At 34.9% G+C, this 62,902-nt stretch overlaps 2 protein-coding genes and 1 non-coding gene across 3 annotated transcripts; 2 read left to right on the forward strand and 1 right to left on the reverse strand.

The window, feature by feature from the left end:
* Positions 1-3,229: 3,229 nt before the first annotated feature.
* On the forward strand, positions 3,230-3,336 carry LOC132166830 (small nucleolar RNA R71). Its single transcript, XR_009438631.1, has one exon. It is a non-coding gene; the product is annotated as a small nucleolar RNA R71 (small nucleolar RNA).
* Positions 3,337-16,105: 12,769 nt separating this feature from the next.
* On the forward strand, positions 16,106-33,892 carry LOC132165772 (DNA polymerase delta subunit 1). The gene is made up of 30 exons (XM_059576455.2): positions 16,106-16,420; positions 16,522-16,632; positions 17,285-17,391; positions 17,508-17,667; positions 18,031-18,226; positions 18,325-18,460; positions 18,568-18,705; positions 20,249-20,326; positions 20,513-20,604; positions 20,867-20,933; positions 21,026-21,097; positions 22,702-22,788; positions 23,336-23,455; positions 23,552-23,650; positions 27,102-27,209; positions 27,349-27,444; positions 27,561-27,626; positions 27,757-27,813; positions 27,941-28,028; positions 28,141-28,220; positions 29,067-29,180; positions 30,293-30,407; positions 30,487-30,659; positions 30,817-30,888; positions 31,007-31,081; positions 31,185-31,274; positions 31,359-31,519; positions 32,820-32,893; positions 33,007-33,094; positions 33,399-33,892. The coding sequence occupies exons 1-30, from the start codon at positions 16,168-16,170 to the stop codon at positions 33,484-33,486; spliced, it is 3,261 nt and encodes a 1,086-aa protein (XP_059432438.2). The 5' UTR covers positions 16,106-16,167; the 3' UTR covers positions 33,487-33,892.
* A 12,901-nt stretch (positions 33,893-46,793) lies between these two features.
* On the reverse strand, positions 46,794-57,144 carry LOC132165030 (uncharacterized). Its single transcript, XM_088511544.1, has 6 exons — positions 56,902-57,144; positions 56,626-56,838; positions 52,295-52,523; positions 47,710-48,061; positions 47,447-47,529; positions 46,794-47,392 (listed from the first exon to the last, which is right to left on the reverse strand). The coding sequence occupies exons 1-6, from the start codon at positions 57,142-57,144 to the stop codon at positions 46,794-46,796; spliced, it is 1,719 nt and encodes a 572-aa protein (XP_088367670.1).
* Between the last annotated feature and the right edge of the window lie 5,758 nt (positions 57,145-62,902).

The following is a 62,902-nucleotide window of genomic DNA, read 5'->3' on the forward strand; positions in this document are numbered from 1 at the left end:
AAGCTAAGGCATCACAAGTTCGAAACAGTGTAAAGTGAATTAACACAAAAATATGAAGCTTCCAAGTGATTCCAAGGTGCAATGTCTCAATATCTCAAAGTTCACTGAAATTCACATCAGAATAAACAACAATGGCATTTTTTCTTTTCGGGCTCTGCAATGTTTGGTTCCCTTAAGCTTTCTAATTGACCCATATAATGAGTGTTGAGTCAATGACTCCCAAACCAGATGGTTTTAGGGCATTAGGTATAAAGACACCCGCAAGGACTTACTAGCTCGAGTCAAAAAGGCTACAAAACCAAACTAATCATGACATTTAACCAAATCAAAATTCTCACCTTTTTGATTTGAACACTCATTGCTTAATGAGTTAAGAGGTCCAGTTACTTAGTAAAAAGTTTATCATTGATTATCATTTCATTTTTTTTTTTCACTCATACACAATATGTCAAAGTGTCTATCTAACAAGTCATCCAGTTTCACCCAAGACAGAGAAACATACACATTAAACTCAAATGCCATATCCACAAATTATATGCTAATGTACATGTGTTAGATCAGATCAAACATGTGAATTCTCAATTGCCTAAAGTAACCAAACTTAAAAATTTTATCATCAGATCATGTGTTCAAAACTTTAAGCTCACAAATGAAAATTAAATCATAAATTATTTTAGATCAACCAAAATTTTAAGATAAACATGAACATGCAATTTTTTTTCAACAATTTAGGGACAGAGTGTGTGTAAAGTGTCTCCCATACCTCCAAACTTAAATCACACGTTGTCCCCAATGTGTGTATAGCATGAAAAGATCTCACCTGGGAGATGGAGAAAACTGTCTAGACTGGCATAGCTCATAGCACACCCCCAAACGTGAATGCAAGCACACTTGTTCCTAAAAAACAAAACACTAAAATAATAATGGAAACCAAAAACAAAATGAAAATGAAAATGAAAATGAAATAAAAACAAACAAACAAAGAAATAAAAAGGATATGCTGTGGGGTGCCTCCCATGAGCGCTAAATTTAATGTCTTTAACCAGATTGTGGTTCTGCTTCAGTATTATTGTTCTGCATATTTGACAGACTGGAGTGCCAAATCTTCATCTCTTGGCACCAATTTCAATTCAAGGTATGGATTTACTCTGTGTCCATTCACCTTGAATTTCTGATTCTTCTGTGGGCTATGAACCTCCAAAGCTCTAGGAGGGAACACTTAGGTGACAACACAAGGGTCAATCCATCTAGACTTAAGCTTACTAGGGACAAGTCTTAATTTTGACTTATAGGTCAACACTTTTTGTCCCACATGAAACTCCTTCTTGACACGCTTCTTATCATGATATACCTTGATTCTTTCCATGTAAAGCTTGGTATTCTCATCTGCTTTATGCCTCAACTCCGCAAGTTCATTCAGCTGCAGCTTCCTCTTAGCACTTGGATGTGGTGGAAAGGTCTCTATGAGGTGCACAGCTTTAAGGATGTCATCAGTAACATATTCACAATTTGGCGGAATGTCCTGCCTTGTGAAACTGTGAGTGAGGGTGGCCTCCAATGGATCAATATGTTGGACTTGGAAAACTTTCTCAGCAACACCTTGGATCATACCGACATTAAAGCATTCTAAATCATCTTGACATAATTTCAATGCATCAAATATTTTGAATTCTATTTTCTCACCATTTACCTTCATACTCACAGTACCATTTTTCACACAAATTTTAGTATCAACAGTTCTTATAAAGGGTTTTCCTAAGATAATAGGTAAAGGCGATGGCATAGAAGATTCTTCCATATCCAATATAATGAAATCAGCAGGTAAAATAAATTTACCTACCTCTACCAAGACATCCGCTAGTATACCTCTTGGTCTTTTGATGCTTCTGTCTGTCAATTGTAAGGTGATTGAAGTTGGTTGAAGCTCCCCCAAACCCAGCATCTCATACACATTGTATGGCAGTAAATTTACACCCACTCCTAGATCCAGCAATGCACGCTCAAAAGGATGGTCACCAATCTTGCAAGGAATAATAAAATTACTGGGATCTTTAAGCTTTGGTGGTAATTTCCTTAACATCACCGCACTTACCTCTTCTGTTAAAGCCACTGTTTTATGCTCTTGAAACTTCCTTGTATGAGTGCAAAAATCCTTTAAAAATTTAGCATATGAAGGAATTTTTTTAATTGCATCTAATAAAGGAATATTAATCTCTACTTTTCTCAAAATCTCAAAAATATCAAGGAGTTTCTTTTCTTTCTTTGGCTTAACTAACCTCTAAGGGAAGTTGGTGCATTCACCTTCTCCTTGTCACTTACCTTGTATGTTGAGGCTCCAACTGGAGGTGCTTGTGTTGTCTCTTCAATTCCTATGACCTTGCCATTTTTGAGAATTGTCACAGCTTTTAGTTGCTGGTGACCTCCTGGATTGGGTATTGTTTGGGCTGAAAATTCACCCTTCTTTCTTTCACTCAGCTCCTTGGCCATTTGACCCATTTGTGCTTCCAGTCTTTGAATAGCTTGATCGATCCTTTGAATAGCTTGATCAGTCCTTACATTCGTTTGGTGTTGCGAATCCATGAATTCTTGTTGTGAAGTCACCAATTTGAGTACAAGACTTTCCAAGTCATTGTTCTTTGACTCCAGAACTGGTTGGACTGCTTATGCTGCAGCTTGGTGAGTGATTCCTTGTTGGGAGTTCCTCTGCTGCCCTTGAGGGTTCAGAACATTCTAATTGTTACTCCATGAGAAGTTGGGGTGGTTGAGCCACCCTGCATTATATGTGTTGGAGTATGGATTGTTCTTGGGAGGATAATTGTTCTGTCCCACATAGTTTGCTTACTCTTGATATGTAAATGAATACAAAGGACAAGTCTTAAACAAGTCTCAGTGGTGTGGTCAGAATCGAAACATATGGCACATACCTAGAGTTATGCGGCTTGCTAAACAGGAGAGATGTTCTAAGCAGTCATAGCTTTGACAATCATATCTAGCTTTCTCTCCAAGGCAGCCATCTGATTTTGAACTCCACCATTCATGTTCACTTCATACATGCTCTTACTCTTTACTCCACCACCATTGTTGGGAGTGCTCACTCAATGTCTCGAAGAGCTCCATGGCTTCCTCATTGTTCTTTTCCATAAGCACACCTCCACAAGCTGAATCAACGACACCTTTGTTAGTGTCATTCAAACCTTCATAAAAAGCTTGTACCTTATCATCTTGAGATAAGTTGTGATGTGGGCACTTGAGAAGCAGCTCATTGAAGTGCCCCCACGCTTCAAAGAAAAGGTCTTCATCTCTTTGTTGAAATGTTTGAGTCTCCTTTCTAAGTTGCCTTGTCCTTTGAGCTGGGAAAAACGTCTTGAGGAATTTAGTGCCTAACTCTTTCCAAGTATGAATAGAATCTGCAGGCAAGGAATTTAACCACAACTTAGCATTATCTTTTAAAGAAAAAGGGAAGAGGATTAACCTGATTCCCTCTAGAGTTAAGCCCTAAATGTTCTGAGTCTTGTAGAGATCAAAGAACTCCCTAAGGTGCAAGTGTGGATCCTCATTAGGTGTGCCTCTAAAGTGAGTCAAAGTGTTGAGTAAGTGAGGGGACAAATTGAAGGTGCCCTGTACTTTTGGTTGGTAGGCAAAGCATGATGGCTGGTCAAGGTTTTGTGGAATGAAAGCATGCTTCATAGGTTGCCTCACTAGTGGTGGTTAGTTCATGAGTTGTTCCGCCATTGGTTCCTTAACTTTGAATTCTTCTTCTTCAATGACAGGGTTGTCTCTGGGCCTTTGTCGAATGATCCGCTCAATTTCTGGATCAAGTGGAATGAGTGTTAAGTTGTTAGATCGAAGCCCCTGCATGCAGAAGATGAACCTCTGCAGTCACAGCAGCTTCAGTACTGCTGTCCGAATGCTCTCTGGAACTGCGCTCGATCGCAGTAACAGAATGCAGAATGCCGCAGAACTAAAATAGAACAGAAAACAGAGAAAAATTTTGGATAAAAAAAAAAAAAAAAACAAACAAACAGATTTAAAACTAAAAATTGAAATAACAAAACTAAAGCAAAATTAATTCTAAACAGAATTTAACGCAATCCCCGACAACAACACCAAAAAAACTTGTTGTTCAAATATTCACCTAAATTAATAGGCGAATAAATGTACGTTTTAACTCGCAAGTGCACAAGATCAAAACAGTAATATAGGGTGCAAGTATGAGATCATTTCCACATAAATTAGGTTTAGAATTAATTTCATAATTAAAAAAAAGACAAAGATTGATTTTTGAATTAATAAAAATAAAGGTAGGGCTTTGATATCCACCACTAATCATGTTCAAATAATATAACAATATGCCAATGTTCTAATCATATTATGAATACTTAAAGTTTGTCAATCTAAGGGTATGGGTGTTTGCTCTTTAAGTTATTGATTTATCTAAGCAACGAATTAGGCATGGGTGTTTACTTTAATTTTTTTTTTCTTCCTTAAAGGATCTAGCATAGGTGTCTACTAAGTTGTTCTTTAAGAAAGCATAAATCTGTGTAAATCGACAAATACATGGAATCTAGGGCATGGGTGTCTACTCTCGGTTTTCCATGTTGATTAATCCAAGAACCCGTGATGAGATTCTTTTGTTACACTATTAAGCCTAGGACTCAATCATCCAAATTGAGTTAAATAACTAATCCATACCACATGCATATGTTGGCCAAACACATTCATATGAGTAATTCAATAAAACAAGAATTAATCAAGTTAAGCATCACAATATGATTATTACAAAGACGCCAATATTAAAATATTAAAGAAACATAATTAGGGTTTCAATCTAACCCTACTAAAGTATTTAGTTACACATGAATTTGATGCTAAACATCTTCATAATAAAATAAAAGGAAAAGAATAAACCCGAAAAACGCTTCCTTAAAGAGCCTCCAATTCTTCTTCTTAAAATTCTTCATAATTTGTGAGGCTTAGAGGTCTATTTATAGGCTTAGGAAAGACCTAGAAACTCTAGAAACCCTAGGAAATTCATAGGTTTTAGTCTTATTACAACTAGGACTTGGAAAACCTAATTTGGAAGGAAAAAGGAGGCTAGCCACGTGTCTGAATTTTCTTCAGCACACGGGTGCGCTCGATCGCACTCCTGCGATTGATCCTCTATGTGATGCGCTTGAGCGCATCTACGTTTGAGCCTAGGTGTAGTGCGATCGATCGCACTACAAGTGGATGCTTGTGCTTGATCCAAAACTTCTAGCTTTTCCCAATTTTGTCCTTTTATGCTCCAATTTCCAGAATTACTTCATTTTTCTCAAAAACCTATAAAAAGACATAAAACACAAAAAGGAAGTAAAATTGCACAAATTAACAAAACTAAGGGATTAACAATTATAAATTAAGGGGTAAAATATGAATGTTTTAGCACTTAACACCTTGTGCTTGAGTGCGCTCAAGCGTGAGTGGAGTGCGCTCGAGCGTACTGACAGGGCCTGGTTTCTTCGGCAAAACTACAACATAATTGACAATACACAACAAAAACACTCCTTTTTTTTTTTTTTTTTTTTTTTTTATTCTTAGATCAAAACACTGAAACAAATAAAAATAAAATAAAACAAAATTGCAAAAAGAAAATAAAACAAAAATGCTAATTATAACTAGTAGAAAAATAAAATTAATTCAAACAAAAATCAATTTCACAAATCAACAAGTCCCCAGCAACGGCGCCAAAAACTTGATGTGCAAATTATAATTACTCGTAAGCGCACGAGTTTTGTGCAATATAGCATGTGCAAATGCGAGGTCGATCCATAGGGAATTGCGTTGCAAAAATCAATTTCTATCTAAATTAATCCTATTTTAACCTAGTTCTGAATTATTTTGATTTTCGAATAAAATAAAACATAAACAATAAAGAAATAGACAAAAAAATTAAAAGATAAAATACTAAAGTTGCGGAATCCACACTCACCAATTCAGAACAATTACATGTTCATCAATAAAATCTAAAGTTGGCATAAATAAAATCCTATGTATGTTTTGCTATGCTTCACAAATCAATTAAATCATCTAATGTCTCCATCATTTATACAAATCACAAAAGATATCTGGATTAAACCAAATCATTAATTGTATCCGTTAGACAAATCACAAATAGATATCCAATTTTCTTTTAATAAAGATCCAAGCAAACAATCACATGAAATTCTGCTAAATCTTCACATGTATCCGGGAATCACAATAGATATCCAAGAGTAATCTCAATAATTAAACTAAAGCAAAACAATTGAGACCTTAAAAATCCAATAAATCAGAAAATATTTACTTACATGAAAGTGCGTTCTTCATCGGTGAGGCTTCATTCTCAACCTTAGTTGAGGATTTAGCTCCACATGATTGAAAATAAATCTAAACCTAAGCAAAACTAGATTGAAATGGAGAAAAATTGTAAAGAATGTCGGACTTGTCACCAGCCACTTCTTCTTGAAGCTTCACATTGTATTTATAGAGGCTTCTAGGGTTTAGAACCCTAAAATCGGCGCCTAAATGAGTTTCTACCAATGCGCTCGAGCGCACCAACATATGTAGAACCCTTTGCTACGCATTTGTGCTTACACGATGCTGCTCCTTGGTGGCTTTCTTCCAAAACTCCATATTTTTCACTTTAAATGTGCAGTTTTCCTTCAACAACCTAAAAACACTGAAAACATAAAACTAACACAAAGCATTAGATTACGACACACCTACAGAATTAACTAATGTAAATTAAGGGGTCCAAATGTGCAATATTTTGCACACATCACTTATTGTGTCACTCAGAGAGTTCTCTAGTACTGGATATAATGATGTGTCATATTTCATTATAGCAAGGCTTTGTAATGTCAGAGGACTCAAGCAACCGCACGAGATAAGTAAACACTTACAGCTGGTTTCTTTAAAAACGTGTCATATGTCAGTTAGCTGAGCATGCGTATGCTATGAGCATGCCTATTTTGCATAACTTGGTAACTGTCTTAACAACTGGTTGATAAGATGTTGGAAATAATTTTGGATGGTGCACAAATTCTCATTGATATAAAATCATTGCAATCTAAAAATTAACAATAAAATAAATAAAATACAAGAGATGAAAAGTAGAGTATGGAAAGATCTCATAATGTGTTATAGAATCACGCAAGAGCGTTGTCCTTAAAGGTTGATTCGTGCCTCTCGGAGTGTATAACTCGGTGCGATCGGATCCTTTGACACGCAACCTCCCAGGATTAGACTATAGCGTCTACTTTCGTTAAGGACGCACTTCCAATAACGAAGACTAGTAGAACAACCCTTTGATCTTCTTAAAAAAAAAAAACCGCAAAGAGAAAATAGAAATTGAATAGAATAGAATTCTATGCAATTGATCTTCTAAAATAGGACAAAACTCTTTTATAAAGAAAATGAGTTTGCCTTTCTTTCTTTCTTGTTGCAAGCTCACTCTACCATGGGATTGTGGATGTTTTCTTTTCTTTTTATAATGTCCAAATGGTCATAACACCAAAAACGGTAAAACATTTGTTAATAACAAAATGGTCAAACTACAATAAAACTTGTTAAAGACTAACGGTCAAAACGGTAAAAATCAATTAAAACTAATTTTTATTTAATAACTCATAACCAAGTAATAAATACAAACGGTCATAAAAGTTATATCTCATAACCAAGTAATAAACACTAACGGTCATAAAAGTTATATCTTATAACCAAGTAATAAATACAAACGGTTATAAATCAAAATGGTTAAAGATGATTTTTATTTCTCATAAAAACCTTTAAGAAGATATTATCAAATGATAAAACATTTCCAAATGACTTAAAATGAATGTTTGTAACAAATATTACAACAATCCCCCACATGTTACAAACATTAGAATAAAAGGAGATTGAAAGCATGCATCGATGTGGTACTCGAAAGTTTTAACCGCACCTAGGATAAATAAGTAGGAACTTAATGAATCGTGGTAGAGTTAAACTCTTTTAACCAAATCCACAAGTTAAACAAACTTATCATCCACATAACTTTCTCCAAAAACAAAAAATTAAATCAAATCAAATAAACAAAAAGTCAAATCAAATCAAATAAAGAAAATTGGGTTGTTCTATAGCGGGTTGGCGCCTTATACAGGCCATGCGCCTCTGGGCTTCATGAGTGCTCTAAAGACTTGCCAAAGTCTCATAGGAGGCGGCACCACCTCCACACTCACATAGGTGGTATCCATCAAAAATGTGTGCAGAGAACATCTCATCCCAACAAGTAGGGACTATGGACCAAGTAGGGACTATGGACCCATTAAGAGTTTTAAACTCATCCTTACTCATTCTGCATCTTTTGTTATTACACCATAAAATGGCTTTCATGAGCGCTCTAGAGACCTACCCAAGTCTCATAGGAGATAGCACCTCCACACTCATATAGGTGGTATCCATCAAGAGTGTGTGCAGGGAACACCCCATCCCAACAGGTAGGGACTATGGATCCATTAAGAGCTTTAAGCTCATCCTTAATCACTCTGCATCTTGTACTGTCTTACACCATAGGGATGGACTCATAACTAATCTTTTCAACAAGATAGTTCATAAACATAAATTGACAGTACCATACCTCATTTCACTTGTGACTTCGTTTCCCATTAAACCTCATTCATAGGATCTCCAATCACAGAGGTTGGGTATCAATCACAATGTCATGATTTGGGTATCAGTCCTATCCCCCTCGATGCTTCTCTCACTAGCCTTCTTGCTAGTGGCTTGGTCAAAGAATCTGTAGAATTCTTTTATGACCTCACAAAGTCCATGGACATATACCGGTCTCAATAAGCTGCCTCACAATATTGTGCACTTTCTTATTATAAATTATTTGCTCGAGCTTTGGCAGCCTGAAAATCACAATAAACACATAGGTGGAACTGTGTTAGCTTATAAAGACAAATAAATTAATCAATAGGTTCTTAGCCATTATCTTCAGTTCCTGCCTTCTCCAAGGCAATTAACTCTGACTCCATAGTAAACCTTGCTAAGCAATTCTTTTTTAAGGACTTCCAAGAGATAACTCCTTTAGCCAGAGTAAACACATAACCACTAGTAGGCTTTGCTTATCTGAATCAAAAATCCAGTTAGCATCACAATATCCTTTCAATATAACAGGATAATCACAACATGACAAACCAAAATTAATTGTGCCTTTAAAGTTTCTCAACAATTTAGAGATAGCATCTCAATGCTCAATACCATGATTATGAGTATATCTACTCAATCTACTAACAATATATGTAATATATATCAAGGCATATACAGTTTGTCAAAACATCAAGCTATTAATGATTTGTGCATATTTTTCTTGCAAAACACAATCACCGTGATTCTTAACCAAATATATTTTTGAATCATATGGTGTAAACATAGGCGGATAATCAAAGTGCTCATATCTTTTAAACATCTTTCGAGCATAATATATCTGAGATAAAATAATGTAATAATTATCTCTAATAACTTTAATGTCCAACATGACATTCGCTTTACCTATGTCTTACATATCAAAATTAGATGTAAGAAATCTTTTAAGTTCATGCACAACATCAATGTTAGTTCACAAAATAAGCAAGTCATGAATATAAACAAATAATAACACATTCATTATTGTAAAACTTGTTATGCATTTACTTGCATCATTAATCAAATATAAATTAAACAATATCACCTTGTCAAACGCCATTGTTTAGGAGCTTGCTTTAATCCATACAAGGATTTCACCAGTTTGCACACTTTATATTCTTGACCGGGGATTACTAGCCCCTCGGGTTGCTCCATATAAATCTCTTCATCATTTAGAAAAATAACTTTGACATCCATTTGATGTACAACAAGTTTATAAATATAAGCAATGGCAAATAACATTCCAAAAGATGTAATTTTAGTAACCGGAAAATAAGTATCAAATAATCAACATTTTGCATTTACTTGTAGCTTTTAGCTACCAAGTCTACCATATACTTATCTATTATATCATCCGGTTTAAACTTCTTCTTAAACACCTATATATAACCAATTGATTTGCTCTTAGAAGGTAACTCAATGAGTTCCCAATAATGGTTAGGCATAATGTATTCCAGTTCATTATTTATAGCTTCTAACAAAAAAAAATGAATCAAATAGAGATTTAATTGCTTTACCATAGCATATTGGATCATCATCAACAATATAAGCAATAAAATCCATACAAAGATTCCTTTTCGTTCTAGCTCACTTGCTTCTTCTCAATTCTTACACATCATCAACAATTTTATTAGAAGCACCAAAAAATCATGAAATAATTTTTTTTTTTTTCCTTATTTTTCAAAGGAAACACGTGCTCAAAGAAAATAACATTTTTAGATTCAATAATAGCATTGCAATCTAAAACATCACTCTTAATAGTAAGGAATCTATAGCATAAACTATTACCAATCATAGGTTTTAAAACCAAGTTTCCTCATTTTAGGTTTGGGTAACATAACATTTGTTAAATACCACCACACTTCGAGGTATTCCAAACAATGCTTATGAATGTGACAAACAAAATAATGGCTTCCCCCCACACTTTGGTGAATAACCCAAAACTGACAATTATAGAATTCATCATTTATTCTAATATTCTAATTTCTTTTCATCCCCTTGATGTAGCCAAAATTTACATGTATAAATCTATCATGCTAAATATTAATGGAATAAACCAAATATTCACAAGAAAATAAATTTTCATTAATAGCTCACAAGTGCTTTAAGAAATGACTTCTATGAGCTCATCTTTCTCTAAGTATGATATGTCACTTCATCTTCTTTATTTTTTGTCAATTGACAGTTCTAAAGCTGTTTTTTAAAAAAATATTAATCATCACTTGTGATTTTTCAACATGATCCTTATATATATATATAGGGATTGCATATTTCAAGTTCTATCAAGATTTTAAAAATAAAATCTTTTAACTAAAGCCCCAATAAATATGCAAAGTATCAAGCTCAACCAAATAATAATCAACTATTATTGGCTCATTCTCATAAATATGACATTGGTATCAATCTAATGATATGATAAATTTATTAGATATCAAATGAGCCTCAATATATAAGAACATCAATAATCACATATACTTTATTAGGAATTAGCATTTCAGATAAACTTGAAAGTTGAATGATATATATGAAGATTTATCAAATACTTGTAAAGTATTTATGCTAATCTAGCATGTCATTACTAACATAAATGCTAGATGCTATTTCAATTTTGAAATAGATGAATTAATAGAAGCCACCACTTATCATATACAAAATTCATATAATTATAAAATTTTGCACTAGCTTTAATTCAATCAAGGAGCACCTTCATAACTTGAATTTTTTTTTTTCCATTTTAATAAATGAAATGTATATTATGTCTTAAAAAATAAGACTTATAAATCAAAGTTTAAAACTCACAGCGGAGCCAACAGCTTTACTCCAAGGTCTTCCAAAATAGATTGTCATTACCACACACCAACTAGGTGTCGTAAGAACCGATCGACTCAATGCACACACCACGTCTCTTTCTCCTATGTTATGCTTATCTGCTAGAAGCTTCAACAAAATTGTATTCTCTGCACACAATTAGTAATTCCTATGTATTTTTTCCATCACACCATGAGTAACTATTCATTGTAATTATTATTAATCTACATGGATGTTTTCCGGTAAGCTTAGCACAACACAACATAAAATGCTAAGTTCAAAAAAAATCATAAAGGGCTTAACTCTTTTTATTGTAAGAATAGTAACCCAACAATAAAAGATTATTTGACAATCAATAAATTGAGTTCAAATAATTGAAAACTCTTTCGATAAAATTTTTTTTCATTTTCAATAACTACACATGAAATTAAATTCTTTTTTTTTTTTTAATAAATGAATACAAAATCTTTCCACTCAATATTTGATTTCATCTTTCTCATATGCGAATTGCATACCGCAAACTCTTATAGTATTTGACTTATCATAAGTTTAAATACTATTGTTATGATACTAATCACAATATTTGTGCAACCATCATAATCAACCTTTAAGATTGTTAGAAATAATTTTGGATGGTGCACAAATTCTCATTGATATAAAATCATTGCAATCTAAAAATTAACAATAAAATAAATAAAATACAAGAGATGAAAAGTAGAGTATGGAAAGATCTCACAATGTGTTATAGAATCACGTAAGAGCGTTGTCCTTAAAGGTTGATTCGTGCCTCCCGGAGTGTATAACTCGGTGCGATCGGATCCTTTGACACGCAACCTCCCAAGATTAGACTATAGCGTCTACCTTCGTTAAGGACGCACTTCCAATAACAAAGACTAGTAGAACAACCCTTTGATCTTCTTAAAAAAAAAAAACCGCAAAGAGAAAATAGAAATTGAATAGAATAGAATTCTATGCAATTGATCTTCTAAAATAGGACAAAACTCTTTTATAAAGAAAATGAGTTTGCCTTTCTTTCTTTCTTGTTGCAAGCTCACTCTACCATGGGATTGTGGATGTTTTCTTTTCCTTTTATAATGTCCAAATGGTCATAACACCAAAAACGGTAAAACATTTGTTAATAACAAAATGGTCAAACTACAATAAAACTTGTTAAAGACTAACGGTCAAAACGGTAAAAATCAATTAAAACTAATTTTTATTTAATAACTCATAACCAAGTAATAAATACAAACGGTCATAAAAGTTATATCTCATAACCAAGTAATAAACACTAACGGTCATAAAAGTTATATCTTATAACCAAGTAATAAATACAAACGGTTATAAATCAAAATGGTTAAAGATGATTTTTATTTCTCATAAAAACCTTTAAGAAGATATTATCAAATGATAAAACATTTCCAAATGACTTAAAATGAATGTTTGTAACAAATATTACAACATAAGATGTATCATATGACATGGTGAGCTTACAGTGTAAACTTGATTCTATGGTCAAATGTGTGTATGGATGTAATATATGGGCCTTGGATCTAATGATTATTTCGTGACCGGCGCAACCTTAATTGGCAGGTCACTAGAGGACGCATATCATTAGTAGTATGGACCACTCGAGGTCGGAGTCAGTCAAGCTGCTAGTGTTATGGACGGTAGCATACAATGGTCGGGGCACCGACATTGTATTACATGTCTCTCGGGACAGCGCCAACTCTGCTGAAAATGGGTAACATCTCGGGTAGACCATATATGATGGTTATGACGTATTAAAGTATTAGTTTTTTTCATTAAAATTCTTAGGCGATTGCCTTTAGAAGTACACCTCTTTCTTACTACAAAGCGATATTTTTATGGTATATTAACAAAGACAATACCTCTTTCAAAACTTCATCAAACTACACGTTTATTTCTAATAACTGGCTCATGTCGTATCCAACTATAAGGTTTACTTACTAAGTCTTTAAACTTATACGGTTATTACATCCTGTAAGAAACCTTTTCCTAGGGAGAGGAGAGTGGTGAGGTTGCCACTACAGACTTGTTTAAGATGAGAATCTTCGTGTTGACGTTAAGTTTGAATAGGTTTTTATTTCTATTAGTTGCTTCGTATCTATGTTTCGAGGATAATATATGCTTGATTATTAGATTGCTCAGATTTATTTCACCTTCCTATGCATCAACTCTGATTTTGTTTAGAGGGATGGTTCTCTAGTTGGCTACCAGTTAGCTACATTGGGGTAATTGCCAATAACCTTACCAGACTGAAAATGCTAGATTTGCGGGCGTTACATCGTCCCCTTTTCATGTGTGCTTCAGCCCTTTAGTGCGCTCGATCTCTTTAGTGTGCACGATACCTTTTTTACCTGTGCCTAAGCCCTTTTCACATGCGTTCGAGCCCTTTCCAAGCGCGCTTGAGCCTTTTCCTTCAGCAGCTCATTAAGATGTGTTCTAAGCCTAATATCAATGGAATTTGTTTGCATTTTCTCTAAGAACTTGAAAATGTTACAAAACACGAAAACAACACAAAAAATTATAATATAATGAAACTAAGGGATTAATATATGTGAGTTAAGGGACTTGAATGTGCAACATTCGATGCTTATCAATAACATAGGCAACACCTATTACAGTTTCTGAAAACTCACGTTTATTATTCCAATACATATTGTAACTCACAAGCTCATTTGATATTCGTCTATAAGGTTTATTTACTAAGTCGTAAACTTATGCAGTTATTGCAGTTTAGTTGGTTTGCACTGCTAGGCGTTAGACAGTTTGTTGGATGAGGATGCGCAAGAATTTCACCATACTAGGTTTGATTGGTAATTTTTAGGGTAATTAGTTTTTCTTCCCAACAACTATAACACATTGTCAATTTCCTCCCTTAAATTGCTAGCCTTACTGCTCGACCCTATCAGATTGCCATTTTCTTCTAAAAGCCCCACTTCCGTCAGTCAACCACGTTAAATTGGACGAAATATTCTCTTTTAGATGTTAAATCTCCTTAAAAGGACAAAAATACCCCAAAATTAAAAATTAAAACAAAAAATATAAATATATAAATTATTATTATTATTTTTTTAAAAAAAATAAATAGAGGGTGGCTACTAGTTGGGGGAGGGGGTGGCCAATGAGCCAGCCCTAGAGGTGGCCAGGGGTGGCTTGCGTGTCACCCTTGAGGTGGGGGGGCAATTGAGCCACCCCTAGATCTGGCTGGGGGTGCCCGACGACCACCCCTAGGCCATGGGGGAGGCCACACACCACCCCCATGGGCCGGGGGTGGCTTGCTGGCCACCCCTTCCCCCATTGCGGCAGCCACCCCTCAAATTTTATTTTTATTATTATTATTTTTTTTTTCAAAAAATAACTTTTATATTTTTAACTTATTTATTTTTAATTAAGAATAATATATATCTTCATTTTATTGATCATCACGTAATACACTATTGGAATCCATTAAGTATTTTGACAGAATTTGATTATAGAGACTAAATTGTTATTTTGGCATATCCCAATAATCTTTGAATTATTATTATTATTATTTTTTGATATTACACAGATGGATTTTTAATTTAGGACAATGACATGGACTGATTTTTCATTTATATATTTTTTTAATTTAAGTATTTTTTATATTTAATTTTTGTATATAAAGTTGGGGTATTTGAGTCATTTCAAGTTTTTTAACGTGATTATCTAACGGAAAGGGGGTTTTTGGAAGAAAATGGTAGTCTGATAGGGTCGGGTAGTAGCATTGTCAGTTCATGCGGGCAAAGTGACAATGCGTTGTAGTTAATAAGGGGAAAATGTAATTATCCCTAATTTTTAAAAAGAAGCTCAAGGTCAATAATGGATGATAATGCTTATATACCGTATGATTATAGAGATATCAGATCATGTAATTTCACATTCCGCATTATATTTACTTTGGTTATTCAACGGACAATCTCCTCGGTAGTTACTAGTTAACTGTACTAAGGAATCACCACTAACCCTACCAAGATGGATCGTATTATTTGATCTAATTTTTGGGGGTGTTACATTTACTATTTTTTACTTGTTTCCTTTGTTATTCTTTTATATATATATTTTTTGGTTTTTGTCTCAATGGGCCAATACTGCCTTTATTTTGGGTGGAAGCTTTTTTTGTTTTTGTTTTTGTTTTTATTTTTGTTTTTGTTTTGTTTTGTTTTGTTTTGTTTTTGGGCTGTTGTTTGCTTGTTTTGTTTGTTATGGTGTGGCTGCTCGTTGGTGACCTAGATTTAGCCTTTTGCGGTGCCGGTTCTGTTTTGCTAGCAAAGATTTTGATAGGCTTGTCCTTTTTGAAACCCTTTGTTTTGCTTTTGATAGTAGCCCTTCGTAGGTGCCTTGATTCCTATTATGGACCGGGTCATTTATTTGACCAATTTTCACTACTTACCATGTTACTTTGTTTCACTTTGCCTTATAGCACTGTTTTCTGATTGGTTTTGGACTGTTATTTGGATTGCCCACCATTTTTCCTTTTTTTTTTTTAATCCCGTTGTAATTCTTATTCCCCCCCCTCCCCTTATTTGATTAGAAAATAAAAAATAAAAAACAAGCCTCCCACAAAACTGGCGGGAATCTCATTTTCCCTCCAATCTCTCCGTCTGTCTGACTCTCCAACTCGGAGCCATGAGCAAAAACGGCAATCCCCGGAAACGCCCAGCGCCGCCGCAGAAAACCTCGCCGGCACAAGCCCCCAAGCACCAGGCGGCGTCTCAAGAAGACGAGTTCGTGGATGAGGACGTCTTCCTGGACGAAACCCTCATCCTGGAGGAGGAGATCCTCCGTGACATCGAGGATCGCCAGGCCCTCGCGTGCCGCCTTGCCAAGTGGGTTCGCCCTCCCCTCTCCGACGACTACGTGTCGCAGTCTCGGAGCATCCGTGAGTGGCTCAGCGCCTACTTTACTCCCTGGATTTTGCTATGCTAGGGTTTTTCTAATTCTTTTGATTCTGGGCCTCTTTTTTTTTTGTTTCTCTCTTAGTTTTCCAGCAATTGGAGATTGATTATGTGATCGGGGAGAGTCACAAAGAATTGTTGCCCAATTCTTCTGGACCTGCCGCCATTATCCGCATTTTCGGGGTTACTAGGGAAGGTTAGCTCATACTATTTCTTTTCATTTTGGTTGCACTAGATTTTTGAACTGAACTTTGGTGAATTTATTTGGTAACGGAAGAATAGATTAGCTCAAAGAGGCAAATTACTGGTTATTTAGTCGCTGCATTCCCAAGTCTGTTCACGACTGTAGATACCCACAAATTCAAGTAATTTCTCATGATTTTACTGTATATAATCAAGTCAAATTGGAAGGAAAGAGTACATAAAGAACTGACTTTTTTGGATCTTCCCTGAATAATCATACCTGAATTTAAAGTCAAACCATTTAGGTGCCAAATCTGTATCGGTAAAGTAGTTTAAGTTAATAATTGCCAAATTTTAGGTAGTTATAACAAGTATTGGTATGCACCGATAGATTTCCCTCACAGAGAAGAAGCGTAATTTCTTGAATTTTGGTAATATTTTTGATACTCATAGTCGCTCCAAGTTCATTATTTTATATCAATACCTTCTATGAGTAGTATTGTAATTTTCATCTTAAACAAGCATACAGTTATCCATGTTTCTATAGATGGTGTCAGGTGCTTTGTGTTAGAACAAGTGTTGTTAAAGAAGCATAATCTCGGGTATCTTCTTTTAAACCTTTTTTCCTGATTGTAATAAATGTTTGCTTTTTGGCTATCTGCTAGGACATAGTGTTTGCTGCAATGTTCATGGGTTTGAGCCATATTTTTACATAAGCTGCCCTCCGGGAATGGGCCCTGATGATATCTCCCATTTCCATCAAATTCTTGAGGTATTCTCTTTTGTCACTTACCAGGTCAAATATATATGTATAGTTGTTGTAAATCCACTTATTGAAAAAGAAAAAAGCCTTAATCCATTATACTTTGTTGTTTGGCAATTGTTCAGGCAAGGATGAGAGAGGTGAATCGGAATGGTAAGGTACCCAAATATGTCCGTCGTATTGAATTGGTGCAGAAAAGGAGTGTCATGTATTACCAGCAGCAGACTTCTCATCCGTTTCTCAAAATTGTAGTTGCATTGCCGACAATGGTAACCAGCTGCAGAGGTAAAATGTTCGGATTTTTAAATATAAAATTCATGCACAGACATGAAATTTCCAAAGCATTTTTGTGTGAATGACCTATTTTCAGGAAAAAAATGTGTTTATAGGATAATTACAAAATCTATCTTTGAGAATTATTTTTTCATCCATTTTGATTTTATAATCATGTTTTTTCTTTCTCAATCTGCTATTGATATGGGTTTCACTCAAAGTTAATATTTCCTTTTTAAATTTCTGGTAAGCAACAGGTTTTTGTTTTTGTTTTTAAATACGTGCTTACTTTTATTTTTTGTATAATGGGGCTTATTTCTAGTAGCAATTATTCATATGTTATTTTATTTCTTGTTAATATGCTAAAATCGGCAGGAATTCTTGATAGAGGCATTCAAATGGATGGTTTTGGTGTGAAGAGCTTCATGACATATGAAAGCAATGTTCTCTTTGCTCTTCGTTTTATGATTGACCGCAAAATTGTTGGTGGCAATTGGATTGAAGTACTGGCTGGAAAATATAGGAAGACCTCAAAGAATTTGTCGTACTGCCAATTAGAATTTGATTGCCTGTATCCTCATGTGTGATAGTTGAGAGTTCATTGTATCTCTTTGGAGATGAATCCTTAAAAGTCTTCTTTGAACAACCTTTCTTAACAACTTCTCTTAGGTATTCAGAACTGATTAGCCATGCCCCAGAAGGAGAATTCTCAAAGATGGCTCCATTTCGCATATTGAGTTTTGACATTGAGTGTGCTGGTCGTAAAGGTCATTTTCCGGAGCCTACCCATGATCCTGTTATCCAGGTTCTTTCATTTCATCAATCTGATTTATTTGAATACCAAGTTTACTTGCTTTATAGCATCATTTTGTTTTACATTTTTTTGAAGTGAAATTGGCCATTTCTTTCTAGGTGGCAAATCTAGTTACTTTGCAGGGAGAGGACCAGCCATTTATTCGCAACGTGATGACCCTTAAGTCATGCTCTCCGATAGTTGGTGTCGATGTGATGTCTTTTGATACAGAAAGAGACGTCTTGCTAGCGTGGAGGGTATCATTTTTATCTTTGCACAGTCCCTCTTTTACTGTACTAAATTTGTTAAGAGTTAGGTTTTGTAACAAAAAGCTCGTTTGGCCTTAAAGTGATGTTATGCAATTATTGTTTTTGTTTGATTGAACTCACTTAAGTGCGTTTCTCAACTTTACCTTTTCCAAGCATGCTTCTAGAAGAAATGCCTATTTTATCTTCCCTTTGTTATGGATGATTAATCTCTTAGTATTGTCCGTCCCGATCAAAAAATAGTGTTGCCACTTTAAAGTATTTCTTGGGCATTAATTTTAATCAATGTAGAATAGACACTCCTTGGACACAACAAGAAACAATCAGTGGTTGCCAGATCCAGTGTAGAAGTAGAATTTAGAGCCATGGCTGTGTGGAATATTATGGTTGGAGATACTCTTGAAAGAGCTTGGGTTTTATACCAAGGATCCTATGAACTTGTATTGTGACAATAAAGTTACAATTAATATTGCCCACAATTCAGTCTAACATGATGGAACCAAGCATGTTGAAATTGATCGACACTCCGAGCAGGTATTATTTGCACATTATATCTGTAGACAGAAGAACAACTTGCGGATATCTTGACAAAAGGAGTGTCTAGTGGTGTTCTTCATGCAGTCTTATGCAAGCTGGGAATGTGAGACATTTATGCCTCAGCTTGATGGCGAGTGTTGATGATGGAAGTTACCGAGATACTATGATTTGATTCTCCTTGATTTATTCCTACTATTATTCTGATTTGATCTGATTGTAAGATTTCATTATTTCTTTCCATAATAGTTTGTAGGTCTGTTCAATTTATACCTATGTACCTGTATGAGTGAATCATCATTGAATAAGAGAATTTCGTCTCTCCTATCCTTTCGGTCTTTCTTTTCTACTAATAATAGAATTAAGAAGAAAGGAGGTCAAGGGTTTAGAAGTGTATGACAAGAGGATTAAACGTAAACCTTACTTCATACTTCTTATATAGCACACACATACATACTTACATGTATGTATGTATGTATGTATGTATGTATGTATTGATAGTCAAGTATATTATTTCCCCATAAATCTATATATAGGGAAATACCAAAAAGTCTTGTATACCCTCATAAATATAACTTGTTAAAATGGTAGTCTTCCCTGCCTGCTTACAAAATAAAAAACCACTATAGATAAGAGATTTTCTATTCCATAATATATTGATAGATTGATTTTTCCATGGAGACCTAATGACAAAATCACATGGTAACACGTTTTTCCTTGGATACCTAATGACTAGTATACTCCATGTTTTTTAATTTTTTCCTGGCAAAAGGGCTCCATGTTTGAATCGCATATTCTGATGCTAGCGTGTGTACATTCTTTGTATGCAGAGCTCTTTCTATGATAGTGGATAAAAGACATGATTATCCTTTCTTCATTTTATTTGGGTGTTTTCTGAAACTTTGTTCATAAAAACATAGCATAATCTCAAGAAGCATTTGAATTTAATATAGGGTCCTTTTGTGCATGTTTATAGTCTAATGAGTAGGTTCTCTTGCAGAATTTTATCCGTGAAGTGGACCCTGATATCATAATTGGATATAACATATGCAAATTTGATTTGCCATATCTAATTGAGGTAATTGAAATATTGACTTTCTCATTGTCAATGCAGATTGTCATAGTAAATTTTGTCTATTTTGTTTTATTAGTCCAACCTTTATATCTTTCATTATGAGTATGTATTTTTTAAATGCTGAGGTTTCATGTATGTGGCCATATCTACATTATGGCTAATTTCTCTTCCTGTTTTTGTGGCTTACAGAGGGCTGAGACCTTGGGAATTGCTGAATTTCCAATACTGGGCCGCATCAGGAATAGCAGAGTTCGGGTCAAGGATACAACTTTTTCTTCAAGGTAAACATATTACGATTGTTTTTATTGTTATTGTGTAGAAGAAAATAAGAAAATATTGTTATTGTTAATATAATAAAGATTGCTATGCTTTGCTAAACTTTTTGCTATACTTGCTATATCGCCTTTCTCTGGTGATTTCAAATTTATCCCCATATGAATCTAATTATTTCAAAGTAAGAAATTCTTTTTGGCATTGCATTCAGTCTGTTAAATCTCTCATTAACCTCTGGGAACATTTTACTGATACTTGTTGGTTTTATAGACAGATGGGAACAAGGGAAAGTAAAGAAGTAACAGTAGAAGGGAGAGTTCAATTTGATTTGCTCCAGGTTTTGTCCATAGTGTGTTCTTGCTTAAGATGGTGTACTTGGTCTATGAGAATCTAGAATAATGACAAATAAGTTATTGTTGTTTACTGCAGGTTATGCAACGAGATTATAAGTTAAGTTCTTATTCCTTGAATTCTGTCTCAGCACACTTCCTCTCTGAGCAGGTAAGGTTTATTTTTTCGTTTTGACTTGATATCAAGTATCTGCTTTATTATTCTTTGTATTAATTTTCAATATAAATATCCACGGAGATTTTGATGGATTTTAGTAAAATTATAGATGGGAAGAGCACCATGCATTTTCTTGCAGTTGGAGATAACTTTACATGGTCTAGTTCAGTTCTAGGTGTGACCATTAAAAATGTTGTACGAGATGATTTTATGAACTTGAGTGCTTTCTTAGAACGGCATCTGTCTTGCATGGTCTGTGCCTTAATATGTTTTATTCTATTCTCAATGCATGAATTGTTGTATTTAGTCAAGCTAATTATTGTATTTAGTCAAGCTAATTGCCTAACTGCAGAGGATAGGACACATAAATGTATTTCTCTTTGATGTATAGTTTATGTTTTATTATTTGAAGGTCAAATCTTGCTGATGAAACTTCTTCTGTTTAATTTCATGATTTTTTTTTGGTTCAACAATTTGAATTAAGTCTCAACCACCATTCATTCCCTTGGATGGTTTTACCGTCATGCTATGTAGGCTTGCCTTCATTTAATGGTGAACTGTAGTAGAGGGGTTTTTTATTTATATTTTCTCCTCAAAAGCATTATTTTTCATTCATCATTCATGTTCTAATCTCACTCTCTTTGTTCTTGATTGATGGACTCTGAGCCAGTGAGTTTTATGGCTCCATAATTCTAATTTCTGAATGTTAACAAAGCTTGTTGTAATGCAGAAGCATTTTCTTTTGCCAAAGGCAATGTTTGGTTAGGTTCACTTTTTATTTTATTTTATTAAATAGATAATATTTTGTAGTCTTTGTGTTTCTGTTACCATGTGTATGAGCTTGATATACATTTTTGGCTACTTAAGCTTTTGGGACTGATGGTTTACTATGATGGTACTAGAGCAGGTTGATTGGATGTTAATTGGAATATCTTTGTTTTTGTCTTATTAGTGACCTCTATCATGACTTCATCAATCAATTATGGTTATCTACTCCTTATCCTCTTTCTGTACTCAATAAGAGATTATGTAACTTCTAATTAAACATGGTAATTTTACCTGTGCAAATTTTGCTTATAGTTCCTTTAATATAGGGAGAGCCTAAGCACCAGGCTGGTTGGGTCTAGCGATCCTGGGAACTCTGGTCATATTGACTTGCTCTAATCAACTTTTTTGCAACTTTTGTCTTATTCATTTGCTCATGTTAAACTTTCTTGTCTGGTTTTTGACAGATTGCTTGTTGCTTGTTGTTCTTATGTATGAAATTGTACCATTGAAAGCATGAATCTATAATGTTCATCTTTGCCTTTTGTTGCTGCTTGTTGTGCTTATAATTAAGATTGTGGCACTGAAAGCATGGATTGATATGGCAAGCAACTTATCAATTTATCTTGCTTGCTATGTGTGTGTATGTGCACATGTGTGCTTGTTTGTGTTTTCTTTCTGTCCTAACCAGTTTCTTGTTTCAGTCATTAGAATCAGCAGATTATCTAATTCCTCTTTCACCACTTTTGTCTCCTCTTACTTGATTTCTTCCTTCTCTGGAAATAACATTAATGTCAAGTGTTACTATTGTTCACGCCATTTCCCTCATGCAGAAAGAGGATGTACACCATTCAATAATATCTGATCTTCAGAATGGGAATGCCGAAACAAGGAGGCGGCTTGCTGTATATTGTCTGAAGGTGCATATTTTAGTTTTTCTATATCTTGATTTCTCTCCTTATTTTGCTATTGAATTCCCTTGAAGCGTTTAATAATGTCTTATTGCCATGAATCCTTGTGGCAAACAAATTCCTGTATAGTGTTTAGCATTACCCACTTTCAAGGGTCAGAGAATGAAGTCGTGCTTCTACAATTAGATCTAAGCTATCTATAGTTAGTGAAGAGTAAATTTTGGTGGCATTCCTTGTCCTTCCCCACCACACCCCACCCCCCCCCCCCCCCCCCCCCCCAAAAAAAAAAAAAAGAAAAAAGAAAAAAGAAGGCAATGGCATTTATTTGCTTTAGAGGTCTACTCTTAAACATCCTTACTTTTGTTTCTATGAGTTAATAGTTATTTTTAAGATAAATAGCATTTCTATACTCTGACAGACTTTGACATTACATTTTTCAGTATGGCTCTTCTCAACCTCTTAGACACAATGTAGTTCCTATATCAGGAATTGTTTTGAAGATGAATTTGTTTACAGAATTAATCGAGGATGCGTCCCTTCGCTCTTTTGATTGTAGGATGCTTATCTCCCACAGCGGCTTTTAGACAAACTGATGTTCATCTACAATTACGTGGAGATGGCTCGAGTAACAGGTGTTCCTATCTCTTTTCTTCTTTCTAGAGGGCAAAGCATCAAGGTTAGTATAATAAACTCTTTAGCTAATGAGTTTCCAGTAAATGCACGGAATGCTAAAAGTTGTTTAGTTTTAGAATATTGACCCATTCTTTTGCAGGTACTTTCTCAACTTCTTAGGAAGGCAAGACAAAGGGACCTTGTTATTCCAAATGTCAAACAGGCGGGATCTGAACAAGGAACATATGAAGGTGCTACTGTAAGTTTGCATTCTAATTTCCTTTATGTTGTAGTTGTTTTATGTACTGTAATTATTAGTAGCTGTTTATGACATCAACACGTTTGGGATATTAGTTCACCATGCTTGCATTATTAAACAACAATTATGTAGTGATTTATGTGAGTTATCTTTTTTGAACTTGATTGATAATGTTCGGAATGTAGAATGGGATATACTATAAGGGGACTATAGACTAGTAATTAGGTTGGGAGATGGATTTATTTTCTTCTTTAGTTTGCACACTTTTCCCACTAAGGATGAATCTTCCAATCTAGGAGGAATTTCCATGTATGCTTCTTCTAAATCTCCATGAAAAAAATGCATTTTTTACGTCAAATTGATGTAGAGGCCAATCCAAGTTCGTAGCTATAGAAATTAGAACTCTAATTGAGTTCATCTTTGCCGCTGGAGCAAATGTTTCCTCATAATTAATCCCATAGGTTTGTGTATTGCAACAAGTCTTGCCTTGTATTGTTTCGTAGCACCATCGGCCTTATGCTTGACAGTGAACACCTACGTGCATCCAACATCCTTCCCATTAGGTAATTAACAAAATCCTAAGTTTTGTTTTTGTGAAGAGCTTCCACTTCTTCTTGCATCGATATCCTCCACTTTGCATCACAAAGTACCTCTTGTAGAAGATTAGAAAAAAAAAAAAAAAAAGTACCTCTTGTAGATTTCTAGGGATAGACACAGATGACAATTTGGACACCAAGGAACGATTTGATGGTGAAAGATGTTGATAGGATCAAAATCAGAAAAGGGATGGTGTGTGCATGACCTGACTCCTCTGCGTTGTGCAATGGGTAGACTCATATTATTGACAACAGGTATTACAGAATCGGCCACCACACATATTGGTGACAATGTCTCAATCCTCCAATGACCACATGAAAGGCCAGCAACCACCAATGGGGAACTGACCACCGCAGCAGCTGTAATCACAGATCTGCCACCTACAACCGTGAGTTATGCCAAGTCTGCCATGCACGAGAATGACAACAATTGTATCTCAACCTCCATCAAGTCAAGTAACTCTGCCTTTGCACAACGAACATACTACTTACATAGGTTCTATGGTAGAGGAGAAGAAAGAAGAGGAAAGAAAGGAAGAAGAAAATAAAAATCAAAGAGAGAAAGAGAAAGAGCCTAGGACGTGAGCTCTAATACCATGAAAATATTAGGATTTTAGAGAAGGTTTTATAGAGAAAGAGAAAAGTGTTGGAAAAGAAAATTGGTGTTCAGAAGATCTCTACTCTGTCTCTATTGCACTATATATATATATGAAGGAAATAATTGGTAAACCCTCACAGGGTATACTTTACAATCATGCCATCGAACACAAGAGAGTAGTTTGATTTGTTGTATTAAAAATGGTTTTATTGGCCTCATTTGTTTTCTGCATTGTGATAATGATCAACTGCAGTCACGAACGTTAGGCTCCCTTCAAGAAGAACCCTTTTTTTCTAAAAAAAAGGAAAAAAAAAAAAAAAATTAAGAATTTTATACTTTTGAATGTGATTTTTTCAACTAGTGAAAACATTCTCTTTACTTCTATTAGATGCTTTCTCCCTTCCTCATACTATTGACCTATGACTACATGGACGACAATTTCTATTAGAATTATCTTTGCTTATGTTATTGCTTTCTTGATGGAGCTATATACAAAATGATATGGATCTGTAGAATCAGGTGACATGCATAAGTGGATGCATAAAATATTAGGAGCTATAACATCTTCAGGAACTATGGAAAATATGAATGAGTGGCATTGGGAATAGAAAGTACGTAACTCTATTGGAAATAAGTGATACTAGGGGTACCACCTCTACAATTTCTGAGGAATGATCTTATGTGAGAAGAAGAATGTTGATGAGGTATCAAATGATTGGGATTATGGCCCTTGCATGATTGTAATTAGAAGTTCTTGAACCGTGATTTGATTTTATGTACATTTAAATCCATTTGTATAAACATTCTTTCAAGTTAAAGAGCCACTTGATGGGTTTGGTCTGATCATGCATTTTATATTTATATTTATATATATCAAAAAAAATATTTATGCCTCACAAGAAGCAGTCTGCAATTTTCTTCTTGTACATTGATTCCATGCTATTTTTTATTTTTTAATTTTGATAAGAGATCTTAATTTTCATGGTATATTGATAAATATAACCTTGTGAAACTTTTTTTTGTTTTTTTTGATAAGTAATGTTGTATATATCAAAAAGTGTAGAGGGGTGCAACCCTAGTACATTGGAAGTATACAAGAGAAACGCCTAAATAGTAGAAGAAAAAAGAACAAGCTTGTCAGCGTTGTCTTCAACGCAACGTTACCGGAAGTTCCTCCCGAAAGCCACTTAGGCACCCTGGCTAGTGGCTCTACCGAAGGGAAAAAAAAAAATCCTTTGTCGGACTCACCGTTGATTGCAGCACCTCAGTGAAACTCCTCTTCTTTTTCATGGCAACGTTCTTTGGAGCCCGTAAAAAAGGTTGAAAGAACTTGATAGCAATCTGAAGCTCTGATTCGAATTTAATCCAACCTTTCTGACTCCTCCCTTTTGGCACCAGAACAGACCCAGTGCCTCTCTCTCCCATCATACTCTTCAATCACCAAAACACCTCCATGCCTGTTAAAGCACTTCTGAGCTAACATATGAGGGTAGCCTGGTGTAGACTGATCCCGGAAAACCCTTGAATCATTTGCTGCCACCAACTCATCAAAGATGTGTAAAAGCCAGGCTGATTCTCTGCTTCCCAACCGCACAGACCTCATCAATCCTCTGCTTCTCTCCTGAATTTTCAAACCAATAGCTACATCCTTCATCAGCATCTCAAAATCCTTGGATTCCACAGACCAACTTCTTGATAGACCCATCTCTCCACCACCGGCAGACTGCCTGAGACTAGTCACTAAAGAAAAAGAACCAAAACACTCCTCATGTGCCACCTCTGTGAGAGAGGAAATAGGAGAGAGAAGAGAGGTTTTTTCTGGATACTAGCTTGTGAAATGTTAGAGGTTGGATATATACTAGGGCTTCAATGTGCTTGCTAATTTCGACTTTTAGTTTGCAGAAGATGGTTTAAATGTATAGGGAGAAGTTCTTTTCCCCATTCATTTCTCTTCCTTCCCTATCAAATGTCAATATTTGGCTACCCAAAGGGAATAGACTTAGCAACAAAGCTCAGTGGCTAGTTCGAAATTAAATGCCAATATCCACAGTAATATGAATATCATCCTACTTTGGGATCCAAAATTTGCATAAAATTTGTTTATGGTTAGAGTTTTCATTGTGCTCTTCTAATTGTGCCTCCTCCCTCTCTCCCCTTCCTATCATTTGCAGTTGATATGTCTTGTTTGTACTTTTTATTGAAAATCAATGGGTATCAAGCATTAACATGCATTCGTATTTTGGATGTGCAAATGCAGGTTTTGGAGGCAAAGGCAGGATTTTATGAAAAGCCAATTGCAACATTGGATTTTGCATCCTTGTATCCATCTATTATGATGGCATATAATTTATGCTACTGCACTCTGGTGATTCTTCGGGCCATCATCTCTATTTGCCACCATTTCCTTTTTGTTTGGAAACTATCCTATAATTCAACATAAAATCAGTTTTAATATTGAAGCTTTTGTGGAGAAATTTTTTTTTATCTTAATGGTCTTTGTGAAGGTGACACCTGAGGATGTTCGAAAACTCAACCTGCCCCCAGAATGCATCAACAAAACCCCATCTGGCGAAACATTTGTTAAATCAAATTTGCAGAAGGTTAGTTTTTTAAATGTTATATATATATTGAGTGAATTATAGAATTTAATTAGTTTCTATATACATTACGTGCCCATAATAATCAATAATGAGAATGTTTCATGAGATAATCTTAGGGAATACTTCCTGAAATTCTTGAAGAACTAATAGCAGCTCGTAAGAGAGCAAAAGCAGATTTGAAGGTAATTGCCTTTTAATGTGTATTTTTGCTTCCTGTTTTTATGAAGTTTTCAGTCAAGCTGTCAGCTAACTTTGATACTCGTTGACCTTTTGTGCATGTAAATAATGATGTTTTCTCTATTACCATCCTAGGAAGCAAAAGATCCACTTGAGAAGGCTGTGCTAGATGGTCGACAGCTGGCCTTGAAAGTAAGCTCTGCACTATTAATTTTTTAAAGTTTTAGGTAATTTTGAGTGCCAGCTATTCAAGACTTCAATTACGCTGGTTCCTTATTTTTTTATTGTTTTAATCTCTCTTATGTCTTTCTTTTTTCAGATAAGTGCAAATTCTGTTTACGGGTTTACAGGAGCTACTGTTGGCCAGTTACCATGCTTAGAGATATCTTCAAGTGTTACAAGCTATGGTACTGTTCTGAAATGCAGTTATGATCCATGTTGATAATTGTTCTCTACATGAGTTAAAATGTACTTCATTCTGAATTCTAATGGTTGCTTGACTTGGCTGCCCATGTAAAGGTCGACAAATGATTGAGCATACCAAAAAACTTGTGGAAGATAAATTTACGATGATTGGGGGCTATGAACACAATGTTGAGGTATGTCATGTAGAATTTTACTTTTCTAAAGGTATATAACGTGCCAAACAATGCTATACATGGTATGGCGGTGTTTGATGTAGCTCAGATCCCTGGTGTCTCTTACGTCTCTAAGTTCAATTTCTTTCTAGATTTTGTAATTCATGAAAGGTTTGTACCATTCTCTGACTTATTGCTATGCACAAGAGCAGAATCCATTCTTGTTATTTTGGTATGTGCTTACCAAAGTTTTATAGTTTCTCCAGTTGATTGACATTGTCAACTTGTGCCAAAACCCTCAAAAAGGGTTTTATGCTGTCTGAGGTGGTTGTTGCGAGGATTCTGTCTTCTTGAGCCTGTTAGTTTTTCGAAGCTTCCATGAGGAGATTTTTTTCGTAGAATTGAAACCTTTCGAGTTCATTCTCAAGCCAGGGGGAAGTTCCTTCATGTTACATATAGTGGAATGTAGGAAAGGCTATCTCCGGTCGATCTTTTTGGGGAGAGATGGAGCTTTTTGGCTCCTCTTGACGGTTGACACTATGGCTTGATTGGAAAATAGTGTGGGCTTTATTCGCAAGTTCAGAGACGCTTAGTGTTCCCTTTTATTTGTGGGCACAATGAATATCCAGCAATTGCCTTTCAACTATTTAATTTTCTTCATTTTGGGATTTGAAGTTTTGCTGTATGAATGCATGGTGGATAGAACTTGCTAGTATGATTTCGTTAATGATTTTATAAGACGTTCATTATTTTCTTTCCATGATTGGCACATTGATTTTCATCTTATTGTTTGATTTGAGCATTTGGTTTTCTTCCATACCTTACTATCCTTAAACAATGATTGTCATAGTAATTATATGGTACCAGGTTATATATGGAGACACAGATTCTGTTATGGTACAATTCGGTGTCGACAACGTGGAAGCAGCCATGAACTTGGGGAGAGAGGCTGCTGAATATATTAGTGGAACTTTCATTAAAGTAAGACTTTATAATTATTTCACTAGATCTTGAATCTTCTTTTATCCTACACTTATATATGCCTTATTTTACTTTTAGTTTTGTGCCAGATAAGATATTCTCGATATATGGATTGAAATAATTATTAACAAGTCCTTCTAAATTTGGAACAACTGAGGTACTTGTGCTGAATAATTTAATTTGAGGAATTAATATTGCTTGTATGGCTCTGTAGATTTTATGGAGGCTAGTCTTGTGGCTAATTATATTGAATTACCAATGGATACATGAATATAGTGAATAGTCTTGAGCAGGTCACTAAACTTAATTAAGTTAAGTTTGGTGATAAAGAGGAATGACAGGTGTTGCATTTTGTTTTGCACTTGAACGAATTTGGCTTTGTCGAGATTACTTGGACCCAATTCTTGATCAGCTTTATCATAGCTTTAATGTTGCTGTTACTTGGATGCGACTTTCAGGAGCATCCATATTGTTATTTTAGTTTAGTTAATCACCATATTATGACTTGAAAGTTGTATCGTCCATCCAAAAAAGAAGTCTTCTCTGAGAGGGGCAGTCTTTACTTATTTTGAATTACTAATCCATAGATGGATATTGGAAACAGTATTGATCAGGTCACCTTGGAAAGGTTAAGTGAAGTTGGACGATATTTGAATAAAGAGGAATGCTAGGTGTTGCATTTTGGTTTGAACCTGAATGAATTTTACTCAAGTTGAGATTACTTGGACCCGATCTTTTGATCAGCTTGATCATAACTTTTAATTGTTGGTTTTGAAAGTCGTATACTCTCCATCCAAAAAGGAATGTTTTCTCTTACATGGGCACAAGTTTTAAAGAAAAGCAATTAATGCATATATGCCTCATATTTTGGTTATGAACTTCCAGAATTGCCCTCTTCAAAAATAAAGAAACAAATTTCATTGAAAACAAGGCCTATGTGGGAATATTAGAAAAAAACATATTTTTTTGACTTCTTTGGGAGAAAACTGCAAAGCAAGACACTTATTGTTGGACAAAGGTAGTAAATAGCGTTTTGTGGTTCCAATTTCTTTGTATGATTATTTTTGTAACGAATCTTTTTTGTTTTTTGTTTGGTATTTGCGTTTGTGAAGCCAATCAAACTCGAGTTTGAGAAGGTTTATTATCCATATCTTCTGATCAGCAAGAAGAGATATGCTGGTTTGCTATGGACAAATCCAGAAAAGTTTGACAAAATGGACACTAAAGGTATATATAGGAGTTCCTCAACCATTTTTGGCTCTCTATTATTGTCAAGTATGTCAATTTCACCTATTTTTTTGGACAGGTATTGAAACAGTTCGTAGAGACAATTGTTTGTTGGTTAAAAACCTGGTAACTGAGTCCCTGCACAAAATACTTATTGACCGGGACATTCCTGGGGCAATCCAGTATGTCAAGAATACCATTTCAGATCTTCTTATGAACCGCATGGATTTGTCACTTTTGGTTATTACTAAGGTTGGGAAAAAGAATTTGGCTAGTTAGTGTTCTAGATGTTCATTACATACTGTCTTTTGGTTCTTCTTTGGATTATTTTTAAAATGGGAGTTATAGTTCCATTTAATCTGATAACGGTATATTGCTTTGTACCTCTACTAATGTACTTTATTAGCAGGGTCTGACAAAGACAGGAGATGATTACGAAGTAAAGGCAGCTCACGTTGAACTTGCTGAGCGCATGCGCAAGGTCCGTGGTGCCTTATTGACGAATTCATTTACTTTGTAGCTGCTTATTATTTATATTGACTTGACATATATAACATGTTCCACTGGACCATAAATATATTAATTTTGGGTTGTTACAGCGAGATGCTGCTACTGCTCCAAATGTTGGGGATCGGGTACCTTATGTCATCGTTAAAGCTGCAAAAGGTGCCAAGGTATCTTTCTGGTGCTTTTTTTCTTCTTCTTTCGTTGGGAGGAGGGGGGGAATTGTTGTACTTTATCTTGGTTTGTAACAATTAACCAGTAAGTGACAATCAGGCTTATGAGAAGTCAGAGGATCCCATCTATGTCCTAGAGAATAACATACCAATAGACCCCCAATACTACCTTGAAAATCAAATGAGCAAGGTTAGTTCTTATATTGTGCTTTGCATATACTTTACAGTACAGAAAGTCCTGGTTTACTCACATGCGAGTAATTTAATGTAACAGCCACTTCTAAGAATTTTTGAGCCCATTTTGAAGAATGCTAGCAGGGAGCTACTCCATGGAAGTCACACAAGATCTATTTCTATCTCTACTCCCTCAAACAGTGGCATAATGAAATTTGCAAAGAAGCAACTCAGCTGCATTGGCTGCAAAGCTCTAATTAGGTATAATTCTATTCCTTCACTGTTTTCCTCTTATTTTATTTTTCTTAACTTGAAGCTCTTATTTGTGAGTTCAATATACTGACTCTGGATTTTGACGTTGATCTGCTTTTGTTGATAGTTGTACCGAAGATTTTTTCTAGTTATTTCCTGTAGTTCACATGCTAATTGCTGATTGGCAAGCCTACAAGTTGTGTGGGAAAATTATATTAGATACAAAAAGTAATCATCGAAACCTCTTTTAGGTAGAAGCGTTCCATCATTTTGCTAATAATAGAAAATTTCTGCTGCAACTGTTTACTGCATAATTGCATATTGTTTGGATGGATGGCAGGGCTAGGAAATTTATGATTTATGGACATGAACATGATTGTGTGTTAGAATATTTAATTATATTTTATCTGTTATTTGATTTAAAAGTTATGATTAAGTTTATCTTGTGAGTAGATGTACTTGAATTGCAGTGTGCAACTTTCCTTGATAAATAGAGTAATGCTAGACCTACAAATTGGTCTTTGATTCTTTTACAACTAGCTGACACGGCATGTGATTGTGGGGTGTTAAACTTTTTAGTTGCCTACATAGCACCCATCAAATGTTGATACGTGTCAACAAATTGTAAAAGAGTTGTAAGTTTAGCATTTTTCTTATAAATAATAACAATGTGTATGGAGTAATTAAGAAAATATGCTACACTTATTCTTATTTACAGTGTCTTTTTATAGAAAAGTTGTGTTAGTGCATTAGGCTTCCTCTCCTATGTGAGGAGTCTCCTTGTGTGTGCCATACAAAAAATTAAAACAAAAAAAAGTGTGCAAATCATTGCAATTCAAACAATAAGGAAAACAAAAGTTGAACTAGTTGTTAACATGTAAGGCACCATTAAAGCAAAGCAATGCTTGAGTGGGACAATTTAAGATATCAAAAATTTAGTAAAAATTCTAGGGTCAGTTGTCTATGGATTTATAATGTAGACATAGAGGCAATAATCGACCATTGAGAAATTTAGTAAAAATGAACGCTATGGTCAGTTGATATGGATTTATAATGACCAGACACAAAGGCAATAATCGACCATTGAGAAATTAGATTAGCAAATGTGAAATTTGTTGTGGACCATACAAAGAAAGTAAGGCATCGGGTTTGAAGTGATTATACATAAGGGAAACAGATGGCCTTTAATGTCTCAGAAGTACCTGGTATGATTTGTATGGATTTTCTTCTATAAACAGCCTAATTCTATTTTTCTTTTTTTCTGAGCATAAAGAGCCTAATACTATGTTATTGATGTGTTTTGGATCAGTGATAAAGATCGAATTCTCTGCTCACACTGTAAAGGAAGAGAAGCCGAACTTTACTGCAAAACAGTGGCTAATGGTAGGCACTTCAATTTTTTCCTATAATGTTCCAATGTTTAAAATGATTTTTAGTGTATACTGAAATGATCAAGGGACTTACAATTGCAAACAATCAATCATGAGCAATTGCAGTATCTGAGCTAGAGATGCTTTTTGGGAGGCTGTGGACACAGTGTCAAGAGTGCCAAGGCTCTCTACATCAGGATGTGCTCTGCACAAGGTATTACTATATTGTCACTTGTATGGGGTAGTAAGCTCTTAATTTCTTCCCAATTGGGATTTCCTGAAATATTTTGCATGTGAGTTGGCCGTCATTGCAAGAAATGACTCCCAAAATAGGAGTATGCAATTTGTGAAAAAGCATGACACCCCCTTGCGCTTCTTTAGTCTTGCAATTTGGCTTTGCACTGCATGTCTGTGAGCTTCTTTGATTTCTGCATTGTCCATATATTCCACTCATTGCCTACGGTTCTCAGCATGCTTTTTGTGTTTTGAGAATGACTGATGCTACATTTTGTTTGCAGTCGAGATTGTCCAATATTTTATCGAAGAAAGAAGGCACAGAAAGACATGGCTGAAGCCAAGCTGCAATTAGACCGGTGGAGCTTCTAAGATTATTTTCAAGTTTGGTGTTTTTTGCCCATGAGTAACCTAGGTGTGTTTTGCCTGAGAAACTGAAGGGGAGATGGAGGTTCTCTTTAAACATGAAATTAAGAGGACAATTTCTTTTGATAGTATCAACCTCTTGCTTTCTACTGGTATATCAAGCATCAGCTACAAGATTAAGTTTCTTGATTCATATTTTCTTGATGATTCTGCTGGTGAAGGTAGAGACGAAGAAACACGAGCTTTTACTCAACTAGATGAAATGGATCCAATGGACTTTGCAGTTGGGAAGACTGACTAATTTGTAGACTTGCAAAAACTGCAATCTGGCAGTTCTAATTGAATGAATAGCCAAGTTTTGTAACGTAATAGCTTCCTTGCCATTTTGTCTAAGATCAAGAGTTCTATAGTACCATCTTTGTTAAACAAGCCATGATTCGGAAGTAATATGAAATCTTAAGCTCTGTTTGTTTCGGCATAAAATATTTTTCGTCGAAACATATTTTCTTAATGTTTAAAAATTTATGACGAATAAAAATTTATCACCAGGACATGGTCGAGACTTGCTGGAACCTAGCTGAACTGTCGTCGAGACTTCGCTAGGAGTGGGATTCAGTCGGTACTTGCCTGAAACCCAATCGAAATATATATCGTCAGAAAATATTTTTAGCACTATTAATAGCTTTTGTCAAATCATCAAAAAATTTATCTTTAATTAAATAATTTAAAAATAAAAATAAAATAAAATAGAAAAAGCCATCACCATCTTCGCCTCATACTTCCCCCTCATTGTTGTGTTGGCCGTCTTGCCCATCTTCCCCTATGTGTATAGCTTCCATGATCGGCCATATCGATTGGTAAAGCTTGAGGTAGTAATCAACATGCTTGAGACTCTACTGTATTACCTTTTCAACTTAGATGCTTGAATGTTTGAGTACATGAATGAGTCTCACAGCAACATTATTTGAAATTGTAAGGGACGAACGCATGAAACATAGAATGAGTGATATGGATAAAAGTTACTATAAATATTTATTTCATTCAAAAGAGATCCTTGGTATCAATGATCAATTTGTACTCAAAATAATATTATAAATATTAAGGCTTCATTTATTTTGGCGCAAAATGATTTTTAAAAAATATTTTTTGCATTTTTAATTGTTTAATGCAATATAAAATAATAGTCAACAAAAAACTATTTTTGATTAGACAGAAAAAGCTTTTTTAATTTAATTTTTCGTTTTATGCTATCTCGAAAAGTTCTCGCCACGTTAGCATGAAGTGCTTTCACGCCCCATTGGCGCGTGAGGCACATTGACGGTGCGTGTGAACGTTCTATAACAGTGATTAGGAATTTTCTAATTGGTTCTCATCAAGGTTGAAAGGTGAAATGGGTTATCTGGGTTACTTTTACGTGGAATCCAAATCATTTGAGATTCGTTCTAATGTTCAAGGAGGCAATCAATTGGCGAAGAAGAGTAGAGGAAAATCTCGGTCAATTATCATGGCCTGGCCGACCATCTTTTCGTCAGTAAGCACATGGGATTATTTGACAAACAATGAGACGGTATGCGAATATTGGATGACGTTTCGGTTTGGTTGCTTCGCGTATGTGATGTAGAGAAGAAATAATTCACATGGTAATTTCTTGGAGTTGTCTGAATATGGAGGCAAAGGGTGGAGGAGCTTTGTGATAATACCGGAGGGTACTGAGGGGAAGGGATGGGAAGCATGCCGTGTACAATTACGAAGGTTGAAGCTGTATTATGAGAAGCAACGAGAAGCAGAGTCACCTGTTGGGGCACCAGCGAGGGAGAAGCTGTTAGGGCAGACAAGTGGGGTGCACAAGGCGAAGCCACCGGTGGGGGTCCAAGCTCGGGGATCGTATGCAGAGGCGGTGTTAGGTTCAACGGAAAAGGTCACGGCCAACGATCTCAGAACCCAAGCAGCCGGTGATGGGGTTTCAAAACTCATTCGGGAAGGTACGAAATCCACGGAGATCGCTCCCGGGGATCACGCCTTGCAACAAATAGAGATTCTGGCGCCTCACAATAAAGAAGATTATACGCATGGCTTAAAGAAGATTTTGCTTTCCTTACAAAAGGAAATAGCCAGTTGTCTGCATAAGCTAGAGATGGGCTAGGCCCTAGGGGAATAAGGGTAAGGGCATTCAGCTAGGTCAAGGCAATGTGGAGAAAGGGCTGAAGGAATGGACGCAAAGGGGGGATAAGGAGGATGGGCTAGGCCCTTTTCAGTCCAAACCAACGATGGACCCAGTTGGCAAGCCCACACGGACACAACAACTACGTACGTAGACACTTACCCAGGTGACAGCGATGATGGAGCCCAAAACCTGTGGGTCGAATGGAACAACTAGCGACCCAGGAGCCGCCGAAGAATAGCCAAAGTAGGACGCCAGAGCTGATAAGAAGTGTACCTACCACAGAACATACCGACGAGAGCATCGGCCACTCAAGGAGACCCAACGATGGAACTCTAATGGCAGTAGAGGCGGTGACAGGAGGAGTGGAGGCTGTGAGTGCATCTAGGCAGGCCAGAATCGAAGTAGAGATGGCCGAAAAGGGTGTTCTAACAGAACCCATCAGCGCTGACGTAAACGGTATGGGTCAGCCTCTTGGTTAGGAAACGTAGGCACTCTTCCACACAAACCTCGCCGGTGACTCACAGTTGACTGTCGAACACTCGTAAGGGACCGATAAGGGCAGTGGAACACCGGCGATGGTGGAGATGATCAGCAGTGATGCAGTATGCATAGAAATTGCCGGAGAGGAGATTCTAACTGTGGAGAAACCAACGGAGCAGCTCTTGGGTGATCAGATGCAGCCGATAAAGAAATTGGGTCACAGAACTATGATGTGGAGGCTGGTACGAGTGTGGCAGGTGCGACGAATGAGACCCATGGGTTTGGTGACATTGGGGATTCGGATACAGTGACATACATTCTTGGGTTTTGTACAGAGCTAGTTGAAAATGGGAAAGATGAAGAAGCATGAGAGGATAGGGAGGAAGAGGAGAGAGTATGGGCGATGGAGATGGGGAATATGCAATGATAGAGAGGGCCGGGACAGTAGATGAGATGTGTTGGGGGGGGGGTGGATAGGGTATTGGGGGGGACAGAGATGCTGGATATCAAACCGTTGGCCATTATGGGAGCAAATGGAGGAGCTCAATCAGTGTCTCCAGATTGGGTGCTAGAGAGGGTAATAGAATTTTGTCATGCAGTGAGCCTAAAATGTGATGGGCATGAGGAAGATTTGCTGGCTCTGTTTACTGCCATCGAGGCCACTACATCTAACAAGGGAGTGGGTAATGGTCAACAAGCGAGTGAAAAATCGGGGAATTGAGGAAATCGCGAATTAAAGTGGTTGGAATGCACGGTGAACTATGATGTGAAGGCATCATCTAAATCGACAGGAAATGGGAGGGCTGGTAAATATTTTTAATGAAGCCAAAACTAATTTCGTGGAATGTGCAAGGTATGAATGAGACTGAGAGAAGAATGACGAATAGGAGGAGGTTACGAGAGTGGAAGGTTGATATTGTGTGTTTGCAGGAGACAGAAAAGAAGGTCATTAATATAGAGGTGGTTCGAAGTGTGTGGGGGGTGTAATTATGTTGATTGGTTGTACATGGGATCAACGGGTGCATTTGGGGGTATTTTATTAATGTGGGATATGTGAGTGGAGGAGAAGATTGAGGAATGTGTAGGGAGATTTGTGGTAGCTTGTGTCTTCAGAAGTGTTACAGAAAATTTTGAATGGGCTTTTGCTGGTGTTTATGGGCCAAATAATGATGTTGTTAGAAGCAATTTATGGGATGAATTGGGTGGATTAATGAATCTGTGGGAAATGCCTTGGTGTATGGGAGGGGATTTTAATGTAGTTCGAAACCTAGGAGAACGATTACGTGCATCTAGACACACGCAAGCAATGATCGATTTTTTTTACTTTAGTGTTTGAGTAGGGGCTTATCAATCTTCCAATGGTAGGGGGAGGATCACATGGTCTAATCATCGTGCGGGGTCCAGACTTGATAGATTCTTGATATCTACAAAATGGGAGGAATATTTTCCAGATGTATGTCAGAAAAGGCTTCCTCAGGTATTATCGGACCATTTTCCGGTGGTATTGGAGTGTGGAGTGGGAAGAAGGGGTCAAATACCTTTTATGTAACACCCCCAAAACTGACATTGGCCAGCCTGGCAGGATTACTGGCAATTACCCCAGTTTAATCAACTGGTGGCTATATGGGGTACCGCCCCTCTAAACATTAAAAGAGTTAGTGCATAAGAAGGTGAAACAAATCAGAGTAGTCTATAGGTCATTATGGTACAAGTACAATCCTCGAAATTTAATACATGGAGCAACTAATAACAATGTAAGACAAACCTGGTAATGATATGAAGATCTTAAAGTAAAGCCTCAAGCAGCAACCATGCAACTCTTGGATTCTAGGAACAAGCTCCCAATAAAAGTAATAACCGCATAAGTCTAATGACTTAGTAAGTAAACCTCACGTTAGGGCATGACATGAGCTCATTATTATTAAACAGAAATAAACGTGCAATTTTTTGATAAATATTTAAAAGAGGTGTTGTCTCCGTTAATACATCTTGAAAATATTGTTTGGTTTGGTAAAGGGTGGTGCACTCCCGGTGGCAATCACCCAAGTGTTTTAATGCAGAAAAACTAATGTTTTATAGGTCGTAACTATCATGTATGGTCTACCCGAGATATTACCATTACTCAGCAGGGTTGACGCTGTCCCGAAGGACCTGTAATACAATACTGATGCTCCGGATATTGTACGCTACCATCCATAACACTACCAGCCCCACGGAGTCCGACCTTAGGTGGCCCACGCTACTAATGATGAACGTCATGTAATGACCACCCGTTAAGGTTGCACCGGTCATGAAACAACCATTGGATCTAAAGGCCATATATCACATACACGTTTGACCATAAAATCAAGTCTATATAATAAGCCCATGGCCATTATACCATACGTATTGGTGTACCATGTCCTACAATGCATCTTATCAACAAGTTATTAAACAGTTACCAAGTTATTACAAAAATTAGACATGCTCATATCATATGCATGGTCAGTCAACTGACATATCCCACGTTTTTAAGGAAAGTGTTCGTAAGTGTTTACTTACCTCATATGCTCGCTTAAGTCCTCCGGCATCACAAATCCCTACTATAACAAACATGATTTGTCGTCATAAGCCGCACTAGAGAACTTTACAAGGGTCTTTCTAATGAAAAGGGTTGCTAAAACCTAGTATCATGCATTTGGGGTTAAGGGGACGGGTGGTTTGCTCTCTAGGCGAACGCTCGTTCCCTAGGGGGAGCGCTCATTCCCTAGGGCGAGCGTTCAGCCAGTGAGTAAGGCCCAGTTAGAAAACCTTAGAAATATGTCTATGCTTCTATCTAAAGCTATGGGTCGGTTCCTACTTCCTAAGCTCTTAGTAAAGCAAGCAAAACACAAGAATTCAAGAGGCGTGAAAGGACTTTCGAAAACACTTCTTTGCTTATAAGAAATAGGTTCGTTCCAAGCACAAAACATATTACATGAGTCTTTAATGGTGGTTTTGAAAGCACTTTTTAAAATAAGTCCTGTTAAACAAGGACATAGTGCAAAGGCTTACTATAATGCTTAAAGACTTGAAACATTGAAAAGAGTGATCATAACTTTAAGCAGACATATTACTCCTAGGTATTGATATCTATGCCTTTGTAAATCAAGAAGCTTAACAACAAAACAGAAAGAGGGTGTAGTGATTACCTCAACAAGTAGGTCTCCCAAGAGTGCTTTTCCCTTCTCCAAGGTTACTCACAAAACTCACACACACTCAATCAACAAAGTAGCAGGGTTTTCTAGATAGAATTGAAAGCTGGGTCGAGTGGGATGTGGGGGTATTTATAGGAGAAGGAAGTTGAGGGCAAAAAGGAAATTTTGCTGAAAGGGGTGAGCGCTCGTGTGGTCCCTAGGCAAGCGCTTGTGTACTGTTCACAACAAGCCAAAAAAATTTTCAGGCGTGCATTTCGGGTATTAACCAAGGATCTAAAAATTGGTCAACGAGCATTCGTGTACTGTTCATGCGAGCGCTTGTATACTGTTCACAAAAGGCCAAAAGTGCTCAGAGGTATGATTTCATGAGGGTGGCGTGAGGTCCAAGCGAGTGCTTGTGTGGTCCCTTGGGTGACGCTCGCCCAGCAAGGGTGATTTGGGCTTTTGCGTGCTAAAAGGCCCTAAGGGCTTGGGCCAATCAAAGAAGGTTTAGGCCATAAGTTTTATGGTTCATTTTAGGGAGTTATTAATTGGTTTTATCCCAAAAGAAAAAGTGACAATTTATTGGGATATTACATTTTAGGTTTGAGAATATGTGATTACAAGCGGAGGGTTTCGTGGAGCAGGTAAAGAGGTGGTGGGACTCTTATTACTTTGAAGGTAATCCAAGTTATGTGTTGGCTTGAAAGTTGAAAGCTCTGAAAGGTGATCTCAAAAAATGGAATGTGGAGGTTTTTAGAGACTTAAGGAAAAGGGAAAAGGAAAAAAGGAGATGGAGGAGGGATTGAGTGTTCATTGAAGAAATTAGAGTTTTAACGGAGGAGGAGATGATTAAGTGAGAAGAGTGTTCTAACAACCTAGAGAAGACCCTTTATCAAGAAAAAGAGAGTTGGAGGTAGAAATCTAGGGCATTGTGGTTGAAAGAGGGAGATTGGAATACGAAGTTCTTCCATAGGTTGGCCAATTCGCATAGGTGAAACAACACAATTGCTGCCATGATGGTGGATGGGAGCAGGACAGAGGATCTAGCAGTTATTCAGGATCATATTGTGAACTTTTATAAAACACTGTATTCTAAACAGTATTAGGGGAGACCAACAAGGTTTTTAGCTCCATTAATGGACAACTAGGCTTTTAGCTCCATTGATGAAGGGGAGAGACTTTAGATGGAGCGAGAATTTGAGGAAGATGAACTAAGGGAGATGGTGAGGAAGTTGAAGGGCGACAAAGCACCCAGCCCTAATGGATTTACTATGGCTTTCTTTCAAAAATGTTAGGGTGCTAAAGTAGGACCTTATGGCGGTTTTCAAGGAATTTCATGAGAGTGGAAAATTTGAGAAGAGCATTAACGCTACGTTTGTTGCGCTTATTCCAAAAAAAGCTAGAGTGGTGGAGATTAAAGATTTTCGCCCTACACTACAAAAAACCAATTTTTTGCTGACATGGGTTTCCTGACGTGTCAGGTGGTATGACACGTCAGAAAACCTTCCTGACTGGGCTTTTTTGATGTGTGGGGGGCGTTAACATTTTGGGTATTAGAAATGAAAAATTTCTGACGTGTCAGATGTAACACGTCATAATTAAATTGGCACGTCAGAAATTTTTTCTGACGTGTCACTATCTGACACATCAAAACTTTTTCTGACGTATCAAAATTGACACATCAATAATTTAAAAATTATTAAAAAATAATAATTTTTATTTTTTTAAAAAAAAATTTTTCTGGAATTTTTTTTTTTCAATTAAAAAATTTATTAATTTAAATTATTTTTCAATTAAAATAATATATATATTTTTAATTCTTTTTCACCACTACCGTCGACGTTTCTATTCTCCATTTTCTCAGCTCTTCTTTTATTTTGCTTCTCTTCTTCTTCTAGTGCTTTTCATGTCAAAATTCACATACGACTTGCTTTAGATCTCTCAGCTCTCTCCCTACTCTTCTTTTCTCAATTTTCTCACTCTCTCTCTCTCTCTCTTCTTTCCTCCATTTTCAAAAACCCAAACCCAAAAAAATCTTCAAAAAATCAAAAACCTAAATAAAAAAATCAACCTGAAAAATCAAAAACCCAAACGTCAAACCCAATAAATCTTCAAAAACCCAAAAAATCTTCTTATCTTTTCTCTTCTTCTTCTCTTCTCCTTTTTATTTTTTTATTTTTTTATTTTTATTTTTTCCTCAATCTTCTTTTTCTCCTTTTCTTCTTCCCTCTAGAGGAGCTAGCCAGCTGCATGTGCAGAGAGAAGAGGCTTGGGAGATTGAGAGAGGAGAGAGAGAGCTGAGTCTGGAAATAAAAGAAAAGGGACGAAAGAAGTTGAATATATAATATAATTATAAAGGGAAAAGAAGAGGGAAAAAAAATGGCAAAAAGAGGGAAAAAGTTGAAAATCCCGCTCATTTTTTTTTTTTTTTTTAACGTGCCAACATTTAACACGTTAAAAATTTCTGCGTGCTAATTTTAGCACGTCAGAAATTTCTAACGTGCTAATTTTAGCACACCAGAAACCTAATATATATACATAAAAAAAAAAAAAGATGAAATATATATATAATATATATATAAACCTGATATAAAATATATATATATATATATATATATATATATATATATATATATATATATATATTGTCAGATAATGTTTCTCATTCAGCTAATCTTGCAGGATGTGTCAATGTAAAACTGTCGACTGTGTAAAGAAAGATGAAACCTGGATGCATGATTTTCTTCCGTTGTGAAAGTTAGAAAATGGAATTCTTCCTGGTAGACAGTAGGCTAGGCCCTCAATCTTCATTAATGAATAAATACATAAATATATAAATATATCAGATTTCTGACGTGCTAAAAATAGCACGTCAGGAATCTGACATATAAAAAAAAAAAGATTAAATATATATATATATTAAAAAAAAATTAAGAAATATTGACATGTGTCAAAATGACACGTCAATAAATATTTAAATATTAATTTATTTAAATAAAATTTTTAAAAATTAATTTAAATTTAAATTTCCTGACGTGTTGAATGTAACACGTCAATAAATATTGACGTGACATATTCAACACATCAAAAAAAAAAATTGTTGACGTGCCACTTTTGGCTCGTCAATAATTAGTGACATGGCAAAATTTGGTTAATGTTTGCTACGTCAGTAACCATCCTATTTTTTGTAGTGCTATTAGTCTTGTAAGTGGAGTATATAAAATAATTTCGAAGGTACTGGTTAGTCGATTGAACTTAGTATTGGGGAATCTTGTGTCATATACACAAAATGCATTTATTCTAGGTAGGCAAATACTAGACTCTATTTTAATGGCAAATGAATGTGTGGATAGACGGATTCGATTTGGGGAACCAGTTCTCATATGCAAGCTGGATTTAGAGAAGGCTTATGATCATGTCAACTAGGACTTTCTACTATATATGTTAGAGAGGTATGGTTTTGGGGAAAGATGGCGAGGTTGGATTCATCATTGTTTCTCCCCACATGGTGTTATTCATTGGAATGTTATGTTTATTCGACCTATTCATGATTGGGAAATTGAAGCGGTTTCGCAATTTTTCGAGTTACTGTATTCCCAACATATTAGGCATGGGGGTGTGGATAAAATTTGTTGAATCCTCTTGAAGCGGAAGAATTTTGAAGTGAAGTCATACTATTAGGTAATGGTTAATCTGGCACCGGTTGTTGGTCCTTGGAAGAGTAAAGCTCCTCCGAGAGTGGCATTTTTTGTGTGGATGGCGGTGTTGGGGAAAATATTAACATTGGATAATTTATGTAAGAAGAACATTATAGTGACGGAGTGGTGTTGTATGTGTAAGCACAGTGTAGAATCAATTGATCATTTATTATTCCATTGTGAGCTTGCTATTGAGGTATGGAGCATGGTTCTTCAGCTGTTTGGTGTTACATGGGTGGTGCCAAGTAGGATGAAGGAATGATTGGGAACTTGGAGGGGACAAAGGGGTAATCGTATAGTTTTGCAAATTTGGAGAATGGTTTATTTGTGTGTAATGTGGTGTCTATGGAGAGAAAGGAATGCATAGAGTTTTGAGGACCGTGAACTTGGACTCATCGAGTTGAAGAAAATTGTACGCCAAACACTTTACTCATGGAGAGTAATGTGGCATTCGTCGCAAGCTTCAACGCTTGCTGAATTTTTTGATTTATGTGCTTTATTCTAAGCTTAAAAGCTATTGTATGCTTGGGCTCTATTGTATACTACCTGTATATATGGGTTGCGCCCCATTGCGTAATTGATATTACCTATAAACTATATATATATATATATATATAGCGGAAAATATTTTCTTGAAAAATTGATTTCCTTGAAAACATTTTCCGTCATTTGGCATGTACGGAAAGCACAAATGTGTATATATATATATCACATTAAAATTTAAATTACAATAATATCTCGATTGGGTTTCGGTGAGTCCCGACCGAATCCTAGTGGGGTCCCAATGAAGTCTCAACGACGACTCAGCTAGGTTCTGGCGAGTCTCGACCAGGTCCTGGTGAGTCTTGACCGAATCTCTGTGGGGTCTTGTCTGGGTTCCGACCGGTGAAGTCTCGGTGGGGTCCCGGCTGAGTTCGTCAATTTGAGAATGAGAAACTCAAATTTGGAAAATGGCTTACGATTTTAAAAAGAGAAATCATTTTACGTAAATTAAAGAAGCCTTTTTTTATCAAACAAAAAATATTTGTTGTTGACTATTATTTTATGTCGCACTAAACATTAAAAAATGGGGAAAATATTTTTGAAAAATCATTTTACGCCCAAATAGATGAAGCCTTAATATTTATATTATTATTTTGTGAGTACAAATTGATCATTGATATTGAGGATCAGATCTCTTGAAAGAAATAAATATTTATAATAACTTTTATCCATATTACTCATTCTATGTTGCATATGTTCATCCCTTACAATTTCAAACAATGTTGCTGTGAGACTCATTCATGTACTCATAAACATTCAAGCATTTAAATTGAAGAAGTAATAAAGTAGTCTCAGGCATGTTGATTACTACCTCAAGCTTCACCAATAGATATGGCCGATCATGGAAGCTATTGAGATAACATAATTATAGAATCACCAATGAAGCAGAAAAAATGGCAGAATAGAAAATAACAATCCATCACACAAGACACCAAGATTTAAGTGGTTCGGCTTAACAATCCTACCTCCACTGGCGGAAACGATCTAGGAGAAATTCACTAACCAAATGTGGAGTACAAAGAGTAGTACAAACAAAATCACTTAAACCCAAAAGCCCCAATACACCCAAGCTCACACTCACATAAAAAAGAATTAAATACAAAAGAGAAAATAATCTCTTAATTCTCCAAGAGTTTCAGAGTTACTGCCCTCTCTTTGTCCCTCAATCACTTGACCGAATGGCCAACTTTTCTATATAAATGGCAACACTTTTCTATATATATAGAAAAGTTGGCCAAGTGCTTCGCTCTGAAGGAAATGAAAGCTTCTCCAAGAAGCATTCTGAGAAGAGACAAAAGGCACCTCATGGCAACCAATAAAAGTAACATAAACTGGGGCCCACAGTAAGACTTGATAAATCAAGTCACATGCCCTACAAATCTCCACCTGAACTTGAATTTCATCAAGTCCATTCTTCAAAATTCCTTATGACGCACAAACTACAAACACCAATCAAATCCAAGCAATGCTTAAACTTGAGAACTGGAATTGGTTTTGTTAACATGTCTGCTGGATTTTTCGCCATAGCAATTTTCTTCACTATGATATCACCTTGTGTCACAACCTCCCGAAGAAAATGATATCTGACATCAATGTGCTTGGTCCTTTCACGATACATTTGACTTTTGGTCAAATGCATTGCGCTCTGGCTATCACAAAACACAACAGTCTCATCCTGCTGTAAACTCAGATCACTGACCAAACCTCTTGATGTGTGCCAAATATTGCACATTTGGACCCCTTAATTTACATTAGTTAATCCTATAGCTGTGTCATAATCTAATGTTTTGTGTTAGTTTTGTGTTTTGTAGGTTGTTGATAGAAAACTGCATCTTTAAAGGGGAAAATGCAAAGTTTGGAAGAAAGCCGAAAAAGAGCCATTTGTGGAAGTAGGATCGAGTGCACCATCCTGCGCTCGACTGCATATGCGCTTGATCCTAGATGCGTTCCACTCAAGTGCGCCCTCGCCCACTAGCAAGTCATCAGCGCGTGAGCGCTGCGCCGCAGAAGAAACATCGCATGCACAAGTGCGATCGAGCATGCTCAACTGACTGCTTGCGGCCAGACTCCTTTTTCAAGCCATATTGGGTTTTTTAGTCTTTTATTTGGACTGGGAGACAAACCTTCGAATTTTCTAAGATTACTAGGGCTTCTAGGACTCTCCTAAACCCTATAAATAGACCACTAAGCCTTCAAGAAAGAGAGACAATTTTGATCCACAACTTTTCTCTCTTTTTAGTTTAGTTTTTCTTTAGGTTTAGGTTTTATTTTCCTTCATGTGGAGCTAAATTCTCAACGATGGTTGACGATGAAGCCTCATTAATGAAGAGCAATTTATGTTTATGTAAGTAAATGTTATTCAATTTTATTGAGCTTTTATATTTCAATTGTTTTACTTCTAATCAACTTGTGCGATGATTCTTGAATATCTTTTGTGATTCAAGGATACATTTGATGATTTGAGATAATTTCATATAATTGATTGCTTGGTTTTTAATTCAAAAAAAAAAAAAAAAAAAAATTGGATATCCTTTGTGATTTGTTCTACGGATACAATTGATGTTTTGATTTAAATTGGATATCTTGCTGTGATTTACGGATACATTTGATTATTTGATTTAAATTGGATTTCTTTTGTGATTTGTGTAAAAGAATGGGTACATAGGATGGTTTTGATTAACTCTTTTAAGTGAAAGTAAAACATAACTAAGATTTTATTGTGAGAACTTTGGATAATATTAATGAACATGAATCGTGTTGCTATGATTTGTTGAGTGTGGATTCCACAACCATAGTACTTTCTCTTTTGGTTTATTTTATTTTATTTAGTTTATGTTTTCTTTTATTTTAAAAAACCAAAATTCAAACCTCTTTTGGAACTAGGTTATGATTAAATTAGTTTAGATATAATTTGTTCTTCAAGAACACAATTCCCTATGGGATCGACCCCGCACTTGCAACCCTTTTACTGCAAACGATTCATGCACTTGCGAGTATTAAAGTTTTCACAACACCTCTCAACCAAATTGCTTCTTTCACTGCCTCTGTAGTGGACAAAGCAACTGTCAACTATAATGTCGCCTTCCAACTAATGGCACATCTTGAGAGTGTGAAAACAAAACCTGTCGAAGATCTTCTCTTATCTAGATCACCAGCATAATTTGAATCAACATATCCAATGACACAAGAACTGAAACCACTGTCTTTCTCATAGACTAAACCAACATATGTAGTTCCCCATAAATATCTGAGTATCCATTTCACTGCCTGCTAGTGAACCTTGCCTGGATTGGCCATATAGCAGCTAACAACACTAACTGTCTGTGAAATATCTAGACCTGTGCACACCATAGCATACATGATACTCCCAACTGCACTAGAGTAAGGAACACGTGACATGAACTGCTCCTGCTCATTCTCCAGTGCTAACACTGCTAAAAGTCTAAAATGTGCAGCAAGCGGAGTACTCATTGGTTTAGAATTTTGCATACCAAAGCGTTCATATACTTTTTCAATGTATTTTTTCTGTGACAAATACAACTTTCCCGTTTTTCTTTTCATGTGAATCTTAATCCCTAGGGTTTTCTTCACAGCACCCAAATCCTTCATTTCAAACTCATCACTCAATAGAGATTTCAATCTCTTAACCTCCAACATGCTTTTAGCAGCAATAAGCACGTCATCCACATAGAGCAACAAATAAACAAAAGAACCATCTGACAATTTCCTGTAATATACACAGCTATCATAGCTACTTCTTATATAACCATGCCCAACTATAAAGCTATCAAAGCGCTTGTACCACTGTCTTAGAGATTGTTTCAAACCATAAAGTGATCTCCTCAACTTACAAACATGATCTTCTTTACCTTCAACAATGAACCCCTCTAGTTAATGCATGTAAATGGTTTCCTTAAGCTCACCATGTAGAAACGCTGTTTTCACATCAAGTTGCTCAAGCTCCAAATCAAATAAAGCAATGATGACAAGCAACACCCGAATAGAACTATGTTTTACAATAGGAGAGAAAATTTCATTGAAGTCCATACCTTCTCTCTGACTATAGCCCTTTGCCACCAAGCATACCTTGAATCTTGCATCTTCAACCCCTGGGATCCCTTCCTTTTTCTTGAAGACCCATTTGCAACCGATAGTCTTAGCGCCCTTAGGCAATTTCACTAATTACTATGTCTGGTTCTTATGAAGAGACTCAATCTCCTCATTCATGGCAATAACCCATTGTGCATATTCATTACTTGTGAGAGCCTCTGAGTAAATGGAAGGCTCTTGGACTACAGTGTCCTCTGCCACAGTAAGTGCATACGCTACCAAATCTGCATAGCCATATCTTTGAGGTGGCCTAATCTTCCTCCTCTGTCTACTAGCCGCAATACTAGTATCTTGCTCTTCTTGTGGATCATCATCATCAGAATTGGAACCATGGCCATCTGTAACAGGCTGATCTTGAGTGCTATCTTGCTCCATCTGTGAATCCTCCACCTGAAGCTCCACCTTCTTGCTATGACCTTGCTCTTTTCCTGCAAAACAACAAACTCTTTCTACGGGTGAAGCATAGCAGATTCATCAAATATAACATCTCTACTGACTATAAACTTAGGTGATTTAGGATCAGAACACCACAATCTATATCCTTTCACCCCATCCGCATAGCCTAGAAATATACATTTCTTTGACCTAGACTCAAGCTTTCCATCATTCACATGACAATAAGCAGGACAATCAAAAGTTTTCATAATGGAATAATCAACAGGAGTAACAGACCTCATAAGGAGTTTTGCAATCAATGGCTGTTGATGGAGAACGGTTGACCAAATAGCATGTAGTATTGACCGCCTCAGTCCAAAATTCTGTAGACAACCGGCATTCAAAAGCATGCAACTTGTTTTGAAAATTTTATTAACTTGCAAGTGCACGAATCGATTGTAGTTAATGGATTGCAATTGTGAGGTCAATCCCACAATAAATTGTATTGTTGAAAGAACAACTCATATCTAAACTAATTTTATCCTAATCTAGTTCCAATATGAGTTTTGAATTTTGAGTTTTGAAAATTAAAAGAAAAACACAAACTAAATAAAATAAAACAAAAAGATAAAGACTAAGGTTATGGAATCCACACTCACCAAATCATAGCAACACATCTCATGTTCATCAATATTATCTAAAGTTCTCACACTAAAATCGTAGGTATGTTTTACTTTCGCTTCAAAGAGTTAATCAAAACCATCCAATGCATCCATTCTTTCACACAAATCACAAAAGAAATCCAATTTAATTTAAATCATCCAGTGTATTTGTAAATCACAACAAGATATCCAAATTAAATCAAAACATTAGATGTATCTGTAGAATAAATCATAAGGGATATCCAATTTTTTATGAGTTAAAAAACAAGTAATCGAACATATGAAATTATCTCAATGCATTAGATGCATCCTTGAATCACAAAAGATATCCAAGAATCATCTCACAAATTGATTAGAAGTAAAACAATTGAAATATAAAAGCTTAATAAAATTGAATAGCATTGACTTACGTGAACATAATGTTGCTCTTCATTGATGAGGCTTCATCCCCAACTTAGTTGGGAATTTAGCTCTAGATAAAAATAAAATCTAAACCTTAACCTAATCCTAAGAAAAACTAAACTAAAGAGAGAAGCTGTGAATTTTTGTCTTTGGAATTGTCTATATTTTCTTGAATGCAAAGAGGTCTATTTATAGGCTTAAGGAAGTCCTAGTAAACCGAGATAATTCGAAGGTCTATCTCCTAGTCCAAATACAAGTCTGAAATCGGAATAGGATTCATCCAGATTTGTGTCCTTTTATTGCGGGACGATTGTGGCATAGTAACTGTCTGAATTAGGAAAATCCTATTTCACAGCGAATTGTAATATTTTGAGTTAGCTTTCCAATGCTGCTAGAATCATCTCAATCTAATATTTGAGAAAAAAAGTTATGGTGAAAATACTAAGACGTGTACAGAATCTGATTTTGAATCCAATCCGATTTTGACTCTGATTAGAGAAATTTCAATTGAATCCTCTCCTTGATTAGGTTAAACTTAACCATATCATCTAGGTCTTCTTAAAGTGTGATTTCTTCCAAAATTTGTATTTTTTCCTTTAAAGCTACAGTATTTCTTCAACAACCTACAAAACACTAAAATCACAAAACTAACACAAAACATTAAATAACGACACAGCTAAAGGATTAAATAATGTAAATAAAGGCATCCAAATATGCAATATTTGGCACTTATCAAACACCTCCAACTTACATTTTGCTAGTCCCTTAGCAAAACAAAACGAAAAATAAAATGAAAGCAAGAAACATAAATCCTCTTTCATGGGAGAGACAATTGCATTTAGCATATGCAACAAGCCTTTTAAACTCCTAGGCATCCGTGTACGAGTGAAGTCTCGTGAGGGCTTAACATGAATGATACCCACAAACATTGTAGCACTATGTTGTTAACAAGAAAGAAGCTTCACACCAACCATGGTTCTTATTCATGAGCAAGTTTAAAAAGACAAATACCATCATTTCAATTAAAAGGAAATCCAGAATCAACTCACTCATAAATGGACAGTTGAGACCTCATATGTTCTAAAAAGTGTGAAGTGTAATTAGCATGCAATCATGAAGCTTTCAGTTTAAACTCAAAACAAGTTCCACAAAATTTGTAAGAATCCCTAACAGATGAAACAACCAAGGCAAGATATGCATTTTTTTTTTCTTCTTTAATCACAGGCTATGCAATGTCCAACTCCCTTAAGCTTTTTACTTGACCCATGTAGCGAGTGTTAGGCCAGTGACTCCCAAACCAAATAATTTTAGGGCACTAGATGTAGGAAATCCCTAAGAGCTTATTAACTCAAGTCAAAAAGGCTATGAAGCCAGACTAACCATACCATCAATCAACTTAAACTTTACACCTTTTGACACGAACACTCAATGCTTAATGAGGCAAGATGTCTAGTTACTAAGTGAAAAACTCAAAATGATGATTTATTTTTCTCTTTTTTTTTTTTAATTTTTTTTTTATAATCTTGCAAGCCAAGGTTATTCATCAATAGGTCATTCAACAAATCTTAAAAGGAACAAGCTTAAGCTCTAACATCATACCTCACATAAAACATGCTAATGTACTCTTAAAAACTTATCTCAAAACAAGTGAAATCTCTTTTACTCAAAAATAAGTCAAATGACTCAGACTCCTAATGACATAATGATGTGTTCAAACATTTAAACAAGCCAATAAAATGCAAACCATAGTTACAGTTTAACTCAAACTCAACAAAATAGCACAATTTTTTAAAAAAAAATTAAAAATTAAAAATTTTTTAGCACAAAAAGACAAATAAAAATAAACAAATAAAAACAAACAAGCCAAGTGTTTTTCCATACCCCCAAACTTGATTTACACATTGTCGTCAGTGTGTAGTATAGAAATACATTACCAGAAATAAGGAAATCTGAGTGTGAACAAGGCCAGAGCGTCCCCCAAACTTAAACAACAAAACACCTATCAACAAAACTAAAAACAATATTTTTTTCATATAAACAAACATCAAAAGATTAATTGCTATTAGAAACGAAAAAAAAAATGTAAGGAAAAAGGAAAGAAAGAATTTGAAGAGTGAAGTGCAGAAAATAAACTGGAGGAGAAACCTTTACAGCGCTTCCTCCTATTATTCGGATGTCCAACCAATCTCTTCCACCCTTTCTTCTTCAAAACTCCATAGCCCTCAAAAAGGATGCTTCGCCATCTTATGTAGAATTGCTTGCTTCAAAGGATCTTCTTAGGAAAGTGGTTCCTAGATTTGTGTGCTTGTATGCACAAGTCCTTGAGTATCTTGACATAAGATGGCTCTTTGAGACATTCAGGCGATAAAGCTTTAGATTCTTGATATGTCTCAAGAAAGACAGTGATGCAGGCATGAGCTTCAGTACTCACTTCCATGTCATTGGGCAGATTAGGATCTGTTGGGGACTTACTGTTCTCATGGTGCTCAACTTGCTCAGCTTGCACAGGGTGCTCAACTTGCTCAACTTTGTTATCCACATTTTCATCCTCATCGATCATGTAGTGTAGAATGAATGGACACTCTTCTCTCTTGTGATATGGGTTATAATAATACGAACATGTCTTATATAATGGGTGAGTGTTAGGCAATTTAAGATGGTCAACTCTAGCTTCTATGATCTAGGCTAATCTCTTGCCTATGTCATTAATATGAGCAGTTGGAAAATGTTGCACTAATGCTAGAGAAGCATAATAAGATTTGACATACTCATGATGAGATATGCTAGCATCATCCTCAGTAATCATGCTCACGTAGTGTAAAAAGAATGGACATTCGCTTTTGTGGTGAGTAGGATTATAACAATATTCACAAAACAGAGATGGTCCTCAAGCATTCATAATTTTGACATAAGCGGTCCTGGCTGTCTTGAGTTGGTCTTTTCTTCTTTTTAAGTCATCAATGTGAGCAGTTGGACAAAGTTGCCATATTTCATCTTTAGGAAGATAATTTAATGTAGCACTTTCCTCTCTTTCAAGGTTGGTGGTGGCGTGGGCATGTTCATGATAAGAATTTCTGGAATCATCCTCAGCAATCATGTAGTGTCCTTTAGCCACCAGCTGACCTTGAAGCTCTTCTTCCTCATTGTTCTCCTCTATGCTCTCATTGTCCCAATATTGAGTCATTGGGTCAAGTTGATGTTTAGATGGATGTTCATTCTCACTCTGGCCAATCCATTCTTCCAACCCTGCAGTAGCTTGAGTGTTGGCATCTTTGAGCCCTTGATTGAATTGTCGCAATTCTTGTATGATTTGAGAGTTGCGCATGTTGGATTTGTTCATCTCTTGCATGCATTCCTTCATCATGTCTTCCAAGGATAATTCTTGTGGAGGATAATTACAAGATGAAGGATGGGAAGCTTGGTCATCAAACTGCGGATAATCTGGATGGTGCTATTCATGAAATTGGGAAGCATAATTTCCTGTAGCCTGAGCTGACCATGAGAAATTAGATTGGTTTCTCCAATCCAGGTTGTAATAATTGGAATTTGAATCAAACCCTGGACTGGAGAAACTGGTGTTCATTTGCTCATATGGAAATTACAAACTTGTCCTAGGATGGACAATCACTATAATGATGATAAGGATTGAAGCAGTATGAACATGGCTTATGTGGGTAAAAATTTTGAGGGTAATTAGTAGGAGCCGGTGTCTTATAACTAGAAGAGGCATTAAAATCATTAAAATGAAAATTCATGCTCCCCCCTCACTTTTTAGCATGCAAATATCCCACATAAAACATTAACCATTTATATATATATATTATTTTAAATAAAATAAACTAAAAAACAAAAAAAATAAGACGACTAACACAATAAAAAAAAATAAAAAATAAAAAAAACTAAAATTTTAAAACTCACAAAAAGGACCAAAAATAAATTTTTGGCTTAAATTGTTCAGCTATTGTCAGTCTACTGGTGCTGCCTCTGGAGGTGAGCTCGGTGCGATCGAGCGCAGTAGCGCTAATGCGTAGGTGTGTGACCGCGAGTGCGCTCAAGCTTTTAGAGGCGATTGTTGAGCACAGGTATGCTTGACTTGCTGTCTTGGTCCCGAGTGCGCTCGATCATAGCCCTGTTAAGTGTCAAAATATTCATATTTTAACCCTTAAACTTATATGTGTTAATTCCTTAGTGTTGTTAGTTTGTGCCATTTTACGTCCTTTTTAAATTTTCTTTGTTTTATAAGTTTTTGGAAAAAAAAGAAAGCATACTTGGAAGTATAGGGCTTAAAGAATAAAATTGGGAAAAAGCTAGAAGACTTGAAACAAGCAAAAGCATTTTGGTAGTGCGATCGATCACAGGTCCCTTACGATCGAGTGCACTTCCAGAGTGGGTCAGACGAACGAGTGCAAGGCGTGCGCACAAAAGAAGACTCAATCGCATTATGATTGAGCGCATAAGACATACGATCGATTGCAAAGGTGCGATCGCGCGCACATGGGATACGATCGAGTGCACCCGTGCGCTAGAGAATTCCAGAAGCTGCGGCCAGACTCCCTTTGCTTTCTATATTAGGGTTTTTCTAGTCCTAGTTTCACTAGGACTAAACCCTATGATTTTACAAGGGTTTCTAGGTTTTCTAGAGTATTCATAAGCCTATAAATGAGACCTCTAAACCTTTAGAATAATCATCTTGAAATAGACACAACTTTGGGGATAGGAATTAAAGGCTACTTCTAAGAGCCGTTTTTGGTTCTTTCTTTCCCTTTTCTTTTTAGTTTTATTTTAATTATGTGTAACTAACTCTTAAGGAGGGCTAGATTGAAGCCCTAATTATGTTTATTTAATATCTCAATATTGGTGCCTTTGTGATAATCATATTGTGTTGGTTAACTTGATTAATTCCTATTTTTTTGAATTCCTTATATGTATGTGATTGGCCATTATATGCATGTGGTATGGATTAGTTAATTGTTCAATTTGGATGATTGAGTCTTGGGTTTAATAAGAGTAACAAAATAAATTCACACCGGGTTCTTGGGTTAATCAACATGGGAAACCGGGAGTAGACACCCATTCCGTAGGCCTCATGTGCTTGTCGTTTTTCATAGATTTATGCATTTTTAAAAAATAACTTAGCAGACACTCATGTTAAATCCTTTAAGAAAGAAAAGAATTAGAGTAGACACCAATGCGTAATTCGTTACTTTGGAAAATCAATAGCTTAAGAAGTAAACACCCATACCCTTAAGTTGGCAAACATTAAGTATTCATAATATGATTGGATCATTGGCATATTGTTATATTATCTAAATATGATTAGTGGTAGATATCAGAGCCCTACATTTACCTTATCTTTATCTTTCATTCTTTTCCTTAGTATCAATATCAATCTCGTGACAATTTTTGGTATTTTAATTACTTCTAAAACAAAATCAACAATCCTCATGGGATCGATCTCGTACTTGCTGCACTATTCTATCTTTTAATCTTGTGCACTTGCGAGTAAAATGTACTAAATATTATCTATTAATTTAGGTAGTGTTTGGCACAACACGCACTAGCAGGGGCGTGTGGAAGGTGCTGTGGCAGAATTGTAAAACAAGCCAAAAAAACAAAAAAAACAAAAGAAAATTCTATTTTTTTTTTTTTTTAATTAGTAACAGGAATAAAACAAAACAAATTGCAGAAAAATAAAATCCTAATTATAACTAGTAGAAGAATAAAACTAATTTAGAAATAAATTGGTTTCAAAAATTAAACAATTCTCCGGCAATGGCGTCAAAAACTTGTTGTGCAAATTTTGTTAACTAGCAAGTGCACAAATCGATTGTAGTTAATGGATTGCAACTACAAGGTCGATCCCATAGAGAATTGTATTCTTGAAAGAACAACTCATATCTAAACTAATTTTATCCTAACCTAGTTCCAATTTGGGTTTTGAATTTTGAGTTTTGAAAATTAAAAGATAAACACAAACTAAAAAAAATAAAACAAAAGATAAAAACTAAGGTTGTAGAATCCACACTCACCAAATCGTAGCAACATATCTCATGTTCATCAATATTATCCGAAGTTCTCACAATAAAATCTTAGGTATGTTTTACTTTCGCTTCAAAGAGTTAATGAAAGCCATCGCATGTATCCATTATTTCATACAAATCACAAAAGAAATCCAATTTAATTTAAATCATCAAGTGTATCCGTAAATCACAATAAGATATCCAAATTAAATCGAAACATCAGATGTATCCGTAGAATAAAACACAAGAGATATCCGATTTTTTATGAGTAAAAACCAAGCAATCAATCATATGAAATTATCTCAAATCATTAGATGTATCCTTGAATCACAAAAGATATCCAAGAATCATCTCACAAATTGATTAGAAGTAAAACAATTGAAATATAAAGGCGCAATAAAATTGAATAGCATTGACTTACATGAACATAATGTTGCTCTTCATTGATGAAGCTTCATCCTCAACCTTAGTTGGGAATTTAGCTCCACATAAAAATAAAATCTAAACCTAAACCTAAACCTAAGTAAAATTAAACTAAAGAGAGAAGCTGTGAATTTTTGTCTCTGGAATTGTCTATATTTTCTTGAATGGAAAGAGGTCTATTTATAGGATTAGGGAAGTCCTAGAAGCCTTAGTAAACCTGGATAATTCGGAGGTCTGTCTCCCAGTCCAAATAGAAGTCAGAAATCGGAATAGGATTCATCCAAATTTGTGTCCTTTTATTGTGGGATGATTTTGGCATAGTAACCGTCCGAATTAGGAAAATCCTATTTCACAAGGAATTGTAGTATTTTGAGTTAGCTTTCCAATTCTGCTAGAATCATCTCAATCCGATATTTAAACAAAAAGTTGTGGTCAAAATACTGATACGTGTACAAAATCTAATTTTGAATCCAATTCGATTTTGACTCGGATTAGAGAAATTTCGATTTAATCCTCTCCTTGATTGGGTTAAACTTAACCACATCATCTAGGTCTTCTCAAAGTGTGATTTCTTCCAAACTTTGCATTTTTTCCTTTAAAGCTATAGTTTTTCTTCAACAACCTACAAAACACTAAAATCACAAAACTAACACAAAACATTAAATAACGACACAACTAAAGGATTAACTAATGTAAACAAAGGGGTCCAAATACGCAATATTTGGCACTTATCACAACGCGCCCTATCCAAAAAAGTCATGTTCATCCACTCAGCAACCCCATTATGCTATGGAGTATGACTAACTCTACGGTGTCTGACAATGCCTTCATCCTTGCAGAATTTATTAAATTCACCACCATAAAACTCCATGCCGTTGTCTGTTCTGAGTCGTTTGATTTTCTTTCCAATCCGATTCACAATTAATGCCTTCCATTACTTGAAAGTGACGAACACATCACTTTTCTTCTTCAAAAAATACACCCAGACTTTTCTTAAATAATCATCAATAAATGTCACAAAATACCGAACACCACCCTTCGATGGAACCTAAGAAGGACCCCATAAATCTGAATGGATATAATCCACTGTACCACTCGTTCTGTGAATACCTGTACTAAACTTGACTCTGCACTGTTTCCTGAACACATAATGCTCACAAAAGTCATGAGATCCTGTTTTCTGGTCACAAAGCAAACCCGTTTGCTCAGGATTGTCATCCCCTTCTCACTCATATGAGTTAACCGCATATGCCATAAACGGGTAGTATCTGAGTCTGGATCGTCTGAAGAAGACACATCGGCTAAACTTGTCACTGTACTACCCTAAAGATAATAGAGACCATCAGTCTTGTTACCTTTCATTATAACCAATGAGCCTTTACTAACCCGAATGACTGCACCTTCACCGGAATACTTGTATCCAAGAGTGTCTAAAGTGCCCAAAGAAATACGGTTTTTCTTGAATTCTGGTATGTGTTGAACATTCTTCAAAGTCCTCACGATCCTATCATGCATCCTTATTCTGATTGTACCAATACGAGCAATGTTGCAGGTGACGTCATTTCCCATCAAGACTGAACCACCACTGACTGACTCATAGGTAGTAAACCAATCCTTTTTATGAGACATATGAAATATACAAGCAGTATTAAGGACCCACTTGTCGTGAAAATGACCATAAAAAAACAGTAACTATAAGGACAAGTTCTAAATTCTCAGAATTTCCTTCAACAACACCAGCCATTGAAGAGGAATTTAGCTTATCATCTTCCTCTTTATTTTTCAACTTTGGGCACTCGGATTTATAATGTCCATACTTTTTTAAAATAGTAACACTTGACTTTCTTCTTCGACTTGGACTGTTGTCGGCCTTTTAATTTTCCTTTACTAAAACCCATCTCACTGGATTGGCCTCTAAAATTAGAGGAATTTTCTGAACGACCTTTAACAAATAAACCCTCTACCTAATTATCACTACATTTACCATTTAATTTTGTTCTCAACTCTATAGAATTCAAACCAGATTTAACATCAGCTAAGGAGATAATATCTCTACCGTACAATTGAATTAACAAAATTATCAAACAAATCCGGTAATGAACACAACAAAATCAGGGCTTGATCCTCACCATCTACTTTAATATCAATATTTTTTATATCCAAAATAATTCTATTAAAGTCATCAAGATGATCACAAAGAGGCATACATTTTTTCATCTTAAGGGTATATAATCGTTACTTCAAATACAACCGGTTAGTGAGGGAATTTTTCATGTACAGGCTCTCCAGCTGCTTCCAAAGTCCAGCGGCACTTTCTTCATCGGCAACTTCTCTCAAAACTCCATCTGAAAGAGACAAAAAAAATTGCAAAGTGAGATTTTTCTTCAGGTTTCGCAAGTTCTTCAATTTCTTCAATTGCTTTAATACCAATTCTTTTCTCTGGTGGTTCCAAAACCTTCACCAAACCTTGTTGCCGTAACAAAGTTCGCATCTTGATACACCAAAAACTAAAACTATTCTAACCATCAAATAAATACCCAAGCTCTGATACCAGTTTCTTGAGATAAAATAATTATAGGATCATTGATGAAGCAGAAAAAATAGCAAAATAGAAAATAACAATTAGTCACACAAGACACTAAGTTTTAAGTTGTTCCGCTTAATAAGCCTACTTCCACTGACAAAGACAATCCAGGAGAAATTCCTTAACAAAAGGTAGAGTACAAAGAGTAGTACAAACAAAATCACTTAAACCCAAAATCCACAATACACTCAAGCTCACACTTACATAAAGAGAATTAAATACAAGAGAGAAAAGAATCCCTTAATTCTCCACGATTTTCAGAGCTACTACCGTCTCTTCGTTCTCTGTATTTTCTCTCTCTCGAAGTTGCTACTATCTCTCAATCACTTGACCGAATGGCAACACTTTTCTATATATATAGAAAAGTTGGCCAAGTGCTTCACTGTGAAGGAATGAAAGCTTCTTTGAGAAGCATTCCGATAAGAGACAAAAGGCACCTTATGGCCCAATAAAAGTAACATAAACTGGGCCCACGATAAGACTTGATAATTCGAGTTACATGCGCTACAGAAGCTGTACGCACAGGGGAAGGTGGGCAAGGCGGCCGATGCAACGATGAGGGGGAAGTATGAAGCGAAGATGGTGATGGCTTTTTCTATTTTATTTAATTTTTACTTTTAAATTATTTAATTAAGGATAAATTTTTTTGATTTTATAAGTTTTATTGGGGTATAATTGATATTTTACCATTTTGCCATATGATTTAACCTCAAAATCTTAATAGATGGGTGATGTTTTGATACGTTAAATTAAAAGTTTTTGAACTTTGAAGGAGTGAGTGTAAAAACGATAAAAGTTCAAAAGAATTAAGTAAAATTTACTCAAAGATCTTTCATGCCACCCAAGGGCGGACCTAGGTGTGAGCTGGGCTTTAACCCTCCAAGGAGTGGCGGATTTACACAGGGGCGACCTGGGGCAGGCGCCCCTGGTAAATTTTTTTTTAAAAAAAATTTATTAAGTATTTTCAATCAGAATTTTATGGGTGCTCCTGGTAAAAAAAAATTACTAGGGGCACCCTTGGCCTTCCTTTGGTCGTTCAAATGGCCATTATGTAGAGAAATGAGACTATTTTTTATTAAAGAGAGAAAGAATAAAGTTATATTTTATTAGTGGAGAGAGAATAGATAATAGTTTATTATTAAAAAAAGATACTGGGTTAATTTTTTAGTGTTTCTAGTCATAGTTTATAGATAAATGTGATTTTTTTTTTTTTGTTGTTGCTAAATTTAGACTCTAATCTCTTTTATGTAAGCTTAAACTCTAATATAATTTATGCTTTGAGATTTGAGGCTTTTCTAAAAGAAATAGCCGTATGCTAATAGCCTACTAAAAGTACTCATTTTTCTTAAACACTAGTAGTCATTTAGTTGTGCTTAGTTTATTTCGTAAGTAGTTTAAATTATTATGTGTTTGTGACGTAGTTAGATGAAAATTTTTAATAGTTACTTTGATTTTTGTTTTTTTGTTTTGTTTTTTTTTTTTTTGCGTAATTTGATGAGTTTGATTTGATTTGTGATACATATATTATGGTATAATTTATTTTTTGATTGTATTTACCGTATTATAAAAAATATATATAATACATAAAGAGAAAAAAAAAATTAATTTTTTACGCCCCTGGTAACTCTTATTCCTAGATCCGCCACTGCCTCCAAGATTATGATAGTTGAGAAAATACTTGCATCATATATATATATATATATATATATATATATATAAAAGCCGAAGCACTCTTTAGAGGTAGTCTAGAATTGTGACATGTGGCATGAATTCATTTTTTTAAAAAGGCTAAACCGGTTTTTTAAGGCATAATTTTTTAATCGATTTTTTAAGAGTAAACCGGTCATTAAATTGGTTTAATTAAGAGCATTTAATTATATTTCAATAATTTTCCTTATATGTAATTTCATTAAGTTCAAAAATTTAATATATGGTATTATTTTCTCAGAATTTATTACTTTCCAAAACTAGACACCATTTAGAATTTAAAAACATATTATATTAATTAACTACTCATAATCGGCCATTTAAGTCATAAAATAATGATAATAATAATCGGCCATTTAAGTCATAAAAATAAAAAATAAAAAAAATAAAAGAATACAAATTGGCCATATAGCACATTTTTTAAAAGCCTTTTTTTTTTTTTTTTTTTTGTCTTTATACTTTTTATTTTAAACCATGTATATCTATAGGAACAAATTTATATTAAAAAAAAATTATTTATTTTTCTCAGTATTTTTTTTTTCAAATGTAAAAAATTAGGGAAATGTTAGGTATTCTTTTAGTGTTCTCTTAGTGTCCTCTTAATTGTGATGTGACTTTTAAAATTACTAATAGATTAAAAGTCAATAATAATAATCTCAAATTCAACGATAATTTTAAAAGCCAAATCACAGTTGGGAAGACACCGGGAGAACACTAGAAGAACATTTAGCATTTCCCTCAAAATTATATGTGTTTGACTTGTATTGAAATATTATAGATGCCACACTAAAAATATTAAATATTCCTACTAATTTTCTATATTATAATCCATGTATTCTGCTTACTATTTTTTTTAAAAAAAATCGTAGTGTATATATATATATATATATATATATATAGAGAGAGAGAGAGAGAGAGAGAGAGAGAGAAGTATATAGTATATATAAAAAACCATATATAGGATTTTTTTTTTTAAAAAAAAAAAAAAAAAAAAAAAAAAAAAAAAAAATTAACAATATATAGGATTTGGTGCTAGGAAATTGGAAACAGATTACCAATGTGTTGATATTTTTTTTTCATATTATAATTCATGTATTCTTCTTGCTTTTATTTTTTATTTTTGTTTATACTTTTCATTTTAAATCATATATACTTATACGAACAAAGATTTAAACATGTTTTAATGTATATGAATTAAACTAAAATAATGTTTTACGTGATTTTTTTGTTTTGTTTATGTGATTTAGTCAATTTTCAACCATTTTTTAAAGTGTGTTTATGCTTTTGAAAGCAAAACAAGGCAAACATTTATTTGATTAATACGCATAAATTGAACATAAATACTTTAGAAACACCAAAGAAATATCAAGCATTGCACCTTATGTGAGGATTGATTTGATTGCGTTTAAGGTTTAGTAAAAGATTTTGTTTTATTTTGTATTCATAAAAAAATATTTTGTTTAGTTTGCTTTGTATTTTTTTAGAATATTTAGAATTCTTTGAATTTTAATTTTCATTGAAATATAATAGGTATCAGACCAATAATATTATAAACTAGTGCTTTGATAATCAAAATCCACATGTTTTCTTCTTACTATTATTTTAATTTTAAACTACTTACATGAGAACAAATATTTTAACATTTTTTTAAAAAAATTTATATGGAATAAATTAAAATTTAGAGTCTTATTTTTTAATTCATTTGAATCGTTTTATGAAATTTATTTTTTCATTTGTATTATTTACTTGAATATTTTTTGAAATTTTTTGCTTTTGAACGCAAAATATGACACAAATGTATTATTGTCTAGAAAAGGAATAAAAACGCTTTCAAAACACGAAAGAGATAATTAAGTATTAAATATGATGCGAAATGATTTATTTCATTGCATTAAATATTGAGTGAAAGATTCTGTTTATTTTGTATTTATTAAAAAAAAAATTGCTATTTTGCTATGTATTATTTTTTAAATGTTCATAATTATATGAGTTTTATTTGTATTGAAATAAAATAGGTATCACAAAAATATCATAACAAATTTCTTCTAATTTTCTATTAATGTTTTAATAATCAGAATTCAAATTTTCTTCTTGCTATTTTTTTTTCCTTTATACTTCTTTTCATTATAAATTACACATATGGCAACAAATATTTTAATATGTTTTAATTTTTATGGATTAAAATAAAATTAAGAGTCTTATGATAGTAATATTTTTTTGGTGATTTATACATTCATGCAATGTTTTGTATAACTTTGTGTTACTATGTTTGCTATGTATTATTTTTTAAATGTTCATAGTTATATGAGTTTTATTTGTATTGAAATAAAATAGGTATCACACAAGTATCATAACAAATTTCTTCTAAATTTCTATTAATGTTTTAATAATCAGAATTTGCTTTTTTTTTTTTTTCCTTTATACTTCTTTTCATTATAAATTACACATATGGCAACAAATATTTTAATATGTTTCAATTTTTATGGATTAAAATAAAATTAAGAGTCTTATGATTGTAATATTTTTTTGGTGATTCATACATTCATGCAATGTTTTGTGTAACTTTATGTTACTATGTTTGCTATGTATTATTTTTTAAATGTTCATAGTTATATGAGTTTTATTTGTATTGAAATAAAATAGGTATCTCAAAAATATCATAACAAATTTCTTCTAAATTTCTATTAATGATTTAATAGTCAGAATTCAAATTTCCTTCTTGCTATTCTTCCCATAAATTACACATATGGGAACAAATATTTTAATACGTTTTAATTTTTATGGATTAAAATAATATTAAGTGTCTTATGATAGGAATATTTTTTTGGTGATTTATACATTCATGCAGTGTGTTGTATAACTTTATGTTACTATATTTAGTAGTATACATACTGGTATATAATTATTATTTTTTTTTAATTTTTATTTAAAGATGTGAGATATTATATTTTTATATATCTTTTTTTTTTTGAATAATTTATATTTCTTTTTTAACCTATAATAAAAGTATAATATTTACATATATAATAATAATAATAATAATGTCTATCAACTTAATAGCAAAAGCCAAGAATTCTGTGGCAATATCGATAATCT

The sequence above is a fragment of the Corylus avellana genome, chromosome 11 (genome assembly GCF_965113065.1).
Source record: "Corylus avellana chromosome 11, dhCorAvel1.hap1.2, whole genome shotgun sequence".
Taxonomy (NCBI): Eukaryota; Viridiplantae; Streptophyta; class Magnoliopsida; order Fagales; family Betulaceae; genus Corylus; species Corylus avellana.

What these genes read in the sequence shown, in the direction of transcription:
- LOC132165030 (XM_088511544.1), bottom strand. Translation starts at nt 57,144, where the DNA reads ATGTCTCATAAAAAGGATTGGTTTACTACCTATGAGTCAGTCAGTGGT. An exon ending in CAGAGTCAAGTTTAGTACAG is followed by an intron (nt 52,524 to 56,625) that starts GTATTCACAGAA and finishes TTTCATGAATAG; the next exon opens with CACCATCCAGATTATCCGCA. An exon ending in GGAAGAATGGATTGGCCAGA is followed by an intron (nt 48,062 to 52,294) that starts GTGAGAATGAAC and finishes GTTGTTTTGCAG; the next exon opens with GAAAAGAGCAAGGTCATAGC.
- LOC132165772 (XM_059576455.2), top strand. Translation starts at nt 16,168, where the DNA reads ATGAGCAAAAACGGCAATCCCCGGAAACGCCCAGCGCCGCCGCAGAAA. An exon ending in ATTTCCATCAAATTCTTGAG is followed by an intron (nt 17,392 to 17,507) that starts GTATTCTCTTTT and finishes GCAATTGTTCAG; the next exon opens with GCAAGGATGAGAGAGGTGAA. An exon ending in GTCGACAGCTGGCCTTGAAA is followed by an intron (nt 27,814 to 27,940) that starts GTAAGCTCTGCA and finishes TTCTTTTTTCAG; the next exon opens with ATAAGTGCAAATTCTGTTTA.